This window comes from Barbus barbus (genome assembly GCF_936440315.1).
Source record: "Barbus barbus genome assembly, contig: scaffold_47, whole genome shotgun sequence".
Classification (NCBI taxonomy): domain Eukaryota; kingdom Metazoa; phylum Chordata; class Actinopteri; order Cypriniformes; family Cyprinidae; genus Barbus; species Barbus barbus.
The window spans coordinates 227,503-294,439 of NW_027636822.1; the positions used below are offsets into that span (position 1 = coordinate 227,503).

At 36.7% G+C, this 66,937-nt stretch overlaps 1 protein-coding gene across 5 annotated transcripts; it reads right to left on the bottom strand.

Moving 5' to 3' along the window:
* Window positions 1–30,758: 30,758 nt before the first annotated feature.
* On the bottom strand, window positions 30,759–60,689 carry LOC306868604 (uncharacterized protein). Of its 5 annotated transcripts, none has more exons than XM_079414859.1 (9): window positions 60,618–60,689; window positions 59,435–59,556; window positions 53,736–53,780; window positions 51,777–51,821; window positions 49,185–49,293; window positions 45,651–45,688; window positions 43,703–45,572; window positions 43,495–43,611; window positions 30,759–32,328 (listed from the first exon to the last, which is right to left on the bottom strand). In XM_079414859.1, the coding sequence occupies exons 3-9, from the start codon at window positions 53,778–53,780 to the stop codon at window positions 32,054–32,056; spliced, it is 2,499 nt and encodes an 832-aa protein (XP_079270985.1). In that variant the 5' UTR covers window positions 59,435–59,556; window positions 60,618–60,689; the 3' UTR covers window positions 30,759–32,053. The 5 variants fall into 5 exon arrangements, with proteins under 5 accessions (XP_079270985.1, XP_079270984.1, XP_079270983.1 ...); XM_079414858.1 differs by having other exon boundaries at window positions 53,721–53,780; window positions 60,618–60,655; XM_079414857.1 differs by having other exon boundaries at window positions 51,762–51,821; window positions 53,721–53,780; window positions 60,618–60,655.
* Between the last annotated feature and the right edge of the window lie 6,248 nt (window positions 60,690–66,937).

The window sequence follows — 66,937 nt, forward strand, 5'->3', positions numbered from 1 at the left end:
CAGCAATGATTATAAGTTTTAATCAAACTTTTCTCAGAATTGTGAGATAAAAAGTTGCAATTGTCAAATTCTGACAGGAAAAATGTCAGCTCACAATTCTGGCATTTTCTTGCAACTGTGTGTTTATACATTACAATTCTGAGGAAAGGAAGAAAAAAAAGAATTGAGAATTATATCAGGGTGTCTACTACAGACCTTTTTAATACCACCTTTTGTGAAATTTAAGACTAAACCTGTGATGGAAATACACTAAATATCACACATGCATGTAATATAATATGTTAAAAGAAAACTAAATATCCTCCTGAACCCCAAGCATAGCATTTTGTTCACTGTAATGAACAAAGACTTACAGCATGTAAACAGGCAAACACAACAAATAAACAGGGAAAGAAATTAAATATCAATATTCCCATGAAATATTAGATATTCTAATGAAAATGTTGCTAATTACTACTCCCATTATTACTACTACTATCTCCACTTCTTTTTTCATTTATTTATAGCTATTTTACACACATAATGCATAAAATAAGAGTATATCAATTCATTATGTTTTATCTTTCATAACAGTTGAGAATCATCTTTATACAAAGTTTGGTTAACAAAAATCCTGAAACATAAAAATTGATTGATTGATTCCGTCAAAAATGGTTTTTGCCAATACATGTCTTTTGAACAACACATAAAATGTCCCCTAAAAGCCTAATTTCACAAAACCTTTTTCCCCTGGTTATCAGGAGGATATTATCACTGTCAAAATGCTATCCATTATTACCATGCAATGAACTTTTCATATCAGCAGACAATATCCCATACAAAATATCCTCACAAAAGCACTGCATCACCAAGATTTTTGGTGGTATAAACATAAGAAGCTATATTTTCATCAGTGCTCTATCAGCTTTTACATGCTTAAATCTTATTTTTTTATATTTACCCCAAGATGTTATTTACCTTAATAAAGGCCAATTTTTTTAACATTAATAAATGTATGCATCATCTTTAATGTCTAATAATTAGTTAACAAAACAAAAAAAAACAAATCAGAAAATCAAAATGCACTATAGCGCTGTTGCCAATCAAATAAAATTTACAGTGCAAAATTACAACTGCAATAACATTTTGAATAGGCCTATAGAAAAAAGATATGCTGAGGAAAAAGCATACTTTTAAATACACTAAACCGCAAGTAGATGATGTTAATTTGCTTATTAATTTAACCGATTGGTTGGTTCAAAGCGCTGTACTAAAACAATGCGGAGTGTTTCTTGGAGAATGTGAAATATTTCTGCTGTCATCTTTCTCTCTTTCAAAATCACTTATACAGAAATACTAACTTCAAACATAACTCACAACACACAAAAAAAAAAAAAAAAAAATACCTATAACAAATATACATCATGTAAGATAAAGCATTACATTTTACAAATAACATTTTTTAATTTGAGAGATGTTTTTATACATTTCTTGTTTCTAGTAACTGAAGTCAGTGAGTCATAAAATATATTAAGTTCTTTACAAAAAAACTTAAAAGAGGGACTAATAGACGTAATTTTTGCTTTATGTATATGAAACTTCCCAAGAAGAATTATCACCTTTAAAGTGTTGTCAGCTACCTCTGATCCAGTAAAAGTAACACTTTTTGTTTGAGCATCGGTAACTCAGTGGTTGTTTGTGCTAGATCTCTCAAACTTTGATATATCGTAGCCCATTTGTCTACTACAAATAAAACTTACTTGCATGTGTACTGCATAATCCCAGATTGTGTGCGTTAATGTCAAATACAAAGCGTTCCGTTGTTACAACCTACCCCTCTGGGTGAGTTGTAACACAGGCTGGGGATAGATGTAACAGTGTGAAGTAATTTGCTGAAATAAGACCCACACTTCCAGTTTATGTAAAAACTTGATTGAAGAACAAAGAATAATCAGTTCTGAATAAAGTGAATCATTTAAAGTGACAAAAACATTATACTGTATTGAGTGTATTCCTTTTAGGACTTTAAATTTAGCACAGAAACAAACTGTGTGTGTGTGTGTGTGTGTGTGTGCTGCAGTCACTAGCTGTGTTGCCATCTACTTACTTTGTGAATTTTGGAATGTCATATGAAAAAAAAAAAATGCTGGATGGAAATGTCAAGATGTGCATAAATTCTAAACGTGCACAAACAAACAAACAAATGTATATGCTCATTTGAGGCGGATAGTGTTTTTATCCAGTAAGAAGATAAGCACATAAACTATGATGGAAACACATTTTATATAAATCCCTTGATGTGCAACAAAAACCTCACATGACATTGCCTCAACAGAGGACGTGACTGGATAAATGGACTCATTGGAATCATAAGGAGTTGGTTGTAACATTTTTAATGAACTGTTACAACTATCCCCACCCCAAGCAGTCATAACATAGTTAACTGTTTTATCATTTGGGTTTTAAGTTAGCATGAATGCAAAGTATCAAATTAAACTAAACAGCTACTTTAAGTTTTGTAAGTCAAATAATTGTATCTACAACATAATGATTACTAGGCAAAAAATAATCTTAATGAAAAAAAATGGAAAGAAAAAAATATCTATAATGTTGCTCACATTCACATTCACATGCCACTTCTTCTGTAACATTAAAAATGTGAATGGAGTGTATGATATTGATGACATCACCACAGCTCCTTTCTGACTTGTCAGACTGACAGTGTTTCAACTAACCCCATGTTACAACACTCCCCGGTCTCCCTTAAACACATTTGCAACAGTTCAGAACTGCAGCCAAATGCCAGACTTGTTCTTCCTTTTGTAATCAGCTGACTTCTGCTGACCACTCAAGGCAGAAGCCATTTTAATGCATCTTTGATGAATTTGATCACAAAAATGGTTTTCTGTATAGTGTGTTTTGGGACACGTTCCATTAGGATTTATTGGTTTTAACAAGCACCAATAGGAGACCAATTACCAGTAGAGACCAACAGGAACCATTACAGTTTCCATTAAAACCAGTCGAATTACCATTATAACCAGTAAAACCATTACAAATTCTATGATGATTTCTATTGGTTTTTTTCAACATTCCCCAAATATCCTCAAAATATTGTGAGCTTTTGTTAACACATATCATGAGATTTTGTCATCTCAGGCAATAATATCCTCAAAACATTTTATGAATGTTGTTTTGACTCCTTTGTAATTGTGCCAATGATTTATAAAAGATCATTCTACATTCTGTTCAACATCCTCAAAATGTTTCAGGCAAAATGTTCTACTTTTGTTAAAACATCACTTAACAGGTATGTTTTATTAAAAACATTTTGTCGTCTTAGTCCTCACAATGTCCTTAAAACATTTTACAAATGTTACTTTGATAATGTTCCTCCTTTGTTATTATGGAACATTGTGCCAATATTTTATTGCAAACATTGTATAATCAGTTTTCTCAACAACATCCTCAAAATGTTGCCAGTAAAATGTTCTAAACTGAACCAAATTGGGTTCTTTGACTTTTAACAATAGCAGAACCCGTTTTGGTTCTAAATAGAACTCTTTTTTAATAAGGTTCCGTAAAGAACTGTGCTTTGACAAGTTTTATAAGACCTGGTGTTACAATTTATTTCCAATTAATCAGTAAATATATTTAAATTATTAATATTTGTATTTACATTATTTTATATATTATTTATTAATATTAATTTTCACCCCTATATCTACCTGATTTTATAATATCTTGTGGCTTCTATTTAGGTTTTACATAAATAAATAAATAAATAAACAAACAGCATATGTCAATATTTTTTTTAATGGAAAAGTGAGGGGAAAATGACAGTGCTCAAACAACTGTTATTAGCTGAAACATTAATAAATACCAGTTGACACTGAACATAATATGGAATTAATGAAGACCAAGTTCAAGTGAAATATCTTCACAATGTCTTTATGTCCATCTTTATGTTTCTCTTTGCTGATGATGATGATGATGATGGTAGGTAGGATGTGACAGCTTCTGAAATGCACAGCTGAATTTAGAGTTATAATGTGTCCAATTTTTTATGTAAAACAATTAGAAACAAATGGACAGTATGTGAGCCCTTTATAATGTTAAAAGAAAATTTGATATAAGGTCTTGGGATAACTTGAATGTTATTTATGACTGGGTGTTTCTGCATAAAGTAATTAAAATCATTAATGGATCATTATTTCAACATTTCTGTTAGGCCGATTTACATAGTGAAGAGAAAGTAAGTATCTATAACTGAACAGAGCTGGTCACATAGATTTTCTGTTCAACTAAAAAGAGAAAAAGACATGATTGGCATGAAACTAGTTACAATTTGAAAGGTAAAATGTATAGCAATTTTAAGAAATTAATCATTTACCTCTTAAGAGTGTGTTGAAAGTCTGTCTTGAGCTCCAGAAAACCCGTAGCAGCTTTGATAGTTACAGATTTGAAAAACAAATGGTGGGAAAAAAGAACCCTAAACTTTAAAGCAAAGAACCGTCTCAGCAGTTAAAGTATGGTTATAAAAAGAGCTGTTTCTAGCTGTAAAGAACCTTTAAAGAACCATATTTTTTAGAGTGTAGCTTTGTAAACACAAGAACATTCCCAAACGTTTTATAAAAAAAAAATTACACCAGCTCAGGCCTCAATTACATCCTTATAACGTTTATCTAACGTGGCTGAGAGAATGTTCTTCCTTTGTTATCTTAAAACATTGTTCTAATGTTTTATTGACAATATTGTATGAACTGTTACCTCAACAACATCCTCAAAACATCCTCAAAATGTTGCAGGTTAAGTTCTAGCTTTATTACTACGTCATGTTACAAGAACGTTTAAAAAAAAAACATTCCATCACTCTATGACGTTCTTATAACGTTTTCCTAATGTGTCTGAGAGAATGCTCTTCCTTTGTTGTCTTGAAACATTGTGCCAGTGTTTTATTGAGAAAATTGTAATGTTACCTCAACAACATCCTCAAAATATCCTCAGAATTTTGCAAATAAAATATTCTAGCTTTGTTAATACATCACATTAAAGAAACGTTTTATAAAAAATAAATCCATCACCTCCGGCCTCAATGACATCCTTACAATGCATCCGGAAAGTATTCACAGCGCTTCACTTTTTCCACATTTTGTTATGTTACGGCCTTATTCCAAAATGGATTAAATTCATTATTTTCCTAAAAATTCTACAAACATATCCCATAATGACAACGTGAAAGAAGTTTGTTTGAAATCTTTGCAAATTTATAAAAAAATAAAAATCACACGTACATAAGTATTCACAGCCTTTGCCATGACACTCAAAATTGAGCTCAGGTGCCTCCTGTTTCCACTGATCCTCCTTGAGATGTTTCTACAACTTGATTGGAGTCCACCTGTGGTAAATTCAGTTGATTGGACATGATTTGGAAAGGCACACACCTGTCTATATAAGGTCCCACAGTTAACAGTGCATGTCAGAGCACAAACCAAGCAACGAAGTCCACGGAATTGTCTGTAGACAGGATTGCTAGAGCGGGCTGCCTGGCCAAACTGAAAGATCGGGGGAGAAGGGCCTTTTAGTCAGGGAGGTGACCAAGAACCTGATGGTCACTCTGACAGAACTCCAGCGTTTCTCTGTGGAGAGATGAGAACCTTCCAGAAGAACAACCATCTCTGCAGCACTCCACCAATCAGGCCTGTATGGTAGAGTGGCCAGACAGAAACCACTCCTCAGTGAAAGGCACATGACGGCCTGCCTGGAGTTTGCCAAAAGGCACCTGAAGGACTCTCAGACCATGAGAAACAAAATTCTCTTGTCTGATGAAACCAATGTTGAACTCCTTGGCAAGTGTCATGTCTGGAGGAAACCAGGCACCGCTCATCACCTGCCCAATACCATCCCTAAAGTGAAGCATGGTGGTGGCAGCACCATGCTGTGGGGATGTTTTTCAGCAGCAGGAACTGGGAAACTAGTCATGATCGAGGGAAAGATGAATGCAGCAATGTACAGAGACATCCTTGATGAAAACCTGGACCTAAGACTGGGGCGACGGTTCATCTTCCAACAGGACAACGACCCTAAGCACACAGCCAAGATAACAAAGGAGTGGCTACAGGACAACTCTGTGAATTCCTTGAGTGGCCCAGCCGGAGCCCAGACTTGAACCCGATTGAACATCTCTAGAGAGATCTGAAAATGGATGTGCACCAACAGTGCACATCCAACCTGATGGAGCTTGAGAGGTCCTGCAAAGAAGAATGGGAGAAACTGTCCAAAAATAGGTGTCGAGCTTGTAGCATAATGCTCAAAAAGACTTGAGGCTTTAATTGGTGCCAAAGGTGCTTTAACAAAGTATTGAGCAAAGGCTGTGAATACTTATGTACCTTTTTTTTTTTTTTTTTTAAATTTGCAAAGATTTCAAAAACTTCTTTCACATTGTCATTATGTGGTATTGTCTGTAGAATTGAGGAAAATAATGAATTTGATCCATTTTGGAATAAGGCTGTAACATAACAAAATGTGGAAAAAGTAAAGCACTGTGAAAACTTTCCGGATGCACTGTATAAAGTTCTCCTAATGTGGCTAAGAGAATGTCCTTCCTTTGTCATCTTGAAACAATGTGCCAATGTTTTATTGATGACATTATATAATCTGTTACCTCAACAACATCCTTAAAATGTTGCAGGCCAAATGTTCTAGCTTTGTGAATACGTCACATTACAAGAACGTTTTTAAAAAATATTCCACCACCTCTAGCCTCAATGATGCTCTTATAATGTTTTGCTAATGTGGCTGAGAGAATGTTCTTTCTTTGTTATCTTGAAACATTGTAACAATGTTTTATTGAGCACATTATATAATCTGTTATCTCAACAACATCCTCAAAACATCCTTACAATGTTGCAGGTCAAATGTTCTAGCTTTGTTATTATGTCACATTACAAGAGCGTTTTATAAAAACATTACACCATCTCAGGCCTCAATGACATCCTTATAACGTTCTCCAAATGTGTCTGAGAGAATGTTCTTCGCGTGTTATCTTGAAACATTGTTACAATGTTTTATTGACAGCACTGTATAATCTGTTACCTGAACAATATCCTTAAAACATCCTTACAATGTTGCAGGTCAAATGTTCTAGCTTTGTTAATATGTCACATTACAAGAACGTTTTTAAAAAATATTCCACCACCTCTAGCCTCAATGATGTTCTTATAATGTTTTGCTAATGAGGCTGAGAGAATGTTCTTTCCTTGTCATCTTGAAACATTGTAACAATGTGTTATTGATTGGTACATTGTAACAATAGTGTTATTTGGAATAAGGCTTGGTTTGTATGCGCGAGTATTTATAGGTGTGTCTGCATGGAAGTTTATTTGTATGCGCGAGTGTTTTATGGATGTGTATTTCGGATATTGTGAGTTATTTTTCAGTTCTGTCTGATTGTGATCTCGAGCAGCTTCTTCTGAACAGAAAATACAAGCGTTTAGTGTTTGGAAATACCTAACATGCATCAATTGTGCATAGACCTGTGATAGAAATAAAGGTTAAAATACAAATTGAATGCAATATGTACATGATAACTGCTTTTAGATCATTCATAGATATAGCAACAGATCAAACTCATTTGTCAAGATAATTTTAAACACACTTACCAATGATGTGAAGTCTGGTGCCATTGCTGATCTTTAGAGTTTTGTTTAGTTTTGCACAATAATATATTCCTAATTCATCAATAGTTACATTCCTAATAAATAAACGGCTTGAAGTTAGTGATGAATATTTGTCTTTCAGTCTTTGGTCTTGTATATGAGATGCTGTAGATTGTGTTGTGAAAGTTCGCAGTATTAGCACTGGAGAATCTGACAGTTTCTGGAAAACCCAATAAATCTCTTTTACATCAATCTGACAGTCTAAAGTCACATTTTCTCCTAATTTCACCTGTTTATCAGTTAAACACTCTGTAGTTTGACACCACACCAGTAGAACTGTGAAGAAACACAGATCAGATTATTCTCTATAATTTAACATTGTGAACAAATGCACTTTTTTTAACTATTCAGTCCTTACAAAACCAATAAAATCAAAAACTGAGTAACTTACCGAAGACTAAAAGCTGCACTGTCCTCATTCTGTGGTTGTGTAAAGCATATACAGTAAATAGTTCACACCAGTCTGAGAAAAACTGTTTCTACAGAACCAAGTCAAGTCACCTTTATTTATATAGTGCTTTTATCAATACAGATTGTGTCAAAGCAGTAGTATCAAATAGGAAAATAGTGTGTCAATAATGCAAAAGAACAATAGTAAACACTCAATTTTCAGTGATGTCATCGTCAAGCTCAGTTCAGTTTATGCGGCTTTGGCCTCTGAAGAAGTACATAAGTGTCGTTTATCCGAATGGGATTTTCTCCTCTGGAATATGTGGGCAACTCGATTTCAGAATACTACGAGAACAATAACAATGTAATTAGCCACTTTATAAACCTCTTCACCACATATTTGGTTGATTTTGTAAAACATTTGTGAATTTGTAGACCATAGAGTTATGTTAGCTGTATGTTTTACAGTTGCTTAAGATGTTTGTGAAATCTGAAAAATGATCTCCAGCACCATCATTTATATTTACATTTATTCATTTAGCAGACGCTTTTTGTCAGGGTTCTGTCCTGTGTGTCATGTGTTCCTGCCCCTTGTGTCCATATTTGGTTTGTTTCCTGTCCTTGTTTCATGTGATTTATTAGTTCATTCTGTTCAGGTGTGTTTGTCTCATTAGCGTGTGTATTTAAGTTCTTGCCTGTTGAGTTTCGTGCTGTCTGGTCTACTCGTTAACCCCGGTGTGTGATGTCCTTGTCTGCCTTGCCTTGTCCTGATGTTCAGTAAAGTATGTTATTTGAGTTTATATCCTCGTCTGCGTGTTCCTGGTTCCTCCCTCGTGTGTGCACCGTGACAGAAGACCAGACCTAAACAGTAAGCGGCGCCCCTTCACCTCGTTTTGTTTTCCGTATCATATCATATTCGGACGCAACATTCATCTAGTTCAATATATAGTTCAGCTAATTGAACAAAGTACTGCAAAGCCTTACACGGAGAGTGGTTTTCTATGGTGCGAGAAAGTCAGAGTTGTGAGATATAAACTCGCAATTGTGAGAAAAAAAAGTCAGAATTGCGAGTTTATATCTCAGAATTGCGAGTTATAAAGTCAGAATTGCGAGTTTATATCTCAGAATTGCGAGTTATAAAGTCAGAATTGCGAGTTTATATCTCAGAATTGCGAGTTATAAAGTCAGAATTGCGAGTTATAAAGTCAGAATTGCGAGTTATAAAGTCAGAATTGCGAGTTTATATCTCAGAATTGCGAGTTTATATCTCAGAATTGCAAGTTATAAAGTCCGAATTGTGAGATAAAAAGTCGCAATGACCTTGTTTTATTTTTTATTCATTGGCGGAAACGGGCTTCCATAGTAAAGTGATCTAGAGGAAAAGCAGATGTGTTTTGCCTATTGGCATACATAGCCTATTACGTGTATTTGTTTTTATTTATGCTATTATAATTACACCGGGTCACCAACTAATGACAGATTGAAATCTACAGTAAATTAACACATCCTTCTTGACTCTTCAACCGAGTGTAATGGTATTTAAGAAGCCTTTAACATTGTGCTCAACATTAAATCTGTAACATAGCCAACATTAAGAATAGGGTTGTGGTGGTGGTGATGGTGCAGTGGATAAGACACTGGTGTGAGAGACCCGGGTTCGAATCCACTGTGAGACACCAATGTGTCCCTGAGCAAGACACTTAACCCCGAGTTGCTCCAGAGGCGTGCGACCTCTGACATATATAGCAATTGTAAGTCGCTTTGGATAAAAGCTTCAGCTAAATGAATAAATGTAAATGTTGTGCCGGTGAGGAAATTTTCCCATTGATTAGTTAACTTATGACAACACCAATGTTATTTGTTAATCTCGTCTGTAGATTTTGATCTTTATAAGTTGTTATGATATATTATTAATTAAAAAACAACAGTAAAATAGTGCAATAAAAAAACTCGCGTATAGCCTACTATAATCAAACTACCCAGCTAGCAGGGAACGTTCTCAGAACTTTGGCTAACATTCCGTACAGGTTTGGTTGATGTTTTAGAGAAAACATTTGAATGTAATGTTCAAAAAATGTTTTAAGAATGTTTCTCATTTCAGATAATGTTCCTATAATGTTAAGTGTAAACAAAGCTGGAACATTTTACCTGCAACATTTTAAGGATGTTTTGTGGATGTTGTTCAGGTAACAGATTATACAATGTTCTCAGTAAAACATTGTTACAATGTTTCAAGATAACAAAGAAAGAACATTCTCTCAGCCACATTAGGAGAACTTTATACAGTGCATCCGGAAAGTTTTCACAGTGCTTTACTTTTTCCACATTTTGTTATGTTACAGCCTTATTCCAAAATGGATCAAATTCATTATTTTCCTCAATTCTACAGACAATACCACATAATGACAACGTGAAAGAAGTTTTTGAAATCTTTGCAAATTAAAAAAAAAAAAAAAAAAGGTACATAAGTATTCACAGCCTTTGCTCAATACTTTGTTAAAGCACCTTTGGCACCAATTAAAGCCTCAAGTCTTTTTGAGCATGATGCTACAAGCTCGACACCTATTTTTGGACAGTTTCTCCCATTCTTCTTTGCAGGACCTCTCAAGCTCCATATAGGTGTGTCTGCATGGAAGTTTATATGTATGCGCGAGTGTTTTATGGATGTGTATGCGCGCGCATCGAGTTTATATGTATGTGCGAATGTTTATAGGTGTGTCTGCATGGAAGTTTATATGTATGCGCGAGTGTTTTATTGATGTGTATGCGCGCGCATCGAGTTTATATGTATGTGCGAATGTTTATAGGTGTGTCTGCATGGAAGTTTATATGTATGCGCGAGTAGCTATTTATAGGTGTGTCTGCATGGAAGTTTATATGTATGCGCGAGTAGCTATTTATAGGTGTGTCTGCATGGAAGTTTATATTTATGCGCGAGTAGCTATTTATAGGTGTGTCTGCATGGAAGTTTATATGTATGCGCGAGTAGCTATTTATAGGTGTGTCTGCATGGAAGTTTATATGTATGCGCGAGTGTTTTATGGATGTGTATGCGCGCATCGAGTTTATATGTATGTGCGAATGTTTATAGGTGTGTCTGCATGGAAGTTTATATGTATGCGCGAATATTTATAGGTGTGTCTGCATGGAAGTTTATTTGTATGCGCGAGTGTTTTATGGATGTGTATGAGCGCGAATCGAGTTTATATGTATGTGCGAATGTTTATAGGTGTGTCTGCATGGAAGTTTATATGTATGCGCGAGTAGCTATTTATAGGTGTGTCTGCATGGAAGTTTATATGTATGCGCGAGTGTTTTATGGATGTGTATGCGCGCGCATCGAGTTTATATGTATGTGCGAATGTGCGAGTAGCTATTTATAGGTGTGTCTGCATGGAAGTTTATATGTATGCGCGAGTAGCTATTTATAGGTGTGTCTGCATGGAAGTTTATATGTATGCGCGAGTGTTTTATGGATGTGTATGCGCGCGCATCGAGTTTATATGTATGTGCGAATGTTTATAGGTGTGTGTGCATGGAAGTTTATATGTATGCGCGAGTAGCTATTTATAGGTGTGTCTGCATGGAAGTTTATATGTATGCGCGAGTAGCTATTTATAGGTGTGTCTGCATGGAAGTTTATATGTATGCGCGAGTAGCTATTTATAGGTGTGTCTGCATGGAAGTTTATATGTATGCGCGAGTAGCTATTTAAAGGTGTGTCTGCATGGAAGTTTATATGTATGCGCGAGTAGCTATTTATAGGTGTGTCTGCATGGAAGTTTATATGTATGCGCGAGTGTTTTATGGATGTGTATGCCCGCGCATCGAGTTTATATGTATGTGCGAATGTTTATAGGTGTGTGTGCATGGAAGTTTATATGTATGCGCGAGTAGCTATTTATAGGTGTGTCTGCATGGAAGTTTATATGTATGCGGGAGTGTTTTATGGATGTGTATGCCCGCGCATCGAGTTTATATGTATGTGCGAATGTTTATAGGTGTGTGTGCATGGAAGTTTATATGTATGCGCGAGTAGCTATTTATAGGTGTGTCTGCATGGAAGTTTATATGTATGTGCGAGTAGCTATTTATAGGTGTGTCTGCATGGAAGTTTATATGTATGCGCGAGTAGCTATTTATAGGTGTGTCTGCATGGAAGTTTATATGTATGCGCGAGTAGCTATTTATAGGTGTGTCTGCATGGAAGTTTATATGTATGCGCGAGTGTTTTATGGATGTGTATGCGCGCGCATCGAGTTTATATGTATGTGCGAATGTTTATAGGTGTGTCTGCATGGAAGTTTATATGTATGCGCCAGTAGCTATTTATAGGTGTGTCTGCATGGAAGTTTATATGTATGCGCGAGTATTTATAGGTGTGTCTGCATGAAAGTTTATATGTATGCGCGAGTGTTTTATGGATGTGTATGCGCACGCATCGAGTTTATATGTATGTGCGAATGTTTATAGGTGTGTCTGCATGGAAGTTTATATGTATGCGTGAGTATTTATAGGTGTGTCTGCATGGAAGTTTATATGTATGCGCGAGTAGCTATTTATAGGTGTGTCTGCATGGAAGTTTATATGTATGCGCGAGTGTTTTATGGATGTGTTTGCGCGCGCATCGAGTTTATATGTATGTGCGAATGTTTATAGGTGTGTCTGCATGGAAGTTTATATGTATGCGCGAGTAGCTATTTATAGGTGTGTCTGCATGGAAGTTTATATGTATGCGCGAGTAGCTATTTATAGGTGTGTCTGCATGGAAGTTTATATGTATGCGCGAGTGTTTTATGGATGTGTATGCGCGCACATCGAGTTTATATGTATGTGCGAATGTTTATAGGTGTGTCTGCATGGAAGTTTATATGTATGCGCGAGTAGCTATTTATAGGTGTGTCTGCATGGAAGTTTATATGTATGCGCGAGTAGCTATTTATAGGTGTGTCTGCATGGAAGTTTATATGTATGCGCGAGTAGCTATTTATAGGTGTGTCTGCATGGAAGTTTATATGTATGAGCGAGTAGCTATTTATAGGTGTGTCTAGATGGAAGTTTATATGTATGCGCGAGTAGCTATTTATAGGTGTGTCTGCATGAAAGTTTATATGTATGCGCGAGTGTTTTATGGATGTGTATGCGCACGCATCGAGTTTATATGTATGTGCGAATGTTTATAGGTGTGTCTGCATGGAAGTTTATATGTATGCGCGAGTAGCTATTTATAGGTGTGTCTGGATGGAAGTTTATTTGTATGCGCGAGTGTTTTATGGATGTGTATGCGCGCACATCGAGTTTATATGTATGTGCGAATGTTTATAGGTGTGTCTGCATGGAAGTTTATATGTATGCGCGAGTAGCTATTTATAGGTGTGTCTGCATGGAAGTTTATATGTATGAGCGAGTAGCTATTTATAGGTGTGTCTGCATGAAAGTTTATATGTATGCGCGAGTGTTTTATGGATGTGTATGCGCACGCATCGAGTTTATATGTATGTGCGAATGTTTATAGGTGTGTCTGCATGGAAGTTTATATGTATGCGCGAGTATTTATAGGTGTGTCTGCATGGAAGTTTATTTGTATGCGGGAGTGTTTATAGGTGTGTCTGCATGGAAGTTTATTTGTATGCGCGAGTGTTTTATGGATGTGTATGCGCGCGCATCGAGTTTATATGTATGTGCGAATGTTTATATGCGTGTCTGCATGGAAGTTTATATGTATGCGCGAGTATTTATAGGTGTGTCTGCATGGAAGTTTATTTGTATGCGAGAGTGTTTTATGAATGTGTATGCACGCGCATCGAGTTTATATGTATGTGCGAATGTTTATAGGTGTGTCTGCATGGAAGTTTATTTGTATGCGCGAGTGTGTTATGGATGTGTATGCGCGAGTGTGTTATGGATGTGTATGCGCGCGCATCGAGTTTATATGTATGTGCGAGTAGCTATTTATAGGTGTGTCTGCATGGAAGTTTATATGTATGTGTGAGTAGCTATTTATAGGTGTGTCTGCATGGAAGTTTATATGTATGCGCGAGTAGCTATTTATAGGTGTGTCTGCATGGAAGTTTATATGTATGCGCGAGTAGCTATTTATAGGTGTGTCTGCATGGAAGTTTATATGTATGCGCGAGTAGCTATTTATAGGTGTGTCTGCATGGAAGTTTATATGTATGCGCGAGTAGCTATTTATAGGTGTGTCTGCATGGAAGTTTATATGTATGCGCGAGTAGCTATTTATAGGTGTGTCTGCATGGAAGTTTATATGTATGCGCGAGTAGCTATTTATAGGTGTGTCTGCATGGAAGTTTATATGTATGCGCGAGTAGCTATTTATAGGTGTGTCTGCATGGAAGTTTATATGTATGCGCGAGTAGCTATTTATAGGTGTGTCTGCATGGAAGTTAAATATGTATGCGCGAGTGTTTTATGGATGTGTATGCGCGCGCATCGAGTTTATATGTATGTGCGAATGTTTATAGGTGTGTCTGCATGGAAGTTTATATGTATGCGCGAGTAGCTATTTATAGGTGTGTCTGCATGGAAGTTAAATATGTATGCGCGAGTGTTTTATGGATGTGTATGCGCGCGCATCGAGTTTATATGTATGTGCGAATGTTTATAGGTGTGTCTGCATGGAAGTTTATATGTATGCGCGAGTAGCTATTTATAGGTGTGTCTGCATGGAAGTTTATATGTATGCGCGAGTAGCTATTTATAGGTGTGTCTGCATGGAAGTTTATATGTATGCGCGAGTAGCTATTTATAGGTGTGTCTGCATGGAAGTTTATATGTATGCGGGAGTGTTTTATGGATGTGTATGCGCGCGCATCGAGTTTATATGTATGTGCGAATGTTTATAGGTGTGTCTGCATGGAAGTTTATATGTATGCGCGAGTAGCTATTTATAGGTGTGTCTGCATGGAAGTTAAATATGTATGCGCGAGTGTTTTATGGATGTGTATGCGCGCGCATCGAGTTTATATGTATGTGCGAATGTTTATAGGTGTGTCTGCATGGAAGTTTATATGTATGCGCGAGTAGCTATTTATAGGTGTGTCTGCATGGAAGTTTATATGTATGCGCGAGTAGCTATTTATAGGTGTGTCTGCATGGAAGTTTATATGTATGCGCGAGTAGCTATTTATAGGTGTGTCTGCATGGAAGTTTATATGTATGCGCGAGTAGCTATTTATAGGTGTGTCTGCATGGAAGTTTATATGTATGCGCGAGTGTTTTATGGATGTGTATGCGCGCGCATCGAGTTTATATGTATGTGCGAATGTTTATAGGTGTGTCTGCATGGAAGTTTATATGTATGCGCGAGTATTTATAGGTGTGTCTGCATGGAAGTTTATTTGTATGCGCGAGTGTTTTATGGATGTGTATGCGCGCGCATCGAGTTTATATGTATGTGCGAATGTTTATAGGTGTGTCTGCATGGAAGTTTATATGTATGCGCGAGTAGCTATTTATAGGTGTGTCTGCATGGAAGTTTATATGTATGCGCGAGTGTTTTATGGATGTGTCTGCGCGCGCATCGAGTTTATATGTATGTGCGAATGTTTATAGGTGTGTCTGCATGGAAGTTTATATGTATGCGCGAGTAGCTATTTATAGGTGTGTCTGCATGGAAGTTTATATGTATGCGCGAGTGTTTTATGGATGTGTATGCGCGCACATCGAGTTTATATGTATGTGCGAATGTTTATAGGTGTGTCTGCATGGAAGTTTATATGTATGCGCGAGTAGCTATTTATAGGTGTGTCTGCATGTAAGTTTATATGTATGCGCGAGTATTTATAGGTGTGTCTGCATGGAAGTTTATATGTATGCGCGAGTGTTTTATGGATGTGTATGCGCGCGCATCGAGTTTATATGTATGTGCGAATGTTTATAGGTGTGTCTGCATGGAAGTTTATATGTATGCGCGAGTATTTATAGGTGTGTCTGCATGGAAGTTTATTTGTATGCGCGAGTGTTTATAGGTGTGTCTGCATGGAAGTTTATTTGTATGCGCGAGTGTTTTATGGATGTGTATGCGCGCACATCGAGTTTATATGCATGTGCGAATGTTTATAGGTGTGTCTGCAAGGAAGTTTATATGTATGCGCGAGTAGCTATTTATAGGTTTGTCTGCATGGAAGTTAAATATGTATGCGCGAGTGTTTTATGGATGTGTATGCGCGCGCATCGAGTTTATATGTATGTGCGAATGTTTATAGGTGTGTCTGCATGGAAGTTTATATGTATGCGCGAGTAGCTATTTATAGGTGTGTCTGCATGGAAGTTTATATGTATGCGGGAGTGTTTTATGGATGTGTATGCGCGCGCATCGAGTTTATATGTATGTGCGAATGTTTATAGGTGTGTCTGCATGGAAGTTTATATGTATGCGCGAGTAGCTATTTATAGGTGTGTCTGCATAGAAGTTAAATATGTATGCGCGAGTGTTTTATGGATGTGTATGCTCGCGCATCGAGTTTATATGTATGTGCGAATGTTTATAGGTGTGTCTGCATGGAAGTTTATATGTATGCGCGAGTATTTATAGGTGTGTCTGCATGGAAGTTTATATGTATGCGCGAATAGCTATTTATAGGTGTGTCTGCATGGAAGTTTATATGTATGCGCGAGTAGCTATTTATAGGTGTGTCTGCATGGAAGTTTATATGTATGCGCGAGTGTTTTATGGATGTGTATGCGCGCGCATCGAGTTTATATGTATGTGCGAATGTTTATAGGTGTGTCTGCATGGAAGTTTATATGTATGCGCGAGTATTTATAGGTGTGTCTGCATGGAAGTTTATATGTATGCGCGAATAGCTATTTATAGGTGTGTCTGCATGGAAGTTTATATGTATGCGCGAGTAGCTATTTATAGGTGTGTCTGCATGGAAGTTTATATGTATGCGCGAGTGTTTTATGGATGTGTATGCGCGCGCATCGAGTTTATATGTATGTGCGAATGTTTATAGGTGTGTCTGCATGGAAGTTTATATGTATGCGCGAGTATTTATAGGTGTGTCTGCATGGAAGTTTATTTGTATGCGCGAGTGTTTTATGGATGTGTATGCACGCGCATCGAGTTTATATGTATGTGCGAATGTTTATAGGTGTGTCTGCATGGAAGTTTATATGTATGCGCGAGTAGCTATTTATAGGTGTGTCTGCATGGAAGTTTATATGTATGCACGAGTGTTTTATGGATGTGTATGCGCGTGCATCGAGTTTATATGTATGTGCGAATGTTTATAGGTGTGTCTGCATGGAAGTTTATATGTATGCGCGAGTATTTATAGGTATGTCTGCATGGAAGTTTATTTGTATGCTCGAGTGTTTTATGGATGTGTATGCGCGCGCATCGAGTTTATATGTATGTGCGAATGTTTATAGGTGTGTCTGCATGGAAGTTTATATGTATGCGCGAGTATTTATAGGTGTGTCTGCATGGAAGTTTATATGTATGCGCGAGTAGCTATTTATAGGTGTGTCTGCATGGACGTTTATATGTGCGAGTGTTTTATGGATGTGTATGCGCGCGCATCGAGTTTATATGTATGTGCGAATGTTTATATGTGTGTCTGCATGGAAGTTTATTTGTATGCGCGAGTGTTTTATGGATGTGTACGCGCGCGCATCGAGTTTATATGTATGTGCGAATGTTTATAGGTGTGTCTGCATGGAAGTTTATATGTATGCGCGAGTGTTTTATGGATGTGTATGCGCGCGCATCGAGTTTATATGTATGTGCGAATGTTTATAGGTGTGTCTGCATGGAAGTTTATATGTATGCGCGAGTATTTATAGGTGTGTCTGCATTAGGGTGACCACCTGGCAATAGATCTGTTGCGGGACAGTAGATGTGATTTTGCGGGACAATGCGGGACACCTGTGAGACCGATACATTTACTACTGTTATGTTATTTAAATACTGATTTACATTACATCCGTTGTCTTGTGTGCCAATTTATGTTTCTGCCGATGGATGCCCATTGCCCACACTCCAAGTTGCGCTTCTGGCAACATTAAATCCAGGAGAGAGTATAAGTTTTGAGCTTGCACACGTAGCCCTAATGTCTGATCGAGAGAGAGCGCGCATCTGTTTTGTGTGAGAGTGAAGAGAATCCTGCAAACAGAGACATTTGTTGCATTCTCGCATTACAAGAATGCGCTCTGGACACTTTTCATTAAAATAACGCCATAGAAACCGCCTCAAATGAACTATTAAAATGAGAAGAAAGTCGTGTCTGAAAGCTGCAACCGTTTTTTTTTTTTCAATGAAAGGAGAATATCCTGTTTTTCCGTGTGCGCTCCACCATTTCCGTCGGTGGTGCTCGAGCCCTTGATGAGGTCCGCACATCCTTTGTGCCGTCCAAGCAGTCGTCATCTGCGGAAAACTCCCTGTCTACGACTGTGTGGGTTGGTTATTTTCTTAGCTAGAACATGAGGACTGCGCAAATGGGGTTTTAAATGCCAGTCAGTTTTTAATGTATTTCTTATTTTGGTATTTCAGTTTCTGGGATGAAAAAAAAAAAAACATACAGAATACATAATTGAAATGCGGGACGCACCTTACCTCTTGCAGGAAGCGGTACAAAGCTCCCAATTTCGGGACGGTCCCGCAAAATGCGGGACTGGTGGTCACCCTAGTCTGCATGGAAGTTAATATGTATGCGCGAGTGTTTTATGGATGTGTATGCGCGCGCATCGAGTTTATATGTATGTGTGAATGTTTATAGGTGTGTCTGCATGGAAGATTATATGTATGCGCGAGTGTTTTATGGATGTGTATGCGCGTGCATCGAGTTTATATGTATGTGCGAATGTTTATAGGTGTGTCTGCATGGAAGTTTATTTGTATGCGCGAGTGTTTTATGGATGTGTATGCGCGCGCATCGAGTTTATATGTATGTGCTAATGTTTATAGGTGTGTCTGCATGGAAGTTTATATGTATGCGCGAGTGTGTTATGGATGTGTATGCGCGCGCATCGAGTTTATATGTATGTGCGAATGTGCGAGTAGCTATTTATAGGTGTGTCTGCATGGAAGTTTATATGTATGCGCGAGTAGCTATTTATAGGTGTGTCTGCATGGAAGTTTATTTGTATGCTCGAGTGTTTTATGGATGTGTATGCGCGCGCATCGAGTTTATATGTATGTGCGAATGTTTATAGGTGTGTCTGCATGGAAGTTTATATGTATGCGCGAGTATTTATAGGTGTGTCTGCATGGAAGTTTATTTGTATGCGCGAGAGTTTTATGGATGTGTATGCGCATATGCGAATGTTTATAGGTGTGTCTGCATGGAAGTTTATATGTATGCGCGAGTAGCTATTTATAGGTGTGTCTGCATGGAAGTTTATATGTATGCGCGAGTGTTTTATGGATGTGTATGCGCGCGCATCGAGTTTATATGTATGTGCGAATATTTATAGGTGTGTCTGCATGGAAGTTTATATGTATGCGCGAGTATTTATAGGTGTCTGCATGGAAGTTTATTTGTATGCGCGAGTGTGTTATGGATGTGTATGCACGAGTGTGTTATGGATGTGTATGCGCGCGCATCGAGTTTATATGTATGTGCGAATGTGCGAGTAGCTATTTATAGGTGTGTCTGCATGGAAGTTTATATGTATGTGTGAGTAGCTATTTATAGGTGTGTCTGCATGGAAGTTTATATGTATGCGCGAGTAGCTATTTATAGGTGTGTCTGCATGGAAGTTTATATGTATGCGCGAGTAGCTATTTATAGGTGTGTCTGCATGGAAGTTTATATGTATGCGCGAGTAGCTATTTATAGGTGTGTCTGCATGGAAGTTTATATGTATGCGTGAGTGTTTTATGGATGTGTATGCGCGCATCGAGTTTATATGTATGTGCGAATGTTTATAGGTGTATCTGCATGGAAGTTTATATGTATGCGCGAGTATTTATAGGTGTGTCTGCATGGAAGTTTATTTGTATGCGCGAGTGTTTTATGGATGTGTATGCGCGCATCGAGTTTATATGTATGTGCGAATGTGCGAGTAGCTATTTATAGGTGTGTCTGCATGGAAGTTTATATGTATGCGCGAGTAGCTATTTATAGGTGTGTCTGCATGGAAGTTTATATGTATGCGGGAGTGTTTTATGGATGTGTATGCGCGCGCATCGAGTTTATATGTATGTGCGAATGTTTATAGGTGTGTCTGCATGGAAGTTTATATGTATGCGCGAGTATTTATAGGTGTGTCTGCATGGAAGTTTATATGTATGCGCAAGTATTTATAGGTGTGTCTGCATGGAAGTTTATATGTATGCGCGAGTGTTTATAGGTGTGTCTGCATGGAAGTTTATATGTATGCGCGAGTGTTTTATGGATGTGTATGCGCGCGCATCGAGTTTATATGTATGTGCGAATGTTTATAGGTGTGTCTGCATGGAAGTTTATATGTATGCGCGAGTATTTATAGGTGTGTCTGCATGGAAGTTTATATGTATGCGCGAATAGCTATTTATAGGTGTGTCTGCATGGAAGTTTATATGTATGCGCGAGTAGCTATTTATAGGTGTGTCTGCATGGAAGTTTATATGTATGCGCGAGTGTTTTATGGATGTGTATGCGCGCGCATCGAGTTTATATGTATGTGCGAATGTTTATAGGTGTGTCTGCATGGAAGTTTATATGTATGCGCGAGTATTTATAGGTGTGTCTGCATGGAAGTTTATTTGTATGCGCGAGTGTTTTATGGATGTGTATGCACGCGCATCGAGTTTATATGTATGTGCGAATGTTTATAGGTGTGTCTGCATGGAAGTTTATATGTATGCGCGAGTAGCTATTTATAGGTGTGTCTGCATGGAAGTTTATATGTATGCACGAGTGTTTTATGGATGTGTATGCGCGTGCATCGAGTTTATATGTATGTGCGAATGTTTATAGGTGTGTCTGCATGGAAGTTTATATGTATGCGCGAGTATTTATAGGTATGTCTGCATGGAAGTTTATTTGTATGCTCGAGTGTTTTATGGATGTGTATGCGCGCGCATCGAGTTTATATGTATGTGCGAATGTTTATAGGTGTGTCTGCATGGAAGTTTATATGTATGCGCGAGTATTTATAGGTGTGTCTGCATGGAAGTTTATATGTATGCGCGAGTAGCTATTTATAGGTGTGTCTGCATGGACGTTTATATGTGCGAGTGTTTTATGGATGTGTATGCGCGCGCATCGAGTTTATATGTATGTGCGAATGTTTATATGTGTGTCTGCATGGAAGTTTATTTGTATGCGCGAGTGTTTTATGGATGTGTACGCGCGCGCATCGAGTTTATATGTATGTGCGAATGTTTATAGGTGTGTCTGCATGGAAGTTTATATGTATGCGCGAGTGTTTTATGGATGTGTATGCGCGCGCATCGAGTTTATATGTATGTGCGAATGTTTATAGGTGTGTCTGCATGGAAGTTTATATGTATGCGCGAGTATTTATAGGTGTGTCTGCATTAGGGTGACCACCTGGCAATAGATCTGTTGCGGGACAGTAGATGTGATTTTGCGGGACAATGCGGGACACCTGTGAGACCGATACATTTACTACTGTTATGTTATTTAAATACTGATTTACATTACATCCGTTGTCTTGTGTGCCAATTTATGTTTCTGCCGATGGATGCCCATTGCCCACACTCCAAGTTGCGCTTCTGGCAACATTAAATCCAGGAGAGAGTATAAGTTTTGAGCTTGCACACGTAGCCCTAATGTCTGATCGAGAGAGAGCGCGCATCTGTTTTGTGTGAGAGTGAAGAGAATCCTGCAAACAGAGACATTTGTTGCATTCTCGCATTACAAGAATGCGCTCTGGACACTTTTCATTAAAATAACGCCATAGAAACCGCCTCAAATGAACTATTAAAATGAGAAGAAAGTCGTGTCTGAAAGCTGCAACCGTTTTTTTTTTTTCAATGAAAGGAGAATATCGTGTTTTTCCGTGTGCGCTCCACCATTTCCGTCGGTGGTGCTCGAGCCCTTGATGAGGTCCGCACATCCTTTGTGCCGTCCACGCAGTCGTCATCTGCGGAAAACTCCCTGTCTACGACTGTGTGGGTTGGTTATTTTCTTAGCTAGAACATGAGGACTGCGCAAATGGGGTTTTAAATGCCAGTCAGTTTTTAATGTATTTCTTATTTTGGTATTTCAGTTTCTGGGATGAAAAAAAAAAAAACATACAGAATACATAATTGAAATGCGGGACGCACCTTACCTCTTGCAGGAAGCGGTACAAAGCTCCCAATTTCGGGACGGTCCCGCAAAATGCGGGACTGGTGGTCACCCTAGTCTGCATGGAAGTTAATATGTATGCGCGAGTGTTTTATGGATGTGTATGCGCGCGCATCGAGTTTATATGTATGTGTGAATGTTTATAGGTGTGTCTGCATGGAAGATTATATGTATGCGCGAGTGTTTTATGGATGTGTATGCGCGTGCATCGAGTTTATATGTATGTGCGAATGTTTATAGGTGTGTCTGCATGGAAGTTTATTTGTATGCGCGAGTGTTTTATGGATGTGTATGCGCGCGCATCGAGTTTATATGTATGTGCTAATGTTTATAGGTGTGTCTGCATGGAAGTTTATATGTATGCGCGAGTGTGTTATGGATGTGTATGCGCGCGCATCGAGTTTATATGTATGTGCGAATGTGCGAGTAGCTATTTATAGGTGTGTCTGCATGGAAGTTTATATGTATGCGCGAGTAGCTATTTATAGGTGTGTCTGCATGGAAGTTTATTTGTATGCTCGAGTGTTTTATGGATGTGTATGCGCGCGCATCGAGTTTATATGTATGTGCGAATGTTTATAGGTGTGTCTGCATGGAAGTTTATATGTATGCGCGAGTATTTATAGGTGTGTCTGCATGGAAGTTTATTTGTATGCGCGAGAGTTTTATGGATGTGTATGCGCATATGCGAATGTTTATAGGTGTGTCTGCATGGAAGTTTATATGTATGCGCGAGTAGCTATTTATAGGTGTGTCTGCATGGAAGTTTATATGTATGCGCGAGTGTTTTATGGATGTGTATGCGCGCGCATCGAGTTTATATGTATGTGCGAATATTTATAGGTGTGTCTGCATGGAAGTTTATATGTATGCGCGAGTATTTATAGGTGTCTGCATGGAAGTTTATTTGTATGCGCGAGTGTGTTATGGATGTGTATGCACGAGTGTGTTATGGATGTGTATGCGCGCGCATCGAGTTTATATGTATGTGCGAATGTGCGAGTAGCTATTTATAGGTGTGTCTGCATGGAAGTTTATATGTATGTGTGAGTAGCTATTTATAGGTGTGTCTGCATGGAAGTTTATATGTATGCGCGAGTAGCTATTTATAGGTGTGTCTGCATGGAAGTTTATATGTATGCGCGAGTAGCTATTTATAGGTGTGTCTGCATGGAAGTTTATATGTATGCGCGAGTAGCTATTTATAGGTGTGTCTGCATGGAAGTTTATATGTATGCGTGAGTGTTTTATGGATGTGTATGCGCGCATCGAGTTTATATGTATGTGCGAATGTTTATAGGTGTATCTGCATGGAAGTTTATATGTATGCGCGAGTATTTATAGGTGTGTCTGCATGGAAGTTTATTTGTATGCGCGAGTGTTTTATGGATGTGTATGCGCGCATCGAGTTTATATGTATGTGCGAATGTGCGAGTAGCTATTTATAGGTGTGTCTGCATGGAAGTTTATATGTATGCGCGAGTAGCTATTTATAGGTGTGTCTGCATGGAAGTTTATATGTATGCGGGAGTGTTTTATGGATGTGTATGCGCGCGCATCGAGTTTATATGTATGTGCGAATGTTTATAGGTGTGTCTGCATGGAAGTTTATATGTATGCGCGAGTATTTATAGGTGTGTCTGCATGGAAGTTTATATGTATGCGCAAGTATTTATAGGTGTGTCTGCATGGAAGTTTATATGTATGCGCGAGTGTTTATAGGTGTGTCTGCATGGAAGTTTATATGTATGCGCGAGTAGCTATTTATAGGTGTGTCTGCATGGAAGTTTATATGTATGCGCGAGTAGCTATTTATAGGTGTGTCTGCATGGAAGTTTATATGTATGCGCGAGTAGCTATTTATAGGTGTGTCTGCATGGAAGTTTATATGTATGCGCGAGTATTTATAGGTGTGTCTGCATGGAAATTTATATGTATGCGCGAGTGTTTTATGGATGTGTATGCGCGCGCATCGAGTTTATATGTATGTGCGAATGTTTATAGGTGTGTCTGCATGGAAGTTTATATGTATGCGCGAGTATTTATAGGTGTGTCTGCATGGAAGTTTATTTGTATGCGAGTGTTTTATGGATGTGTATGCGTGCGCATCGAGTTTGTATGTATGTGCGAATGTTTATAGGTGTGTCTGCATGGAAGTTTATATGTATGCGCGAGTATTTATAGGTGTGTCTGCATGGAAGTTTATTTGTATGCGCGAGTGTTTTATGGATGTGTATGCGCGCGCATCGAGTTTATATGTATGTGCGAATGTTTATAGGTGTGTCTGCATGGAAGTTTATATGTATGCGCGAGTAGCTATTTATAGGTGTGTCTGCATGGAAGTTTATATGTATGCGCGAGTGTTTTATGGATGTGTATGCGCGCGCATCGAGTTTATATGTATGTGCGAATGTTTATAGGTGTGTCTGCATGGAAGTTTATATGTATGCGGGAGTATTTATAGGTGTGTCTGCATGGAAGTTTATATGTATGCGCGAGTAGCTATTTATAGGTGTGTCTGCATGGAAGTTTATATGTATGCGGGAGTGTTTTATGGATGTGTATGCTCGCGCATCGAGTTTATATGTATGTGCGAATGTTTATAGGTGTGTCTGCATGGAAGTTTATATATATGCGCCAGTAGCTATTTATAGGTGTGTCTGCATGGAAGTTTATATGTATGCGCGAGTAGCTATTTATAGGTGTGTCTGCATGGAAGTTTATATGTATGCCCGAGTATATATAGGTGTGTCTGCATGGAAGTTTATTTGTATGCGCGAGTGTTTTATGGATGTGTATGAGCGCGCATCGAGTTTATATGTATGTGCGAATGTTTATAGGTGTGTCTGCATGGAAGTTTATATGTATGCGCGAGTATTTATAGGTGTGTCTGCATGGAAGTTTATTTGTATGCGAGAGTGTTTTATGGATGTGTATGCTCGCGCATCGAGTTTATATGTATGTGCGAATGTTTATAGGTGTGTCTGCATGGAAGTTTATTTGTATGCGCGAGTGTGTTATGGATGTGTATGCGCGCGCATCGAGTTTATATGTATGTGCGAATGTGCCAGTAGCTATTTATAGGTGTGTCTGCATGGAAGTTTATATGTATGCGCGAGTAGCTATTTATAGGTGTGTCTGCATGGAAGTTTATATGTATGCGCGAGTAGCTATTTATAGGTGTGTCTGCATGGAAGTTTATATGTATGCGCGAGTAGCTATTTATAGGTGTGTCTGCAAGGAAGTTTATATGTATGCGCGAGTGTTTTATGGATGTGTATGCGTGCATCGAGTTTATATGTATGTGCGAATGTTTATAGGTGTGTCTGCATGGAAGTTTATATGTATGCGCGAGTAGCTATTTATAGGTGTGTCTGCATGGAAGTTTATATGTATGCGGGAGTGTTTTATGGATGTGTATGCGCGCGCATCGAGTTTATATGTATGTGCGAATGTTTATAGGTGTGTCTGAATGGAAGTTTATATGTATGCGCCAGTAGCTATTTATAGGTGTGTCTGCATGGAAGTTTATTTGTATGCAAGAGTGTTTTATGGATGTGTATGCGCGCGCATCGAGTTTATATGTATGTGCGAATGTTTATAGGTGTGTCTGCATGGAAGTTTATTTGTATGCGCGAGTGTTTTATGGATGTGTATGCGCGCGCATCGAGTTTATATGTATGTGCGAATGTTTATAGGTGTGTCTGCATGGAAGTTTATATGTATGCGCGAGTAGCTATTTATAGGTGTGTCTGCATGGAAGTTTATATGTATGCGCGAGTAGCTATTTATAGGTGTGTCTGCATGGAAGTTTATATGTATGCGCGAGTAGCTATTTATAGGTGTGTCTGCATGGAAGTTTATATGTATGCGCGAGTAGCTATTTATAGGTGTGTCTGCATGGAAGTTTATATGTATGCGCGAGTATTTATAGGTGTGTCTGCATGGAAGTTTATTTGTATGCGCGAGTGTTTTATGGATGTGTATGCGTGCGCATCGAGTTTATATGTATGTGCGAATGTTTATAGGTGTGTCTGCATGGAAGTTTATATGTATGCGCGAGTAGCTATTTATAGGTGTGTCTGCATGGAAGTTTATATGTATGCGCCAGTAGCTATTTATAGGTGTGTCTGCATGGAAGTTTATATGTATGCCCGAGTGTTTTATGGATGTGTATGAGCGCGCATCGAGTTTATATGTATGTGCGAATGTTTATAGGTGTGTCTGCATGGAAGTTTATATGTATGCGCGAGTGTGTTATGGATGTGTATGCGCGCGCATCGAGTTTATATGTATGTGCGAATGTGCGAGTAGCTATTTATAGGTGTGTCTGCATGGAAGTTTATATGTATGTGCGAGTAGCTATTTATAGGTGTGTCTGCATGGAAGTTTATTTGTATGCGCGAGTGTGTTATGGATGTGTATGCGCGCGCATCGAGTTTATATGTATGTGCGAATGTGCGAGTAGCTATTTATAGGTGTGTCTGCATGGAAGTTTATATGTATGCGCTAGTATTTATAGGTGTGTCTGCATGGAAGTTTATTTGTATGGGCGAGTGTTTATAGGTGTGTCTGCATGGGAGTTTATTTGTATGCGCGAGTGTTTTATGGATGTGTATGCGCGTGCATCGAGTTTATATGTATGTGCGAATGTTTATAGGTGTGTCTGCATGGAAGTTTATATGTATGCACGAGTGTTTTATGGATGTGTATGCGCGCATCGAGTTTATATGTATGTGCGAATGTTTATAGGTGTGTCTGCATGGAAGTTTATATGTATGCGCGAGTAGCTATTTATAGGTGTGTCTGCATGGAAGTTTATATGTATGCGCGAGTAGCTATTTATAGGTGTGTCTGCATGGAAGTTTATATGTATGCGCGAGTAGCTATTTATAGGTGTGTCTGCATGGAAGTTTATATGTATGCGCGAGTAGCTATTTATAGGTGTGTCTGCATGGAAGTTTATATGTATGCGCGAGTATTTATAGGTGTGTCTGCATGGAAGTTTATTTGTATGCGCGAGTGTTTTATGGATGTGTATGCGTGCGCATCGAGTTTATATGTATGTGCGAATGTTTATAGGTGTGTCTGCATGGAAGTTTATATGTATGCGCGAGTAGCTATTTATAGGTGTGTCTGCATGGAAGTTTATATGTATGCGCCAGTAGCTATTTATAGGTGTGTCTGCATGGAAGTTTATATGTATGCCCGAGTGTTTTATGGATGTGTATGAGCGCGCATCGAGTTTATATGTATGTGCGAATGTTTATAGGTGTGTCTGCATGGAAGTTTATATGTATGCGCGAGTGTGTTATGGATGTGTATGCGCGCGCATCGAGTTTATATGTATGTGCGAATGTGCGAGTAGCTATTTATAGGTGTGTCTGCATGGAAGTTTATATGTATGTGCGAGTAGCTATTTATAGGTGTGTCTGCATGGAAGTTTATTTGTATGCGCGAGTGTGTTATGGATGTGTATGCGCGCGCATCGAGTTTATATGTATGTGCGAATGTGCGAGTAGCTATTTATAGGTGTGTCTGCATGGAAGTTTATATGTATGCGCTAGTATTTATAGGTGTGTCTGCATGGAAGTTTATTTGTATGGGCGAGTGTTTATAGGTGTGTCTGCATGGGAGTTTATTTGTATGCGCGAGTGTTTTATGGATGTGTATGCGCGTGCATCGAGTTTATATGTATGTGCGAATGTTTATAGGTGTGTCTGCATGGAAGTTTATATGTATGCACGAGTGTTTTATGGATGTGTATGCGCGCATCGAGTTTATATGTATGTGCGAATGTTTATAGGTGTGTCTGCATGGAAGTTTATTTGTATGCGCGAGTGTTTTATGGATGTGTATGCGCGCGCATCGAGTTTATATGTATGTGCGAATGTTTATAGGTGTGTCTGCATGGAAGTTTATATGTATGCGCGAGTAGCTATTTATAGGTGTGTCTGCATGGAAGTTTATATGTATGCGCGAGTGTTTTATGGACGTGTATGCGCGCGCATCGAGTTTATATGTATGTGCGAATGTTTATAGGTGTGTCTGCATGGAAGTTTATATGTATGCGCGAGTAGCTATTTATAGGTGTGTCTGCATGGAAGTTTATATGTATGCGCGAGTGTTTTATGGATGTGTATGCGCGCACATCGAGTTTATATGTATGTGCGAATGTTTATAGGTGTGTCTGCATGGAAGTTTATATGTATGCGCGAGTAGCTATTTATAGCTGTGTCTGCATGGAAGTTTAAATGTATGCGCGAGTAGCTATTTATAGGTGTGTCTGCATGGAAGTTTATATGTATGCGCGAGTAGCTATTTATAGGTGTGTCTGCATGGAAGTTTATATGTATGCGCGAGTAGCTATTTATAGGTGTGTCTGCATGGAAGTTTATATGTATGTGCGAGTGTTTTATGGATGTGTATGCGCGCGCATCGAGTTTATATGTATGCGCGAGTATTTATAGGTGTGTCTGCATGGAAGTTTATTTGTATGCGCGAGTGTTTTATGGATGTGTATGCGCGCGCATCGAGTTTATATGTATGTGCGAATGTTTATAGGTGTGTCTGCATGGAAGTTTATATGTATGCGCGAGTATTTATAGGTGTGTCTGCATGGAAGTTTATATGTATGCGCGAGTGTTTATAGGTGTGTCTGCATGGAAGTTTATTTGTATGCGCGAGTGTTTTATGGATGTGTATGCGCGCGCATCGAGTTTATATGTATGTGCGAATGTTTATATGTGTGTCTGCATGGAAGTTTATATGTATGCGCGAGTGTTTTATGGATGTGTATGCGCGCGCATCGAGTTTATATGTATGTGCGAATGTTTATAGGTGTGTCTGCATGGAAGTTTATATGTATGCGCGAGTATTTATAGGTGTGTCTGCATGGAAGTTTTTATGTATGCGCGAGTGTTTTATGGATGTGTATGCGCGCGCATCGAGTTTATATGTATGTGCGAATGTTTATAGGTGTGTCTGCATGGAAGTTTATATGTATGCGCGAGTATTTATAGGTGTGTCTGCATGGAAGTTTATTTGTATGCGCGAGTAGCTATTTATAGGTGTGTCTGCATGGAAGTTTATATGTATGCGCGAGTAGCTATTTATAGGTGTGTCTGCATGGAAGTTTATATGTATGCGCGAGTAGCTATTTATAGGTGTGTCTAACATTCTTATGACGTTTTTAGTGGGTAGTTCTATTTTTGTTCTTAGAACATTCTTCTAAAAGGTAGGATGACATTCTCTAAAAACACTCAAAAAAAAGTTACGTGATGACCTTCTGTAAATGTTTAGTCACAACATTATTAGAACATTATCCCCTAACATTCTTCTAAAGGTTTTAACAGGTAGTTTTATTTTTGTTCCCAGAATCCTAAACACACACACACACACACACACACACAGACATACAGGTAAGCCTGCATTATAAGGACAGTTTCTTCAAACCAGAAAAAAAAGTGGTTTATAGGGACTATGCTTTCCTTTTATAGTAGAGCTTTCAAATAAAAATTGAAATGCTTTAAAAAAGCAGGGCATCAAAATTTATTTGTATTTATCACTTATAAAACAAGATACACAACATCCTGACTTTTTGCTGAATTACAAGGACATATGTCCTAGAAGACAGAAAGCTGCATTATGAGGACACAACGGATTGCAAGGACAGCTCATTAGAATATAACAATACACACAAACATGACAACACCCTGCACTATAAAGACATAAGGGTTTACTAGGACTGTGAAATCATAATAAACTATACATACACCCACACACACATTATTATTACTGTTTTTTCTCAAAACCCATTTTAAAGTGCTTGTAATAACTCATGATTCTGATCTAAAGTGGATTTTGTAATGGACAAAATGCATTATATGTAGTTTTATAATGGACTAAATTCTACACCTGCTTAGCAGTACATCTATAGAAATGTTTCTCTCAGTTGTTTATGAATGGAACTCAGAATGAAGATGTGTATGGGACGTCATCGTTCAGATGGGCGTGAGTTATGATCACATCATAAGATTGAAAGTTCTAGATCCCTGAGTCATAACATGCTCTCTGCTCTGAAAATTGTTTTAAGTGCTTCAGATTGCATATTTCAATGCAAAATTAATATAAATTATATTCAGTTTAAGTAAACATCTGGGAATAAAAGGTTGAAAAATAAACAAATGTTGCTTTGTCATACTCCGAATTATCTCACAGTGTGAATCGCTCCATAGGGACCTATTCTTTTATTTCAAGAGTGTTATCTCATCATATTTGTGCCGCTTAATCGCACTCAGTGTAAAAGGGCCTTAAGGACTGCCTACTGAATGCCTATAGAAATACTGTGTATCTCCTTTAGTTAAACTCGAGTGCAGTATAAAACAACACATTCACAATGAATCCTGCTAAAGACAGATTTTAATGAAACAGACTCAATCATTGATAACAGCCGTAACAATTCCTCATGATTAAAGAGGCAGCTGAGTGATGGCAACATCCATTCTGGATTGACTACAACAGTTTTAAAACAGTCCATGTGATCATACATTTGGGTAATATTGCAAACAATGCAGATACTTCACATCTTCATACTTAAAAAAACTAAAATAAAAACCTGTTGTTTTTTTTCTTTCTCAATTTCATGACTTAAAATTAAGCAGCTTTGTCAAATACAGAAAATGGAACATTTCATTCAAAACTAATTCAATGAAGAAGTGTACACTACCAGTCAAAAGTGTTTGAACAGTAAGATCTTTAATGTTTTTTACAGAAGTCTCTTCTGTTCACCAAGCCTGCATTTATTTGATCCAAAATACAGCAAATGCAGTAATATTGTGAAATATTTTTACGATTTAAAATAACTGTTCTATTTGAATATTTTAAAAATGCTGTATTTTCAGCATCATTACTTCATGTCACATGATCCTTCAGAAATCATTTGAAACATTATAAATGTATTTATCATCACTTTTGGTCAATTTAAATCCTCCTGGCTAAATAAAAGTATAAATTGCTATAACTTATTTTCCAAAAAAAAGAGAACATTATACTGACTCCAAGCTTTCGAATGGTATAGTGTCTAATATTACAAAATATTTCTATTTCAGATAAATGCTGTTCTTCTGAACTGTCTATTTATCAAAGAAACCTGAAAAAACATCAACTGTTTTAAATATTGATGATGATGATTATATTAATATTATCATTATCATTAATCAGAAATGTTTGTTGAGCAGTAAATCAGTATATTAGAATGATTTCTGAAGATCATGTGACACTGAAGACTGGAGTAATGATGCTGAAAATACAGCTGCGCATCACAGAAATAAATTACATTTCAACATATATTCACATAGAAAACAGTTATTTTAAATAGTAAAAATATTTCACAATATTACTGTTTTTGCAGTATTTTGGATCAAAAAAATCCCGGCTTGGTGAGCAGAAGAGAATTCTTTAAAAAACATTCAAATTCTTACTGTTCAAACACTTGACTGCTAGTGTATGTAAGCTACAACAGCAGCAAGGAACAAACATCAAATTGTAGCATTTAAAACCAGTAAAAACAGTTTTACACAAATATTTACAACAAGAGTTGTAAAATCGTCATTATACAGTGCAACAATCTTTGAGAACGAAGAACGCAGCTAGAAAAATGTTTGTCCAGCTATGAAAACTTACAGCTTAGTCTGAAAGTTAGTGCATAGTGCTGTTTGCACCCTCTAACCACTGACTCCTCCTTTTGAGTGTAACACCTCTATTTCTCACAAAATCCCTGATGTTTTGGACTGACCGGTTTTTCAGCACAGGCTCTTCAGCTTTTTTGCACTGAAGACACTCTGATTTAGTGGCTAAATGTCCTTTGGCGATATGGAATTTGAAATGTTTCATCACAGCAGCAACTTCTGCTTTTGACCACAGCTTTCTTCTCTTCCTGTCAGTGGTCTCACGATCTTCAACACTTCCAGTCACTAAAAACAAGAAAGCAAAATACTGTGAACTGTTCTGCCATTAATTATTACAATTTGCATTATACCACTTTACTGAATACATGTAATTACAATAAAAATCACACAGAGAATCATAGGATTATGAGTTGGCTGCTTATAAGGAAAAAGCAGCGCTGAGCTTCATCTAAAAACTTTTCAAATAAAAGCTTTATGGTAAAAATTAAGACATAAATAGTTTATTAGTATTGCAATTTTACACTTGTACTATACAACTTTCAGTAACTTATTTTGCAGTGTAATAGTATTACAATATATTTATTAATGTCTGATACTTTATTTTTTTACTATTTAAAATAACAGCTGTTTTCTGTGTGAATATGTGTTAAAGTGTCATTTATTTCTGTGATCTGCAGCTGTATTTCCAGCATCATTACTCCAGTCTTCAGTGTCCTTCAGAAATCATTCTAATATACTGATTTACTGCTCAACAAACATTTCTGATTATTATCAATGTTGAAAACAGTGGAGTACATTTTTTTCAGGATTCTTTGATGAACAGAAAGATCCAAAGATCAGCGTTATGTGAAATAAAAACTATTGTAACATTATACACTATACCATTCGAAAGCTTAGAGTCAGTATAATTGTTTTTTTTTCAGAAATTAATACTTTTATTTAGCAAGATGATAAAGACATTTCTAATGTTACATTTCACATACATGCTGTTCTTCTGAACTTTCTATTTATTTCTATTTTAGTAAAACAATTCTACTCCGCTCTTTTCAACATAATAATAATAAATGTTTTTGAGCAGCAAATCAGAATATTACAATAGAATATTTCTGAAGGATCATGGAGTAATGATGCTAAAAATTCAGCTTGAAATCACAGGAATAAATTACATTTTAAAGTATATTCAAATACAAATACATTAACAGATTTAAACAAAGCAGTTATTTAAAATAGTAAATATATTTCACACTATTGCTTTTGCTGTACTTTGGATCAAATAAATGCAGGCTTGGTGAGCAGAAGAGACTTCTTTAAAAAACATAAATCTTACTGTTCAAAAACTTGTGACTGGTAGAGTGTGTAAGTATATTAGGAAACATTAATAAATACTGTAATGTATTGTTCACGTTAAACAAATAATGTATAATCCTACAAAGCTATTATTATCAGAGCATGTGAGCAGAGCTTGTTTCAACACAGTAGTGCTGTTGCAGACAGAAACAAATATACTACAAAGAAATATCCTGTCGGTGCGTTATTTGTGCGGACTTTGCTTTTCCGGTGAGTATGAGCGGTCCACGAGCAGAACTCACATTCATAATTTCGTCATAAATATACTAGGGATGCACCAAATTTTCGGCTGCCGACAATTATCAGCCAAAAGAGAAAAACGGCTGAGATAACGAGCCGAAAACATACAATATATGGGGTTTCACTCTCCGTCACACCCGCGGGTCTTAAAGAACTTTATTTTTCTACCTTCACAAGCACATCTATTATGTTGCCTTGTTTATCTAAAAGTGAACTTTTCCTTGTTTTAAGCCTAGTCTAAAAGCCACGTGTTGACTGTGAAACACAGTAGACATTAAAGCTGCACTCCATAACCTTTTTGGTTAAAAATGATCTGAAATCAATATGAGCAAGTACATAACCAGACAGTGTTCAAAACTATCACCTTACTCTAGCCCGATTCACAATGGTTATCTTATAATAATGTTTTCTAATTTGAGTGGTACGGGAGATTCAAGAATGGCACTGCATCATTACGTCACGTCTGTAAATATAAAGAAGTTTTCCCGGCTAGTAGACTATCTCACATGAGGATCCTGCAGGTGGAGGATCGTTTATAGCCTTTTCTCACAGCAGCTCGAATAATTAAATGTAGCATTTTGATGGCGGATTGTAATCCAGAAAGGATTATGTGTTTATGAAACACCTGTGAATGAAATTATATTATATTCCAGTTTTAAATGTGCTTCTGATTACAGATAGCCTGGGATTACACAGGATTTCTATTTTAAATAGAACCAGTTTGGAGTATAATTTGCTTTTTGAGTTAAAATAATTTCTTAATATGAAATTCGAATGGCATGACAATTAGATTAGACTGTACCGAAATTGAAATCTACTAGTGTTGTCAAAAATATGGATATTTCGATAAATATCGATACTGAAATATCTGAACGGTACCAATATTAATTTCCCGAAGTATGGATACACCGATACTAGCCGAGCTGTCACTTTCACTTCTCTCCAAAGGCGTGTGGACAAGCACCACACGTGACCGCACTCGTCTCCTTCGCTCTGGTTAAATAGACTGCTCTGGTTGTTAAAGAACACAGCAGGAGCGCTATCTGTAGGGATCTATGATCTCCGCGATGCAGAGAACGCCACGGAATCCAGTCATAAACACGGAATTTAACGCGGAATGTCACGGAATTTGTCAAAGTTTGGATGAATTAATCAAAAGTAGGTCATTACACTTAAATCAAATCGCGATATGGACTAGTATCTGTAAATATTAAGCTGCAAAAGTGGATTTAAATATGAATCCTGCATGTTCTGCGCGTCTCTGTGTGAATGTGCTGCACGTGCGGTTGTGTTTACTAATGTGGCGCTCGCGGTGATTTCAGCGTCTGCCGTCTCAATGAGGACATAAATACATCAACAATATCTCCAGAACTGATCTGAAAGGCACTTTACCAGCATTTTAACATTTAATTTGAACTTTAGAAGACAGAACTTTAGAAGTATTCACGGCAACACGTCAAAATAAAAGTTCAGTTTAACAGCCTATTAAAGACGTGTGCCAGAAATAGGCTATATTACTATTATTTAGTAGAATGTACATAATACTACTACTTACTACTACTGTTCATTTTTTTAAAGAAATAATCACAAAATATTTTAATTTTAATAGTAAATCCCCTTCATTTGCCAAAAATGTAAATGTTTAATTTTCATTAATTCAAATATAAATTAATTAAAATTGTTTTATGCCTTCATCTGATATCCAGTAAAATTTAAATACACAACACAGAATTTCTGAGGGGGAAAACACATTTCATAAGGCTACTGTAAGAATAAATACAAATTGTTTGTATGCATTCAAATAATAGACATGCTAAAACACAGAGAAAAAGGTGAGAAAAAAATAAAACATTTTTTATTACGTGTCAAAACGTGTCAAAATGTTAAATTGTATAATTTTCATGATTTTAATGAATTAGACATGCTTTTTGATTAATAGCATTTAATTTGACCATTAAAAACAAAACAAAAAAAGAGTCCAAAAAAATTCAAACGGAAAAAAATGGAATCCAGAAAAATTAAAATGGAAAAAACTGAATGTAGAAAAAAATAAAACTGAATTTGGGAAAAAATATAACGGATTTCATAGGGCCCTATATCTGGAAATATTTTGGTTATGAAGCAAATGAGTTGCTACAGAGCAGCGCTAACCTGAAAGACAGACACCCGGATCGATATTCAGAATTTCGAGAGGTTGGTAACTGTTCTCATTTTAACATTACTGAAACATTAACCAAGATGGCCTAGTATTGTTGCTGATATGAGTGTTGTCTTGTTTTTTCATTGTAATTCTTAAAGTTAATATAATCTGACTGAGGAATCTTAGACAAGTAAATACTTTAAGCACCAGTTAATTTACATTTGACCACAGTTATTTAACTTTATTCAAAAAATTATTACTTAAATTCTGCAATTTGTCTTCATATCGCTCCACTGAGCATTGTTTTCGCGTGTGATGCATGCATGTTTGCATTTAAATCTGTTCATCAAATAACGTTAATGTATTAACCAGCATTTATGAACGATGAGCAATGCATTTGTTACAGTATATTTTAGTCTTTGATAACAGTACGTAATAAAAATACAACGGATCATGTTAGCTCTGGTCCAATGAAAAAATATCAACAAATAGAACTTTGGATTTTAATTAGTACATTTATTAGTAAATGTTAGTTTAAATGAACATTTAACTAAGATTAATAAAAGATTAATAAATCAACAAATGCAGTACCTCAAGACATTTTTTGTTCATGTAAAATATACCACATGTTCTCGACTTGTTACATTTATCTTTAAATTAAAAAAATTACCCCCTTAATATTGTGGCAGTTTTTTTCTCCATGGTATCGAAAATGGTATCGAATATCGATATTTTTCAAGGTATCGTATCGAAGTTAGAAATTCCAGTATCGTGACAACACTAAAATCTACACGTTAATATACACTATACTCATAGTCACGCAATGCTGATGTTGTTAACATTAATAATTTGAGAATAAAGTAGAACAATAATAATACTTTGCTTGCTCAGATGTGATATGAGCTAATTAACCGATCTTTAGATTTAATCACCATTGGTAGTGTGATTTATGGTAGTGTTTTTTTTCAGAACAAACATGGCAGACTTGTTACTTGTTCAGATGACAATATCTGGTGAAAATTCTTATTTGGGTCTTATATTCCAAGACGTAGGCTAGAATCTGTCATTGCGAAGTACAGTAAACATCCACACCGGTGCGGTGACTGACAGCAACACATTCACCTCAAAATATTAGATTCATCTGCACTGGAGCTGTGCCAGAGTACAGACCAGCAATGAAGATAATTCTGCGAGTAACTGCAATTCCAGGTTTTCAAACAGAGATGGCGACAAAGAGGCAAAACTTACGGACTGCAGCTTTAATTATATCTATTTATTGTGAAATTATTACATTTCCGTGTCAACCCATGTTAATTTTTACTGCAAACAATGCAGTGTCACTTTAATTCAGCGCGGCATCTGATCCCATACAACCTCAATCTCTGCACTGCTGCAGACGCCCTGCTCCTGGAACACACTGAGAGACTGCAACCGTGTGCAGTGTGAACGTTAATCCATTAACATGAGTGTGGAAAAAATACACACCTCATACACACTGCAAACGGAGTGTGTGTGAAACAGGCGTCAGTGTTGCTGACTTTATCTCTTAAGCCAAAAACAAAGAAAGCACTAGTTTATCAATAGATTATTAAAATGTTAACACAGCCTACTTCATGTATGCGTTTGAGTGCTTATTAGGCTATTTAGGCAATTAAAGGCTCATTATGATGATTTAAATGGTTTATTAATAAATGTGTGATTCGTCGACTAATGTTTAAAATAAAAGACTACTAGTCGACCAAAAAAAAATCTTCAGCCAAGGGCAGCCCTATTAACATATAAAAATACATAACCTTAATTTCATAGAGGTGGTCATCAGCCATCGCATTTGTATGAAAGAATTTAGCATTAATTAACTGTTAATTGTTAGGTACAATGCGTCAATGCTACTATTGAGGTGAGATATGTTTGGGGGTAAAGGACTGGTTTAGTGGTACAGGTAGGTTTAAGGCTTTTTTTTTTTTTTAAATAGAAGTACACTATAAATATTTGTATCTACACAATAAGTGCATTGTAAATGCATAATTAATTTAAATATTTGAGCACATTAAATGTTAGAACAGGAAGCTCATGCTCCAGACTGTGTTGAACGTGCTCAGGACCGTTTGCTGAGGATTAAAGGTAATTATGTTATTTCTTGCACAGACCAATCGTTTTGCTTCGTAAGACCTCAATGTATCAACAGGATACACTAGTATTAATTTTGATTTGCCTGTATGTTTTTTTTTTTTTTTTTAATCTCGGGCTAATGATACACGGGGCAACTTTTTGAGCAATGTTGCCGTCGACGAGCAACCAGGTGAGACACATGGCCCACGACCGATCTAAATTATCCAGATAGAACTCTCTACCCATTCTTAATAGAAAAGTGTCCAAGCAACATTGCTCAAAAAAGTTGTCTGGCAAAATTGTATGGGATAATTTTCCCGCCAAAAGTATTGTAGTCACGGATAAAAAAAATAACAAGTGTGAAAACAAAATTTAAAAACGTAAGTAAAAATATATTGCACAAGATTTAAAATTGAAAGCAAAGTTTTCAGAATAGCAAACAATGGTCACAGATCGAAAAATAATAAGCATGAATCAACAAATTAATAACGCATTTAAAAAAAACTAAGCATGAAGTATGATTTTAAACTTTAAACATTTAAAATCATATTGCACAAAATTTAAATAGCTGTTTTTCCCTTCGCCCTTGTTTCGAGTGGACCAATGATGATGCTTAATCCCGCTCTGATTTACATGAAACTTTAACCGCAACATATGGAAAAGCATGCACAGAACATGGAAACAAGCGCGAAGGGAAAAACCACATAAGCATATAAAAAATAAAAATATGAACAGAAAATATCTGAGAGCAGAAAAAACAGAGAAATATAACCAAGGAAAACATGTTTTTGTGCACAAGTCAGATAATTTTGCATTAATAATTTAATTTTGTGCAATATGATTTTAAATTTGTTTACATTTTTTGATTCATTTAAAAATGCTTTATTAATTTTTTTATTTACGCTTATTATTTTTTTTATCTGTGACCATTGTTTGCTATTCTGAAAACTTTTTCAATTTTAAATCTTGCGCAATATATTTTTTAGTTGCGTTTTTAAATTGTTTTCACGCTTGTTATTTTTTTTATTTGTGACTGCAATACTTTTGGTGGGAATCTGATCCCATACAATTGATCAAAAAGTTGCCCCAGGTATCATCAGCCTAAATGTGACTGTAGCTGTTGACTTGCATTGTTTGAATCAGCTAGGACAATGACTTGAGCATAAACTCTTCTTTACAGTTCTACTGAAGAAAAAAACAGGCAGCTATATCTTGGATGACCTGAGGGTGAGTAAATTAACAGCAAATTTAAAAGTTTGTGTAAACTACCCCTCTAGTATAAAGTAGCTCCAAAATCCTGTGGGTTTAGAATAATGTTAAGCCTCTTCGATACAGAGATTCCAGAAAATACACTGATAATGTGTCAGGGCCGGCCGTGGCATAGGTAGAATTGACAAATGCTAGGAGAATGCTAGCTCATGTGGAATTTTTATTTTTTTTGGCTAATATTATTTTAGGGTTGCACAATATTTCAAAATAAAATCAGTAAAGCATAATGGAATGCAAGTTATATCGCAAAGTCTGCAAATGAATTAAAATATTCAATGAGTTTCAGAATGCACTGTTAGCTCTTATGTGTGCAGCACTTCAGTCTGAACCCTGCTAGATGAAGAATGCTGTCAGAATTCATATACACACTCTCAAGAGATAATGAAATAAAATGCAAGCACACAACGATTATTAAAAATAAATGGATATAATAATTTAATTGAACTTGAAATAAATAAATTAATTGAACTTATCATGCTGTAATGTTTTATTAATTACTGTGTATAAATATATTTAAACATTTAAATGTATACATTTACAATAAGAATTTTAGAAATTAATTAATTGTATTATGTATACACATACGAAAATTAAAAACAAATATTAATATTTGATTCTACTTTAATAATAATTCAATAATTTATAATAATAATTGTAATTATTTAAAAACAAATATTAATATTTGATTCTACTTTAATAATAATAATTCAATAATTTATAATAATAATTTTACAACAACCATACACTAATTGAGCACTTATTACAACAACAATAACATTATTATATGCAATTAGTGTTATTGTTGAAATGTGTTATTAAAATATTATAAAATAGTAAACACCTAATAATAATAATAACTTAATTTCTATGTGTAGAAATATACTAAAAATATATACTATTTATGATTATTTTTCATGTTTCTGTAAATATTTTATAGGTTTTTTTAAACAAGATTACATCAATATTTACACCAATAATTATGTATGATTAATTACTAGTGTTATTGTTGTACAGGTGCATCTCAATAAATTAGAATGTCGTGGAAAAGTTAATTTCAGTAATTCAACAAATTGTGAAACTTGTGTATTAAATAAATTCAATGCACACAGACTGAAGTAGTTTAAGTCTTTGGTTCTTTTAATTGTGATGATTTAGGCTCACATTTAACAAAAACCCACCAATTCACTATCTCAACAAATTAGAATATGGTGACATGCCAATCAGCTTATCAACTCAAAACACCTGCAAAGGTTTCCTGAGCCTTCAAAATGGTCTCTCAGTTTGGTTCACTAGGCTACACAATCGTGGGGAAGACTGCTGATCTGACAGTTGTCCAGAAGACAATCATTGACACTCTTCACAAGGAGGGTAAGCCACAAACATTCATTGCCAAAGAAGCTGGCTGTTCACAGAGTGCTGTATCTAAGCATGTTAACAAAGTTGAGTGGAAGGGAGAAGTGTGGAAGAAAAAGATGCACAACCAACCAAGAGAACCGCAGCCTTATGAGGATTGTCAAGCAAAATCGATTCAAGAATTTGGGTGAACTTTACAAGGAATGGACTGAGGCTGGGGTCAAGGCATCAAGAGCCACCACACAGACGTGTCAAGGAATTTGGCTACAGTTGTCATTCCTCTTGTTAAACCACTCCTGAACCACAGACAGAGGTGTCTTACCTGGGCTAAGGAGAAGTGCCCAGTGGTCCAAAGTCCTCTTTTCAGATGAGAGCAAGTTTTGTATTTCATTTGGAAACCAAGGTCCTAGAGTCTGGAGGAAAGGTGGAGAAGCTCATAGCCCAAGTTGCATGCAGTCCAGTGTTAAGTTTCCACAGTCTGTGAGGATTTGGGGTGCAATGTCATCTGCTGGTGTTGGTCCATTGTGTTTTTTGAAAACCAACTGCTGACCAGCTTTTTAAAAGATGCTGATTTAATTTTCCAGCAGGACTTGGCACCTGCCTACACTGCCAAAGGTACCAAAAGCTGGTTCAATGACCATGGTGTTACTGTGTTTGATTGGCCAGCAAACTCGCCTGACCTGAACCCCACAGAGAAACAATTGTCAAGAGGAAGATGAGAGACACCAGACCCAACAATGCAGATGACCTGAAGACCGCTATCAAAGCAACCTGGGCTTCCATTACACCTGAGCAGTGCCACAGGCTGATCACCTCCATGCTACGCTGAATTTAGGCAGTAAATAAAGCAAAAGGAGGCCCAACCAAGTATTGAGTACATATACAGTAAATTAACATACTTTCCAGAAGGCCAACAATTCACTAAAAAAAAATTTTTATTGGTCTTATGAAGTATTCTAATTTGTTGAGATTAATAGTGAATTGGTGGGTTTTTGTTAAATGTGAGCCTAAATCATCACAATTTAAAGAACCAAAGACTTAAATTCAATGCACACAGACTGAAGTAGTTTATTTAATACACAAGTTTCACAATGTGAGTTGAATTACTGAAATAAATGAACTTTTCCATGACATTCTAATTTGAGATGCACCTGTACATTATTAAAATTTTATAAAATGGTAAATGTAAAATAATAATTATAATAATACTACTACATATATCTGAACACTTAATTGCTGTCAGCACACATAAATGCGTGTGTAGAAATAGTTTAAATGTGAAATAAAACTTAATTTTTTATATATTTTTTCATATTTTATTAAACGAATTGCAACAATATCACTAATAATTATATATATATATACAATATTATTATTATTATTGTAATATATATATATATATATATATATATATATATATAATATATATTATACAATAATAATAATAATAATAATAATAATAATAATAATAATATTTAAGCACGTCATTTATATATGTAGAAATAATGTTAAAAATGCATAATTATTTGTTGTTTTTCATATTTCTGTAAAAATTGTATACATTATTAAATAAATTACAACAATATTAACACTAATAATTATATGTAATTAGTGTTATTGTAGCTTATTAAAATATTATAAATAGTAAAAATAATAATAAATTATTATTATTATTATTAGATTAAGAATTTTCATAGTGTGTATTCAAGTGTACATATAAGAATGACTGACCAACATATTTGTGCATTCACAAATTATTATTTTTTTTTTTTATGGGTGGCAATAGCCTCGTTGTTAGCATGCAGCCATGAAACATAACTACGCTCATGGCAACCAGTGTATGAATTCTGGCTTGTATTCATATGTTGTTGGTTTTTTGTTTGTCTCCACATTGTCTTGCACTTTAACTTTTTACAATGCAACAGTTCTATGAAAATGAGTGTGGATAAAAATAATGCTAAAAAAAAAATCAACCACAATAACAGCTGAACATCTGAAACTTAAACTACTAAACTACTGTAAACTACTCATCAGTTGTAAATGTTTTACAAACTTTTTACAAACTTTTGTAAATGTTTTACAAAAAAAGTCGTGTGTGCGTAAATATATATATATATATATATATATATTCACAAACAACCTGTAACCTGGAAGGTTTGTAAAACATTTACAACTGATGAGTAGTTTACACTTTAGATTAGGGGATGCAGAAAGCTTTGTAAATGATTTATAATGTTTATTGAGATAATAGTACAATGTTGACATTTCAATGATCTATAAGTGATTAATAATATATTAACTAGTAACTATTAACCATTAAGGATCTGTTTGATTATTTCATGATGCTATTTATAAAGATAACTTATGACAGATTTATAAATCGTTAGCATATTACTTAATCATTTGTGAATGTATAGTTATGTTTTGTAAATGATTAGTTCATCATTAGCTAATTACTTGTAAATGACTTTTAAATGAATTAACAAAACATACACAAATTGTTAGCATATCACTTATTAATCGCTTATGAATGTTTTGTAAATGATTAGTTAATCATTAACTAATCACTTATAAATGACTTATAACTGGACGTTATTATAAAGTGTTACCACAATTTTTAAAATAAATCTGCATTAATTATGTTATTAATAAAACTTGTAACAATATATCCGGTGTTTGTCTTTTCTTTAAGGTTTTATTTATTTATTTTAAATTAAGAATGAGTAATTAAGCAAATTACCAAAATGTTGACATATATTTATATAATATATAATTTTTTTTTTTTTTTTAAGAAAATATATTGGTTCATTAATTTATTACTTAGCTTAAATATATTAATACAGAGCACATCTGTCTGTTGGTATTTCCACAAATATGCAGTACCACTGATTAACAGTCTGTGTGTGTCTGTTCTCTGTAGAAGTCGAGTGGCACTTTACAGGCTACTACCACTACCTTATTTGTAAGGCCGATAAAAAATACATTATAATTACCTCCATTCAGGCAGGCTTCTGATATTGATGCGGAAATCTCTTTTGGTTTGCTTAATGAACTGGCACAAGCAGATTCATCATCCGTGTCATCCTCAGTATCAGTTAACTGGATCTGATCTGAAAACATACCATGTTTATTTATTTAGTTAGAATGCAATACTTTTGAATGAAAATTTTGGGCCTGGTATTGAACATATTTTTTGCAGACCTTCGATTTGAATATCATCAAGGGATTTTCCCTGGATGCTTCCAAGACAACCCTTGTCCATCACCAAAAGTAATTTTGAGATTTTTGCAAGCTGAATGGTTGCCTCAGGGAGTCTGTAGTGATCGCGGTGGACACGTATATCATGTCCAAGAAAATCAGCCACTTGATCCAGTTCATTATCTTTCAGATTTAATATTTGTGAAAGGGTTGCAACATGTTTCCTAAGTTGGGTTGAGCGAAGATATTCTGTTTTTTTGGCTCCACACTTTGCTGCATAGAGTCTCAAGCAGTCTTGACCCCTATAGTAGCTGGAACATTTTGTTCTAGCGAAGAGAAAGATATTGGTATCTTGTACACCACATTCCTTTCTGTTGTTGACTAGTAGATTCAAGGATTCCACCATGCCTGGTGTGAGGAGAACTGCAACTTTCCGTCCACGCTTGCCTCTGATTTCCACTCGGCTGAAGTGTTCGCAGAGCTTCTTTTCAAACTTGGTCAATCCCAAGGACACATCATCATGAAGTGGGCTTGTGTCTCTTTCAGTGAAGTTCTTCAAACGCATTTTGGACACTTCCTCAGCACGCCTTCGATTAAAAACTATTGCCTGAGCAAGAGTGGCTTTTGCAAGGTCAGCGTAACTTTGGGGAGATGCTGTTTCCTTCAGTCTGTCAAAGGCAACCTTTGCAGCCTGTTTGAGGTGATTGTGAAGAAGCTGTACATCTTGCGTGAATGGTAAGGTTGATGGCTTGTTAAATTTTTTCTCGCTAAGGGTGTTCAGGGCTGAGTGTGACACAAGCTCACACCACTTTGAGGTGTACAGGGACTTGAATGCTTCAGTTGATTTCATCAAGTCTTCGTTCTCCGTCATCAGAGCCCTGCAATGAATTATATCGGTTATTTTTTGCAAAGAATGCCCTATTTTTAGAGCAAGACTTGGTGCTGTGTAAGATTGGTTTTCTTCATCAAAACCAGACACTTTTTTCACAGCTTTCACAACTTTGTGAAAATTTCCAGGCTTGACTGCCTCTTCAATTGTGTATATGGAGTCGGCACGCAAAATCAACAAGACACGTGCCAGTTCTCGTAACTTCTGCCGAATATACTTTGTAGTGTCATGTCCATGCTTGTTGTACAGGGTTTGTGCCAGCTGCAAAATGCCAAAATCATTACGGACAACCGCTGTCACATCATCCTGCCTCATTGGGTCCAAAAGCTTCCAAACCCCTTGACAGATACTTTCAGAGAAGACTGACTCTGCAGTTGTGGCCAAGCCTAAGCCTTTGGCCCTACTAGACTTATCAGAACTCCTTTCTGGTATGAAATGGCATTTGCGAGTGTGTCGCCACAATTCCTTGCGGGAAAACATTCCTTTGCAATACACACAGTGAATAAATTTTGACTGCTTGGAAGTTCGTTTTAATTTGATTTGACCTGTTCCACTTTTCAGAACTTCAACGTTGTGCTGGAAGTTACCACGATTCCGTAACTTCTCCAGAAGTCGTCGTCTTTTTACTGAACCTTTTGGGTAACTAAGAGCTTCCATCACTTCTGTTTCAGTCTTGTGCTTCTCTAGATGTCTGGCAAGTTTGGACTGAGGTTTTTGGCATACGTAACAGTAGTTTTTCCCAGTATCATCTGCTTTGTCTTCTGTTACTTCACCTGTCGTTTCATCAGTTGTTTCATCTGTGGTTTTTGTTCTAGTATGAGTTTCTTCAGTGTTCATTGAGAGAGGACCCTGGGACAAGCAAGAAACAAACACAGAACTTGCATCCGAGTCGGATTCAGAGTCGCTGTCTGGCACGTAATCTTTGTCTTCTTGCATGTTTTCGTCCGATGCATTTTCATCCTCTGAGCTGAAATCATGTTTCTCCTAAAAAATAAAAAATATTTATACAATATTCTGTATAATAAAAAAGAAATGGTATTTATAAATGTAAATCTGACACACCTGAGGCAGACAGTACTTATGCCACACACCAGAACAAGCTGCAAGACAAGAGACAGTTAATATAAAATCAATATTTCTGCACCCAAATCATAACTTTGGGCTTTTTTCAGTACCAGAATCATAATATAGCATTTTTTTAATATAAATTATCATTATCCACTGAATAATCTTTATTAAACAATTATGTTTTAATTTTAGAAGTTAATTAAAAATGGATTTAAAGTGGAAAAACTTGGACTGACTGCACATAATTTCTTAGCCTTTTTTTGACAAAGTCAACTGACAAGATCCTTGGCCATATGGTACCTCAGTGACATCTCATGAACTGCCAATATTGACTTGTTTTTGGTTCATCTGATGGATCTTTTTCATACACAGTGATGACACATTTCACCAGTTATTAAAGGGATAGTTCACCTAAAAATGAAACTTCTGTCATTAACCACTTAACCCCATGTTGTTCCAAACCCGCAAGACCATCGTTTGTCTTCAGAACACAAATTAAGATATGTTTGATGGAATCCGAGAGCTCTCTGATCCTCCATAGATGGCAAGGGTCCTTACACGATCAAGGCTCAGAAACGTAGCAAAGACATGGTTAAAATAATCCATGTGACATCAGAGGCTCAACCCTTATTTTACAAAACTACAAGAATACTTTTTGTGTGCAAAGAAAACAAAAATAACAACTGTATTCAACAATTCGTCTCTTCCATGTCACCCTATAGCGCCATTTTGGAGAGTATCCACTGAACGTAAACAGCGCCACGTGGATAATGACAGAATTTTAATTTTTGGGTGAACTAACCCTTTAACACCTAGTACCACAGTACATTGTACAGTGTAGTCACCCCTTCAAACTTGCAGCCCTTATTTAAATTCAGTTCAATCAATCTGTACTCAACGCATCATAAGACAAAGCAAAAACATGGTTTTATAAATTCTGGCAAAAAAATTTAAAACAATAAACATAAAATGACTGAAATTACACAATTATAAGCATCCAAGGGCCACATTACAGAAGCGTCCTAATTCTAGAATCCTGTATTATCTGTGTAGTGACCACGGTGATTTCAGTTAGGATCTCATTTAGGACAAAACCTATAATAGAGCAGCATTTCCTAAATGCATTAACTGCACATCCCACTGTCTCTTAAGTGGTGAATTCTTCCATTTAAGAATTGACCTATCGGTAAGCCCCTTCCCTTGAATGCAGACTAGCCAATGGCAGTCAAGTATCAGTTGCACAGGGAGCGAAACTCGGACATCTTTAGATTTCAGCGCCATAGAGAAACACTGGAAGATCTGAAGCTCGCATCGGTTTTATGGGGTTTGTGCATCCAAAAATTATGTGCCTGGGGTACTTGTAACACTGATTCCAGGTATGCTGGGAGGATGGGCAATAAAATTTATTTTTATTATATTTCCTGAATCCAAACAAAACAGAGCAAAATGTCCCTAAGCATTCAACCCCAATACAAATGAAGATGAAAATTAAGTTGTCATACTCTCATTAAATTACAATTTTCATCTGCTCAAGCAGAACATTAAATGTTATCTTGTGCTTTAGCAAGGTATCTCTGGCTAAAACTAGCTAACGTTAAAGTTAGTGAGTCAAAGCCAAATAGCGGAGTGTTCTCGCCAGTGTTGGGGAAAGTTACTTTTAAAAGTAATGCATTACAATATTGCGTTACTCCCTAAAAAAGTAACTAATTGCGTTACTTAGTTACTTTTTTATGGAAAGTAATGCGTTACGTTACTTTTGCGTTACTTTTGCGTTACTTTTTAAATATGAGCAGGGCTTGATTGTTTTTAATACAAGAAATTACATTAATACAAATGTAAAAGCCCTGTATCTTGTGAAGGAAAAGTAAATTCACGTCTGTGAAGTAAAACTCAGGATAAGAAGGTTTAACACTCTTCGGCAATAAAAAAACAATGAAGCACAATTGTTAGTTTATCTAAAGTAATTTTTGCTTATTAGTATGGTTGAACTGGATCATCAAAGGTCAGCAGCAAAGACATTGATTAATAAAATGGGATTAGATACATTTGTGTTGTTTAACATATTTAATTATTGCAGTTTGCGTCATATTCTGAGTTTGCATTTCACTGTTTTAATTCATTTTGATGAATACTAAATCTGTTTTTTGTGAGTGGGATGAATTCATGCAAATTCACATTTAGATCTATAGTAACAGCATGCTCACACAGCGCACTGTCAGTCAATAAATGGGAGAAAAAAAACCCGAGTTCGATCCCACCTTTTGCCAAACATTTTTTTCTCCCTTTTCAAATGTCATATCGCATCAGAAAGGAATTTATTTTCAATAAAAATTAAGGAAATAATCAAAAAGTTGAAAATAAAGTATCGGGTAGGGTTAGGGTAGGGAGGGCTTTATTGTCCCAAAAAGGTGACATCCAATTAATAAATTTGAATTAAAATGATAATTTACACTCAGTACGTTATTATTGCGTACTGTTTTATAATGTACTACAATACTGAGGTGCAGATAATTGCCACTATTTGCAATAAGTAGTATAAATAGCAGAAAATCTTGCTATTTTAACAGTGTAAATAGAATCTATAGCTATTTACACTTAGTGCAAATAGCCACTGCCAAAAAGTAACTGGCGTTACTTTTTTGAAAAAGTAACTCAGATATTTTCTTGTAAATTAAAAAGTAATGCGTTACTTTACTAGTTACTTGAAAAAAGTAATATTATTACGTAACTCGCGTTACTTGTAATGCGTTACCCCCAACACTGGTTCTCGCGTCTTGTACAGTGTAGGTCAAAAACACATAAACGAAGGTCTACATTTCAGTACCTCTTCATATTAAACTGGTTAAATGTACATTAATTTAATCGTACCCTGCGATACATGAACAGTGTTGATCTGGGATATTGTCATTCTTCAATCATGATGACCGTAATATCAAACTTCTCTGCTTGCATTGTGATCTGTAAACCCTCGCTTCCAAATTAATACCCACAATATTTATTTTAAAATATTTTATATATCCCTCCATGGCATATTTAAGTATCACTTGAATGGTGGTCCTTCTGTGTCCAAAATTTATCAAAAAGATATAGGGACAAGGTTTTCACACTGACAGCTGGCATTGCAAGACAGTTAGCAACTCCGTTTCTTTGTCTGAGGGAGCAACAGTAACTAAGGGGGGGGCTTACCGATAGGTCTATTATGGAGACCACAGTGGTCTTCGAAACGTTCCATATGTAGCTTGTTCTCTGATATACATGGTCAGCTGAGAGATCTAATATTGACAGGAATGTGCCTTTCCAAACCATGATTGGAAATAATTGGCGGGATTTAACATTTGCAGACTCTAATCAAAGTGTCTCAAATCTCAACAATGATAAAGGTGATAGTACAGGCACAGTGTATACATTAACGTTAATGTGTTTTTTTTTTTTAAACAACAATATAATAGGTAGATATGTACATTTTGACAAATCAAGTTAACAGATTGAGTATTACAAGCACAGCTTCAAAAATGAGCTCATACTGACCTTTACATCTGACACCGATCCACTTGAAAGATGACATCCCCAATCCCATGCATACTCTGCACTTGTCCAGGCATGACACAGTTGTATGAACTAAGTCATGATTGTCACACTATTTAGTGGCAGGGAAGAAGAGTGGGTTAAAAAATGTTAATTTACCTTTGAATTTTAAACAAACATGTACAAAAAGGAAATACTAAGAAACTTTTAGCATTGAAACTGTCCACAATATATTATGTTGTTAGTTCAACTAAGAGCTTGACTATCAGTGACTGACTATCTGTCAAAGTTTCCATATCCACTTTCAATTTTTTAGATGTAAAATGAAAACATGAATTTTCTAAATTATTATTTGTTTATTTATTCAAATTTACATCAAAGGCGTCATGAACTGAGAAATCAAAATTATGTTGTGACATAAGAAGTTATTGTACTGTAAAAAACATCCTATAAGTTTCAGAACTCAAAACTTTGTCGTTATTCTAAAAACAGTTGTACTGAAGGCAGTCTGCCAAAACAACAGCTTGTGGGATGTTCCTCTCTGTGATGTAACACTAGCTGCGTTTACATGGACCCTAATAATCTGATCGTAATAGGACTAGAAGCACAATCGCAATAAAAAAGTCACATGTAAACACGTCAATCGGATTGAATTGGCCAGATCTGATTAAAATTTTGATTGGATTGTAATGGGTGGTTTATTCCTTTTATAATCTGAACGAAAGGACATGTAAACACTTGATCGGATTGAAAACTGAAACTGGAAAGTACTGTGCATGTGCAGTGACGTAAAAATAGCATAATGACGTATGACGCGTGCAACGAGCTGTTCTTTCTGCTGAATAAAGGTATCATAAATGAGTGTCCAGTCATTCTAAAACGCTGCATTCACTCAGCGTATGTGAACTGGAGCAGGACAACGTCCCACCAGTCCTTGTTTAAGACTCTCATCCACAGACGACTGCTTTTAGGCAAGGGAAGGGGCACTTTTACTGCTTTCTAAAGCAAGCATCACTGCACACTGCGCATATCAAAAGATTAAATCCAATCAGAAGCTTGTGACATAAACGCTCACATCAACCCGATCACTTTATTTAGCGTTCATGTAAACACTACGTTCAGATTCGTCAATCAGAATTAATTCATTCCGATGGAAGCAAAAAGTGTCAATGTAAACGTAGCTACTGTTGATAAGTGTTGTCAAAAGCACTGACAGCGATACCATTTGTTACTGCAATTTTAAAAATGTCCAGTTCCCGCTAAGATTTGAGTGCTGTTGAGCAGATTCTTAAACACTCCTGATTGGTCATAGTGTTCACGCACGCAACAGATATGACTGTGATTGGCTACAATGATCATCGCTTCCCCTCTTCACCGAATGCTCACACAGAAACACTCGTCACACGTCTATCAGTGGATCTGTGTGCGTCAGTGGATCCCTAATACAGTTTATCTGCACAGTGACGGACCTGCTGATAGATGTGGCTTTCAAACAATTGCATGTGTTTCTGTATGAAATGGACATTTTTAAAATTTCAGTACCAAATGGTATCGCGGTCGGTACTTTTGACAACACTAGTGTGGATAAGCACTGCCTCCACAGAAGATCAATGCCTGCTTCTACATCACTACCTGTTTAGCCCCTCCCACCAATTTGCACATGTAGTGTTTACGAGAGAGGCGAACACACGCAAGTCTACGCAGACACCAAAACTTTATTTGATGAATTTTATTTTTAATGAAGATTACCGACGACATTGGTAAGAACCCAATCCTTTGTTTACTTAATTTTACCGCGGATTCGTTTACAAACAAGGCACAATTCAATGCATTTTTTTTTTTTTGAAAGATTGAAACTAAAAGATGATGCTGTGCGACTATATTGGATCTGACAGTAATGTCTCAACACAAGTGTGAGTAAGTTTTTTTTATTACATGCTCAATATTGCTTTGTCTGTTATTAAAGATAGTTTGAGATGTATGGAGTTATTTATGTGTTTTTGACCTAAATCACAGCTGCATCCATCTGTGAGGAATGTAGGCTGTCAAACATACACAACTGTTAGCCAATCACAGCAGTGGGTCTTTACTTCTGAGTCTACAATCCTCCACACCTATTCAAACAATGTTCTGATGAGGGGGGGTCAAAACACGACAAAAAAAAGAAAAAAAGAAAAAAGCCTATTACTTCTAAATTATGATGCTTTTTGATGTAAAAATCTTGATAACATAAGTAGACCTCAGAGAACTGTACAAAATAAAAAACAGAGCCAATTAATGACCCCTTTAAAACTAAACAAAATGCAGTTCTGATTCTTTGGACAACGAATTCAAGGACTTTTAGGTCTTTTTAAAGCTTTTATATATTAGCATCATTCTCTCACATAACAAACTGAATCTCTCATATGCTACACATATGGTGTAGCCTAGCATTTCAATACAGTGTCCTGGCAAACCATTCCTGTCCTCGTAATGCAGTGTGTTTTCTGGTTCACAGCGTGTAACTCTACTCAAGTCTCTACATTAGCTTTCTATTTCACAGATATAAAGTAAGCACACTCAACCAAAATGACACAATACCTGTTCTGAACTTGCCTCTGGCAGAAGTACTGAAATCTCAGCAACGGCATCTGTGTTCATCTGTAAAAGAGACAATGAATGTACATAAATACTGTTGTCAAATAATTGCACAAGCTAAAGAAAAAAAATGCTATTATTCTGAATCTTAAAAAGTACTGTGATACAGATTTTTGGTCATACCACCCAGCACTAACAGAGACCCTTCTTTATAACATCACTGTTAAAATATGAAGCACTGCATTAAAAAAGTGGCCGTTTGAAAAGTGTTGTTTTACGCCTGACATCTTCTGCCTTTTCCTGGTACAGAACTTAACCACGCAAATCTATAATGACCAAGCATTTTTTATATCACTGACGAGCAGGGATCCAATCTGCAGCATTTTGCTACCATTATTTCTGCCGGTGTGAATAAATTTTGCGGTCACACTGGTGCCCCACCACTGCGTTTTTCAACTCAGAAGCGCTGGCATTTCTGTTGCATAAGAGAAACATCAAACGGCAAACGAAACAAAAGCGCAACAACACTGCGTTATATCTGAATTGCGCAGTGCAGAGCGTTTATCAGCTCGGCCCAATAAATGAGCACAGCACAACGCAAACAAACTTGTCCGAGCTCAGAACAGATTTACTCGGAAACCAAAGTTGCTTTTGCAACACTGTTACTGAACTATGCTGTGAGATAATGCCTACTGTTCACTAATCATTTACACATTACAGTGTCCTGGCAAACCATTCCTGTCCTCGCAATGCAGTGTGTTTTCTGGTTCACATAGAGTGTAACTACAATGACTAGGATTTCAATACTGATTTCTAAAGTATAAAGATAAGGAGAAGCCTAAAACAGGCCCGAGGACTGGCTATAGTTAGGCCAGAGCTACTAAAATATCAGTTTAATCAGTGAATCTTAGATTTTGTATTCTCCTGGGTGCACAAACTGCAGATTATATGAAAATTATAATATAAAAATATGAATTTATCGGTATCAGCATCGGCCATGAGAAGGACTTAATTATCGGTATCGGTTAACATTTGTCATATCGTGCATCCCTAATATATATATATATATATATATATATATATATATATATATATATATACAGTATATGTGTGTGTGTGTGTGAGAAGAGTTCAGATGCAAAAGCCTCTAAGTGCCATCTGAAATTTGCTTCTAAAATTTGCATTTTTATCAGGACCCTATATTTATGTTCAGTTATTTCACTTTAATTGCATAGAAAAGGACCTATATTTTACCATTAGAGTAAAACTACTGAACCTAAATATAGCAGCCTGATAAAAAAAAATAAAAATGCTCATTTTAGATGAAAATTTCAGATGACACTTAGAGGCTTTTGCATCTGAACTCTTCATACATATACTGTATATATATGCATAGAGAGAGAGAAATTAACAGAATATAACGGAATAAAATAGAGTAGAGTACAGAACCTAGAACAGTTACCTAGAACAGGTAAGTGCTAGTATTAGTTGGTCAGGTGCTGACAAAAAAGATGCATCTTTAGATGTTACAGCTCTGTTCGAATTGAGATCTTTTATACCACCCAGCACTAACCGAGACCCTTCTTTATAACATCACTATTAAAATATAAAGCACTGCATTAAAAAAATGGCCGTTTGAAAAGTGTTGTTTTACGCCTGACATCTGGTTCTGCAGTTTCTGGTACAGAATTTAACCATGCAAATCTACAATGACCAAGCCTTATCGATGTCACTGACAACACACTGCATCGAAAGGACAGAATGGTTTGACAGGACATTATGACAGTTATATGCCTCCTGTTCACTAATCATTTACACAATACAGTGTCCTGGCAAACCATTCCTGTCCTCGTAATGCAGTGTGTTTTCTGGTTCACAGCGTGTAACTCTACTCAAGTCTCTACATTAGCTTTCTATTTCACAGATATAAAGTAAGCACACTCAACCAAAATGACACAATACCTGTTCTGAACTTGCCTCTGGCAGAAGTACTGAAATCTCAGCAACGGCATCTGTGTTCATCTGTAAAAGAGACAATGAATGTCAAATACTGATATACTGAAATATTGATGTCAAATATTTGCACGAGCTAAAGAGACTCCATGACCAAATCTAGACACTGTAAGTCTGCTTTTGACCACAAATTGAAATGATGTCTTTAACATGACCCTTAATTGGCTGTCCATTAAGTTTCTATTTGAACTTTCTATAGTTGAGATGTAAAATGAACACAGCTAGATAGTCAAAAAAATAATTATTATTTTATATTATTATACATATATAATCATTATTATGACCATTATTATATTTTTGTATTTACTCATTCATTTAAAAACTTAGAGAACAAGCACAACTCACATCTTTGCCTGAGAAATTAAAATGGTTTGAGAATAAACATTACTTAAAAAAACATATTTTAGGCATACTACAAATACAGAAAACTACAAACTTGCATTCAGGAAACACTGCAATTCTCAGCTATGTGAGCATTTAAAAGAACAAAGTCTACATACAATGGATTAATGTAAGATAGTTGGGTCAGATTTAGCCGGTTTGCCATCAGTTAGAAAGTCTTGACCTAATTTCTAAGAATTATTCGTTAATACTATGACCTTCTTTATGTCAAAGGATCAGGAAAAATGAGATTTCTCAGTTCATGCCCTCTTGACCATATCAATTTAACAGGGTTTCAGCACATATTATGAAGGTAAATTTAATGAACAATTTGAAGGGAACACAATACATCAATGTGTTCTTTAAATGTAAATATATAGAGTTGTATTAGCAGCACTTCAATGTTTGGAGAAAAAATAAACTCCATAACGACCTGCATTAATTTTTAATTAAAATAATAATATTAAGGGTTGAATAACTCCACTCCCAAACACTAGAATATGAAAATAACTTTTAGTGTACCTTTCAATCATAATGTAAAAACGTTATGCTGTTTTATCAGTATTTTGACTTGTTTTCCAATCCAAATGTCTGTAACACTTCATAACGACTTTCATTAATAAATCAATAAACATTCTATAACAATTAGCAGATCATTAGTTAATATTAAAAGAGATATTTAGAGATATGAGGTAATGTGCTTGTTAATGTTCACTAATGTACTTATTAAACATTACCTAATGATCAACAGATAATTTCACATAAATTATAAAGTTTACAAATTTCGTTTAACTTTCAAATCATAATGCACATTTTAACAGAAATTACAAAGATAAAGTTTATTTGTTGATGTACTTTTGAAAGCTAACGAATGTCATTAAACTTCAGTTCAGATACTACCTAATGCTCTTTTTTTACATTTTCATCTGAATTAGTTCATTTCAGCACTTCACTAACTACAGTTGTATTATGCTACTATGTTAACATGTTCCCTTACAATAATCAGACTGAACCCTGTACCACTGACCCCTCGACCACAGCTTAACCCTACCCATAACACCAAACCTGTTCCTAGCCTTACCCACGTATCACACGTCAATAGCAGCAAGTGCTGTACATTAACACAAGCTTTTAATTATTGAATAACATCTCAATTTCAAGTTCAAGTCAGCTTTATTGTCAATTCTTCCACATGTACAGTACATACACACAGAGAATTGAAATTGCATTACTCTCAGACCCTTGGTGCATACAGTTAACATTAAACACGTTCAGATACAGATAAATACAGTTTAAACATATGTACATACAACTATACAATTATACAAATGAGGATATTGTAGAAAAAAATAAGAATTAGATCGATAAAGTGGCATAAGGCGCATGGCAGATAGAGTGCAAAACCAGTTAAATAAACAACACTGTGTAGATATATTTGTAGTGCAAAAGAGCTTATCAGTCTGAGGACATTGTAGAAAATAAAAACAAGAGAGATAGATAAAGTGCATAAGGCACATGGCAGAATAGATGGAGTGCAAACCAGTTGAATGTACAAAAACAAAACTGTGCAGATGTTTTGTTTTGTTATGAGTGTAGTGCAAGAAGAGCTTATCAGTCTGTTAAAGTGACAAGTCGAAGTGACTGTTCGGATAGATTTTTGTCAGACTATCCGAAGAGGTAATTTGCAGTCAATGTTGGATGGGTAGTGATCAGCCAATGCTGCACAAGTGACAGGTGCCGGTCACAGTTTGTTGGTCGGTGGGGGGGGGTGTCACAGAGTCAGAGTTCCTAGTGTGTTGCTGTGTTAAATGGGGGTGAAAGAGGGGAGGGGAGGCAAGGACGGGAGGGAGTTCAGCTTCCTGACAGCCTGATGTATGAAGCTGTCCTTCAGTCTGCTGGTCCTCGCCTGGAGACTCCGCAGTCTCCTCCCTGATGGCAGCAGACTGAAGAAGCTGTGTGTCGGGTGGGTGGGATCTCCTGCAATGCGGAGGGCTTTGCGGGTGAGACGGGTGCTGTAGATGTCCTGGAGGGAGGGGAGAGAGACACCAACGATCTTCTCAGCTGCTCTCACTATGCGCTGAAGTGACTTGCGGCAGGATGCGTTGCAAGCGCCATACCACACAGTGATGCAGCTAGTCAGGATGCTCTCGATGGTGCCACTGTAGAAGGTGCACATGATGGGGGCCAGGGCTCTGGCTCTTCTGAGTTTGCGGAGGAAGTAGAGACGCTGCTGTGCTTTCTTGGCCAGTGCTACAGTGTTGTTAGTCCAGGAGAGGTCCTCAGTGATGTGCACACCCAGGAACTTGGTGCTGCTCACTTTCTCCACAGTCGCACCGTTGATGGTCAGAGGGGCATGCTGAGTGTGTACTCTCCTGAAGTCAACAACAATCTCCTTCGTCTTCTTCACGTTCAGAGAGAGATTGTTGTCACTGCACCACCCGGCCAGGCGGCTCACCTCGCTCCTGTAGTTTGTCTCATCTCTGTTGCTGATGAGACCCACCACAGTCGTGTCATCCGCAAACTTAATGAAAATGTTGGAGTTGTGTGATGGTGTGCAGTCGTGGGTCAGCAGAGTGAAGAGGAGGGGGCTCAGCACACATCCTTGGGGGGCCCCAGTGTTCAGTGTGATGGTGCTGGATGTGTTACTGCCGACTCGTACTGCTTGAGGTCTCCCGGTCAGGAAGTCCAACAGCCAGTTGCACAGAGAGGTATTGAGCCCCAGCTGGGCCAGTTTGTGAGTGAGCTGTTGAGGGATGATTGTGTTGAATGCTGAACTGAAGTCTATGAACAGCATCCTGACATATGAGTCTTTTTTCTCCAGATGTGTGAGGGCTGGGTGGAGGGCAGTGGTGATGGCATCATCGGTCGAGCGGTTGGACCTATATGCAAACTGGAAGGGGTCCAGGGAGGGGGGGAGGACAGACTTGATGTGGTGCAAGACTAGCCGTTCAAAGCACTTCATGAGGATGGGAGTGAGTGCTATTGGACGGTAGTCATTGAAGCAGGATGGAGATGACTTCTTAGGGACTGGAATGATGGTGGTAGCTTTGAAGCATGTGGGGACAACAGCCTGATTTAGCGAGATGTTGAAGATGTCTGTGAAGACCTCAGTGAGTTCCACTGCACAGTCTCTCAGTACACGCCCAGGAATGTTGTCAGGACCCGGAGCTTTGCGTGCATTGATCCTGCTGAGGGATCTCCTCACACTGTCCGGGGACAGCGTCATCACCTGGTCGCTGGGAGGAGGTGGAGTCTTCTGTGCAGTGGTGCAGTTTTGTGCCTCAAAGCGAGCAAAGAAGGCATTCAGCTCGTTCAGCAGGGGGGTGGTGTTGTCACAGGTCTGTGGTGGGGGCTTGTAATCCGTAATGGTCTGTATCCCCTGCCACAGGCTCCGCGTGTCTCTGCTGTCGCTGAAACGATGGGCTATCCTCCTGGAGTACTGTCTCTTGGCCTCTTTGATGCCGCGGGATAGGTTGGCCCTAGCTGTCTTCAGGCCCTCCTCATCTCCAGCTCTAAAGGCAGCGTTCCGAGCCTTCAGAAGTCTGTAGACCTCCCCTGTCATCCACGGCCTGGTTGGCCCGGACAGTGATGGACTTTGTGACTGTTACATCATCAATGCACTTGGAGATGTAGGCAGTAACAGTCTCTGAGTACTCTTGGAGGTCTGTAGTATTGTTGTATGTGGCAGCCTGTTTAAACATATTCCAGTCAGTGGTGTCAAAGCAGTCTTGAAGCGCCTCTGACGACCCTTCCGGCCACACTTGAATCTGTTTGTGAACTGGTTTGGTGACTTTAACGAGCGGTCTGTATGCAGGCATTAGCATGACAGTGATGTGGTCTGAGGCTCCGAGGTGGGGGAGGGGGAGGGCCTTGTAAGCTCCTCTCTGGGTGGTGTAAACAAAGTCCAGAGTGTTTTTTCCCCTTGTTGGAAAGTCTATGTGTTGGTGAATTTTTGGGAACACACTCTTTAAGTCTGCGTGATTGAAATCCCCAGCCAAGATAAGAAAAGCATCTGGGTGGGCTGTCTGCTGCTCACTGGTGTGCTGGTACAGATCATTTAGTGCCTCACTCCTGTGGTTGTTGCTGGAGCTGGGAGGGATGTATACAGCAACGAGCAGTATGGCTGTATATTCCCTCGGTAGATAGAACGGCCGGCACTTAATAATCATAAACTCCACCAGGGGTGAGCAGTGTTTGCAGACCACAACAGCGTCGCAACACCATGCATCATTGATGTAAACACAAAGCCCGCCGCCGCGGATCTTACCTCCCTCGACGAGAGCTCTGTCAGCTCGATAGCATGTTAGCTGGTCGAGATGCAGTAGATGCAGTAGGCCGCTTGTAGCGCCTCCGCTGTGGGCGAGATGCAGTAGTGGGGGTCGGTGATGGAGAAGGCCTTCGGAGCAGACCGAGGTCCCGCAGCTCTTCAGTGTGCGCGGAGTTTAACTCTAAAAATGTGGTTCTGCCGAGCTCGAGCAGAAACTCACGACTGTATGCGCGCTTAAAGACAGGTAGACGAGACGAAGATGTGCAAAAACATTGCGACTTACAAGACAAAAAACACGAAAACACCGGTTTGTCGGGAGAGAGAGAAGCTGCTGCGACTGCGCGCGCCGCCATCTTAGGTTTTTTTCTGTTAAAACCCTTTGTAGAATTAAAAAAATAAAAAAGCTTATGATCATATGAACTGAAAGTTGAATGCCATTTGTAAGCATTTTAATTTACATTAAATAAATAATCTGTTAATTATTAGGAAATGTTCAAATAGTTTATTAGTAAACATTAACAAGCACATGTTTCTAGCTATTTGAATATTAACTAAGGATCTATTAAGCATTGCATAATGTTTGTTAATGATTTATTAAAATTATTATAAAGTTTTACCCAAATAGGGATTCTTATATCAAGATACATTACTTGAAGCAAATTGATAGGAGATAAGAAGTCTTGCTTTTTGAGAAATTAATCAAAATTAAGCAAGTTTATGATTAAAACAGAAACAAATATCTGCCAACAGGCTAAGAAAGATCAACTAAAAACAATTTGCATACCCTATTTACAGATATTTGTTCAAGTCATCTTTTTATTGTTCATGCTGCAACTCACAATAGGTGTATCTGATTTAAGGATGTTTAGATATTTGTAATGGAAAACATGTTCTCCCCACAATGTGCAACAAAGCATGTACGTCTTTTTTACCTGGGTTCTCCATAGAGTGAATGTGTACATGATTCTGAGACATTACTAAACACTTAGTCAGTGCAGCGTATGGAGTACTGTACCTTTGAGCTTGTTAATGAGCCGCTGCTCAAGGTATGGCTTGTTGATTCTTGATCTCGTGTGCCTCTGCATCACATACAGGCTTAAACCTGCGTCGTCTAGAAACATTCTCCATTTCATCTAGCTGCAGAAATTAAAATAAAGTATTAAAAACACAGAATGAAGCACAGAACATTTGCAAATACATCTGTAATATGCTGCAGCATCCATACAGTGGATACACACAGTTCAGTTGAATTTTACAAGAAAGCCCCAACACTCAGACTACCTCAGGAGGAGGTGCGAGTACAGTTTACTCCTGGATTTTAGTGCAGTTCACTTAAAACACACTCTGGGAAAACAAAGCACTCTGTGTACATATTCATTTTACGTAAACAGCATCTGAAAACCTCTATGGATGGCTGTACTGTACAGTGAGGTTGAATTTTTTTTTTTTTTTTTTAAGTAATTTTGCATTACCTCTGTACCTCTAATTACATATTTCATTTAAAATAAATGCAATATTTGTTTATTATTATGTATTATCTGTCCTGTCCTGTTACTGTCTTTCTGTTGCACTGTGGAGCTTCTGTCACTACAACAAATGCCTTGTATGTGTAAACAAACCTGGCCAATAAAGCTCATTCTGATTCTGAAGATCAAGAAGAGATGCTTTTAGGCCAATGTTTTATTATTCTGCTATTCAAATTTAATTAAGTTGATATGCTAAACTGGCCAGTCTCATCTGCACTGTAACAGTGTAATGCAATATTAATAATGCATTATCCATTCTATATTATTATACTCTTAAAGCTGACTGAGCTGACCTCGGTTGCAGTTCATTCACATCAAGTAACGTTAAAGAAGTAAACATCAAGTAGAAAACACATTTAAAAGTTCAGAATATTACATTTAACCCATCTTAAAGTAGACTAACAAAGCGTATATAATATTCCCCAAAGCTGCTCTCAAAGACAATGTGCATGGTCAGAATAAAACTCAGTGGCCATTTAAACAACAAATTAAATGACGTTATTAGCAAAAATGCAGAACGCGTTACAAGCTGATTATATTAATTTCTGTCATATAAATGTTCATTTTGCGCTTTTGAATGCTTATGAATCGCGCACATGGCCGGTGTTATGTCTATTAGCATATGTTAGACTAATGAATCAATATATAAATCGTAATACTTTATTTACTTACCTAATTAGCCGCTGCTGTCACTTGTCCATATGTAGATTGCGCGTGCTCCTGGAGAGACCCCGCCTCCACTGCGCGTGAGCGTGATTAACCAATCACAAGGCAGCCCGCGTTTTCCGAGGCGTCTCCGCCCATTGAGGTGGTAATGTGTATAAATCAGCAGTAACAGATCCTGCCGATAGGAGGCGGAGTGCCACACACTCCAACACACCAGAAAACTGGTTCACGTACTTAAAGGAACATTCCCCAAAAAAGAAGGAGGTTGTTGCTGAGGCTCAAAAATATGAATCTACATTGCTTGAATTACGAGGACATGTCCTATGTCCCCATAATCCCAAATGTCCTTATAATGCTGGTATGTAAACTGGTGAAATGTCCTTGTAATCCACCAAAACCAACACACACACACACACACACACACACACACACACACACAAAGCTTAGCTATTACATTGTTAAAACATACAATTTTATTGATCTCAAAAATAAAACATCAAAATCGAACAGGTTTATAAATGGCATCCACATAAATTATTATTAGTTTTACATTCAGTAACTGCTCAGCATCACATGTTGAAGAACTCAGTAAAGTGCAGTGCATAATCAAGCGTCTGGCTGTTGTTTGCTCAGAGTGGTTCTTGCAGAAAAATAATACAGTCGTCTGTATTAATAGGTGTTCAACTGTTCTTCTCCAGTTTTCCAGCTGCTCTCCCAGTTAGCAGCACTGAGCTCTATTCTCTGTGTGCATGATAGAGTTCTTCCTCATGGCCTATAACAGAGGAGCATACAACAGTGTAAACAGAAAAAATACAAATACACATTACATCTTAAGATCACAAACAATACTGACATTGAAAGCTTTAGAAATTAGCCAGCCTAATTAGTATTCAGAAACTATGTAAAGACTAATTTATTGAAAGTATAGATATGAACCCTTATGAGTATCTATATTGTTTCTAGAATTTAAAACACAGCTACGTAATCCATTATACATTAATAACACAACTACAGGCTACATTTGTGAACAACATTGACATTGGCTTGAAAAGCCTGAACCTTTAGCCAAGACTTGAACTCAGGTCACTTTGTGCACAGCTGTAGCATATGTCAGAACGTGGGCCACAAGGCTATTGCTCCGACGTAACAGCTCATTTTCATCATTTATATTGTCTATGGATCATTACATTTCTTACAGATATAAAGTGGCACTGTATTTGAAGTGTGAATTTTTCAGTTCAAGTTTGTTTGTATAGCGCTTTTCAAGATACAAATCGCTGCAAAGCAGCTTTGCAGAAAATTAAGTTTTGATTATATTTAGTAGTAGCTTATCAGTGGTGACTATGTCAAGCTGATCTCAATAAAATAAAATGTCGTGAAAAAGTTAATTTTTTTCTTGTAACATTTCAAAAAGTGAAACTTTCATATATTTTAGATTCATTACATGTAAAGTAAAACATTTAAAAAAAAATTGTTTTAATTTTGAGGATTAGAGCTTACAGCTGATGAAAGTCAAAAATCAGTTTCTCAAAATATTAGAATATTTACATTTGAGTTTCAGTTAATGACCATCCCTACAGTATAAATTCCGAGTATCTCTTGTTCTTTGAAACCACAATAATGGGGAAGATTGCTGACTTTGAAGACGAACATTGACGCCCTCCACAAAGAGTGTAAGTCACAGAGGGTCATTACTGAAAGGTGTGGCTGTTCAAGGAGTGCTGTATCAAAGCATATTAAATGCAAAGTTGACTGGAAGGAAGAAATTGGGTAGGAAAAGGTGCACAAGCAACAGGGACGACCGCAAGCTTGAGAATACTGTCAAGCAAAGCTGATTCAAACACTTGTGAGAGCTTCACAAGGAGTGGACTGAAGCTGGAGTCGGTGCATCAAGAGTCTCCACGCTCAGACGTCTTCAGGAAAGGGTTTACCAAGCCACTTCTGAACCAGAGACAATGTCAGAAGCGTCTTATCTGGGCTGTGGAGAAAAAGAACTGGACTGTTGCCCAGTGGTCCAAAGTCCTCTTTTCAGATGAAAGTAAATTTTGCATTTCATTTGTAAATCAAGGTCCCAGAGTCTGGAGGAAGAGTGGAGAGGCACAGAATCCATGTTGCTTGAAGTCCAGTGTGAAGTTTCCACAGTCAGTGATGATTTGGGCTGCCATGTCATCTGCTGGTGTTGGTCCACTGTGTTTTCTGAAGTCCACAGTCAACGCAGCCATCTACCAGGAGATTTTAGAGCACTTCATGCTTTCTTCTGCTGAGAAGCTTTATGGAGATGCTGATTTCATTTTCCAGCAGGACTTGGCACCTGCCCACACTGCCAAAGGTACCAAAAGCTGGTTCAATGACCATGGTGTTACTGTGCTTGATTGGCCAGCAAACTTGCCTGACCTGAACCCCATAGAAGAGAATCTATGGGGCATTGTCAAGAGGAAGATGAGAGACACCAGACCCAACAATGCAGATGAGCTGAAGGCCACTGTCAAAGAAACCTGGGCTTGCCACGCCGAATTGAGGCAGTAATTAAAGCAAAAGGAGCCCCTACCAAGTATTGAGTGCATATACAGTAAAAGAACATACTTTCCAGAAGGCCAACAATTCAATAAAAAATTGGCCTTATGAAGTATTCTAATTTGTTGAGATTAATTGTGAATTGGTGGGTTTTTGTTAAATGTGAGCCTAAATCATCACAATTAAAAGAACCAAAGACTTAAACTACAAACCCGATTCCAAAAAAGTTGGGACACTGTACAAATTGTGAATAAAAACAGAATGCAATGATTATTAATTAAACTGAGAAAATGTATCATTTTAAGGGAAAAACAAGTTGATTTTAAATTATTATTATTATTATTATTTCATGGCATCAACATCTCAAAAAAGTTGGGACAAGGCCATGTTTACCACTGTGTGGCATCCCCTCTTCTTTTTATAACAGTCTGCAAACGTCTGGGGACTGAGGAGACAAGTTGCTCAAGTTTAGGAATAGGAATGTTGTCCCATTCTTGTCTAATACAGGCTTCTAGTTGCTCAACTGTCTTAGGTATTCTTTGTCGCATCTTCCTCTTTATGATGCGCCAAATGTTTTCTATGGGTGAAAGATGATGTAGATGATGATAACTTCAAACTCTTTGCAATTTTTCTCTGAGAAAATCCTTTCTGATATTGCTCCACTATTTTTCGCCGCAGCATTGGGGGAATTGGTGATCCTCTTCCCATCTTGACTTCTGAGAGACACTGCCACTCTGAGAGGCTCTTTTTATACCCAATCATGTTGCCAATTGACCTAATAAGTTGCAAATAAGCTGTTCCTTATATGTACATTTAACTTTTCCGGCCTCTTATTGCTACCTGTCCCAACTTTTTTGGAATGTGTAGCTCTCATGAAATCCAAAATGAGCCAATATTTGGCATGACATTTCAAAATGTCTCACTTTCAACATTTGATGTGTTATCTATATTCTATTGTGAATAAAATATAAGTTCATGAGATTAAGTTTATGAGTAAATTATTGCATTCCTTTTTATTCACAATTTGTACAGTGTCCCAACGTTTTTGGAATCGGGTTTGTACTTCAGTTTGTGTGCATTGAATTTATTTAATACACGAGTTTCACAATTTTAGTTGAATTACTGAAATAAATTTACTTTTCCACCACATTCTAATTTATTGAGATGCACCTGTACATGTGGCAGAGATGTACCGTAAAAATCAATTAAAGACGTAATCAAACAGACGATGAACACTAACAGCAATGATTATAAGTTTTAATCAAACTTTTCTCAGAATTGTGAGATAAAAAGTTGCAAATGTCAAATTCTGACAGGAAAAATGTCAGCTCACAATTCTGACATTTTCTTGCAACTGTGTGTTTATACATTACAATTCTGAGGAAAGGAAGAAAAAAAAGAATTGAGAATTATATCAGGGTGTCTACTACAGACCTTTTTAATACCACCTTTTGTGAAATTTAAGACTAAACCTATGATGGAAATACACATTATATTACATGCATGTGTGATATTTAATGTTAAAAGAAAACTAAATATCCTCCTGAACCCCAAGCATAGCATTTTGTTCACTGAACAAAGACTTACAGCATGTAAACAGGCAAACACAACAAATAAACAGGGAAAGAAATTAAATATCAATATTCCCATGAAATATTAGATATTCTAATGAAAATGTTGCTAATTACTACTCCCATTATTACTACTACTATCTCCACTTCTTTTTTCATTTATTTATAGCTATTTTACACACATAATGCATAAAATAAGAGTATATCAATTCATTATGTTTTATCTTTCATAACAGTTGAGAATCATCTTTATACAAAGTTTGGTTAACAAAAATCCTGAAACATAAAAATTGATTGATTGATTCCGTCAAAAATGGTTTTTGCCAATACATGTCTTTTGAACAACACATAAAATGTCCCCTAAAAGCCTATTTTCACAAAACCTTTTTCCCCTGGTTATCAGGAGGATATTATCACTGTCAAAATGCTATCCATTATTACCATGCAATGAACTTTTCATATCAGCAGACAATATCCCATACAAAATATCCTCACAAAAGCACTGCATCACCAAGATTTTTGGTGGTATAAACATAAGAAGCTATATTTTCATCAGTGCTCTATCAGCTTTTACATGCTTAAATCTTATTTTTTTATATTTACCCCAAGATGTTATTTACCTTAATAAAGGCCAATTTTTTTAACATTAATAAATGTATGCATCATCTTTAATGTCTAATAATTAGTTAACAAAACAAAACAAAAAAATCAGAAAATCAAAATGCACTATAGCGCTGTTGCCAATCAAATAAAATTTACAGTGCAAAATTACAACTGCAATAACATTTTGAATAGGCCTATAGAAAAAAGATATGCTGAGGAAAAAGCATACTTTTAAATACACTAAACCGCAAGTAGATGATGTTAATTTGCTTATTAATTTAACCGATTGGTTGGTTCAAAGCGCTGTACTAAAACAATGCGGAGTGTTTCTTGGAGAATGTGAAATATTTCTGCTGTCATCTTTCTCTCTTTCAAAATCACTTATACAGAAATACTAACTTCAAACATAACTCACAACACACAAAAAAAAAAAAAAAAAAATACCTATAACAAATATACATCATGTAAGATAAGATTACATTTTACAAATAACATTTTTTAATTTGAGAGATGTTTTTATACATTTCTTGTTTCTAGTAACTGAAGTCAGTGAGTCATAAAATATATTAAGTTCTTTACAAAAAAACTTAAAAGAGGGACTAATAGACGTAATTTTTGCTTTATGTATATGAAACTTCCCAAGAAGAATTATCACCTTTAAAGTGTTGTCAGCTACCTCTGATCCAGTAAAAGTAACACTTTTTGTTTGAGCATCGGTAACTCAGTGGTTGTTTGTGCTAGATCTCTCAAACTTTGATATATCGTAGCCCATTTGTCTACTACAAATAAAACTTACTTGCATGTGTTCTGCATAATCCCAGATTGTGTGCGTTAATGTCAAATACAAAGCGTTCCGTTGTTACAACCTACCCCTCTGGGTGAGTTGTAACACAGGCTGGGGATAGATGTAACAGTGTGAAGTAATTTGCTGAAATAAGACCCACACTTCCAGTTTATGTAAAAACTTGATTGAAGAACAAAGAATAATCAGTTCTGAATAAAGTGAATCATTTAAAGTGACAAAAACATTATACTGTATTGAGTGTATTCCTTTTAGGACTTTAAATTTAGCACAGAAACAAACTGTGTGTGTGTGTGTGTGTGTGTGTGTGTGTGCTGCAGTCACTAGCTGTGTTGCCATCTACTTACTTTGTGAATTTTGGAATGTCATATGAAAAAACAAATGCTGGATGGAAATGTCAAGATGTGCATAAATTCTAAACGTGCACAAACAAACAAACAAATGTATATGCTCATTTGAGGCGGATAGTGTTTTTATCCAGTAAGAAGATAAGCACATAAACTATGATGGAAACACATTTTATATAAATCCCTTGATGTGCAACAAAAACCTCACATGACATTGCCTCAACAGAGGACGTGACTGGATAAATGGACTCATTGGAATCATAAGGAGTTGGTTGTAACATTTTTAATGAACTGTTACAACTATCCCCACCCCAAGCAGTCATAACATAGTTAACTGTTTTATCATTTGGGTTTTAAGTTAGCATGAATGCAAAGTATCAAATTAAACTAAACAGCTACTTTAAGTTTTGTAAGTCAAATAATTGTATCTACAACATAATGATTACTAGGCAAAAAATAATCTTAATGAAAAAAAATGGAAGGAAAAAA

Bases quoted from the DNA above. Each gene is read 5' to 3' on its own strand.
- LOC306868604 (XM_079414857.1), bottom strand. From the start codon at position 53,780: ATGAACACAGATGCCGTTGCTGAGATTTCAGTACTTCTGCCAGAGGCA. The intron at 49,294-51,761 runs GTATTGTGTCAT...GCCACTAAATAG, and splicing joins CAGAGGCAAGTTCAGAACAG to TGTGACAATCATGACTTAGT. The intron at 45,573-45,650 runs GTGTGTCAGATT...TTTATTTTTTAG, and splicing joins ATAAGTACTGTCTGCCTCAG to GAGAAACATGATTTCAGCTC.